The sequence below is a fragment of the Rutidosis leptorrhynchoides genome, chromosome 4 (genome assembly GCF_046630445.1).
Source record: "Rutidosis leptorrhynchoides isolate AG116_Rl617_1_P2 chromosome 4, CSIRO_AGI_Rlap_v1, whole genome shotgun sequence".
NCBI lineage: Eukaryota > Viridiplantae > Streptophyta > Magnoliopsida > Asterales > Asteraceae > Rutidosis > Rutidosis leptorrhynchoides.
The window spans coordinates 467,065,218-467,137,306 of NC_092336.1; the positions used below are offsets into that span (position 1 = coordinate 467,065,218).

Here is a 72,089-nt window from a genome sequence, read left to right on the forward strand (position 1 = left end):
AATAATAATAATAATAATAATAATAATAATAATAGTAATACCACTAGTTCTAATAAATAAACTAATAATAATATTAACTATCAATAAAAATGATAATAATAATGCTAATAATAACTTTACTTAATATATCATTGGTACTATTAATGATAACAGTATTATGAATAACAGTAATTATAATATATAACTTGTTCATATCAAACTTTCATATATATCTATGTATTATATTTTTAGAAACAATAAGATTCATAATACTAGTAAAAATAAAGATATAACATATTTCATGTATCAAATTTTACATCTTTATATCATATAATAATATTAATAATACTGATATCAATATAAATATTAGTATTTATTTTAAGGAAAAAATAATAATAACATTATTAATATAGTAACTATATTTTGACTTGTAATTACATATATTAATATTATATATTATTAATGATATAACATTTAATGTTTACGTTTATATAATATTTATACATTTTAACCATATACATGTAATAATAATTATGTATAGAGATTTTGTGTAAACTCAAGCTATTATATTTTAAATATCAAAATATATTAATTAGATATATTTTGAATAAATAAACTCATAATATAATACTATACGTTTTGTATTTTGTTAACGTTGATCCATCATATTCGAACTCCTTTATATTTAATATACCCTAAACATTCAACATAACAAGTTTTAGTTTTGAATTAATTTTCATACTAACTAAATCACAATATAATTTATTAATATATTTAATTTATTATATATAATTATTTACACACATAATTATCTACACATACCTTTCTGTTTACAATTAAAGGTTCGTGAATTGTTGGAAACAGTCAAAGGACAATTGATTACATAAATATAGTTTTAAAATTTTCGAGACTCAATAATACAGACTTTACTTATCGTGTCGAAATCAAATAAATTTCAAGTTTAAATTTGTTCAGAAATTCCCGGGTCGTCACAGTACCTACCCGTTAAAGAAATTTCGTCCCGAAATTTGAGTGAGGTGGTCATGGTTAACAATAAAAATGTTTTCATGACGAATATGAGTTGATAAATAGAGTTTTATCATCATTGAGTAATATGGATAAAATGATTAGATTAATCGAAGCGTATGAATGAAGCTATCATAAAAGATCGAGATGAAGAAATGGAGATTTTCCATAACTTTTGACGTAGTCGCGATTGAATTTCGGAATTCAAGGGATTTAAAGAAAATCTTCGAAATCTGAGAGATTTGATTCTTCGGCGAATAAGGAGATTAAGATCTCTATAATTAAATACGGCGATCTGCCTTGATTACTCTGTCTGATATTTCCATTATAAATTAAACTCTTCCGTTCCATTATTCTCACCATTCCTATACTTTCTTTCTTAGTTCATACATTCAAAAGATTGTGAAAATGCTAAATCCCGTTCTAATCTTTGATATTTTCCTAATTATTATTTCTGTCATCCTTCTTTTCAATCTCCCACTAGAAAAATCTGTTTACTTCTACTATTACCTAGGAATGATACTATTCGTAATTATACCGCGTCTTTATATTGCTATTCGTATTAATATTCACGGCTTGTAACCTCCGTGTTGTTATTGGGCTTTATATTTTCTCTTATATTTTGGAGCTCTTTGCCTTTTTATTCTCCTCTCGATTCCTAGTAAAATGAGCAACGGTCCAGAATTCATAGATATGAATTTCGAAATGAACATAGTTAATCTTCTAAGAAAGAAATGGTAATAGCACGATCTTGATTCGTCAAATTACCAGAATATCCGGGAAAGATAGAACTATCAAGAAGATATGTTCTTGATATGTTTATATATCAGATAAAATGTAAGAGTCGTGTAACATGGCACATGATGACGTTATAATCTGTGAATCATCATGTCCCATTTAGAAACTCAGCATGACTTACTGTAATATAATCACGTTGATCAAGTGTCATTATATTATACTAACTCATGCATCAGTTCCCAACATTACTTCAATAACATTCATATTTTAAGCTCGAAAGTTTACAGAATATAGAAACTAACAGTTTCTATATGATGTAACACTGATAGCACGATGAGATTAATGATTTCAGATAAGAATAGTTATGAAAATATCTTCAGAAAATATAGAGGATATTTATAATGAAAGATACAATGATATCTTAGAATTTCTAATATCGAAGGATGATGAAGAAAATTTATCCGCAAGAGTTTGGAGTCAGAAGCAAGGTATTCGCTAAAGATTTTATCAGAAACAGAATCATCAGGATTCTTAATGTACAAGTTTAGTCCTTGTGATTTGTCCTTGGTCTTCTTCGTGGTTAGCTCAATCCGTTTTCCAGTTCCAACTTTTCTGAGCTTTTCTAACATACTATTCTTTATCATTAAACTTCTGACGATTAAGGTCGTTTACGGTTGTCTACAGTTTCTGCTGCTACATTCAGCTTTTTCAACATTCAGAGTATTGATTTGTAGACGGAGTGCTGTTCAGAATTTTTTTTTTTTTTTTTTTTTTGGAATAAAAGACCATAATTCTAAAAGATAAATGTTATACATATAACTGTTGATGTAGATATGCTGTGCGTTTTCAAAGTACTAATTGTTGATTCCCGATAATTGGTATGGCAGTTCTCATTACAAGATGCGGATGAGTATATGATAGAGTTTCAATGAATAAATACAATGATTTATCAGAGAGGTATAAGCCAAGAAGCAACGAGGTTGCTGGTACGTCTGCTGGTAATATGGTGAAATATAAAAGAATTATCCGGTATCAAAACGGTAATCGTATATATCAAGATTATAGTAAGGCTACTTCGAATGAAAAGTCGAAGTTGACTTGCTGGAGCTGTGACAAAATTGGCTACTTTGAAAAGGGATCGCAAAGTTATTTTTGCTAATAAAAGCCAAAGGATCTGACGCGGCTACGTGTTAAACTTTTACTCAGTTGTCGAGAGTTTCTCAGGTGAATAGCTATATGCATCAACCTTTTCTTCCGTAGATGATTTGTGGTTGGTTCATCCTCTAGATTGAGGTGTTTCCAAGATTCGTGAAAGGTTTGAACGCAGATTGTAATCGTCGAGATACAAACGAGGTTTAAGATGAAATCAAGTGGCAAACTTGAAGAATTGTTTAGTTTCATATGTTATAGTCAATATTTTAATTCATTTTCATTGTCCAATGTTGGTAGTCCACAGTTGATAGTCCACAGTTAGCAATTCAATAAATCATATATAGTTTAATATATAATATTCTAATTAATTAATACGTATCGTGACCCGTATTCGTCTCAGACTCGATCACAACTCAAACTATATATATTATTGTAGAATCAACCTCAACCCTGTATAGCTAACTCCAAAATTACTGCATATAGAGTGTCTATGGTTATTCCAAATAATATATATAGATGGGTCGATATGATATGTCAAAACCTTGTATACATGTCCCGATATTTAAAGTGCGTAAAAAAATAACAGAAATTAAATGACGATAAATAAAATTGCGAGAATTTAAATTGCGATAAATAAATTGCGATAAATAAATTGCAATAAATAAAATGTAATACATAATTAATTAGTTAGCTAGGAACAATTAGCTAGGAACAGTTAGCGTGGATTCTTAACAAAATTTTTCTCATAGCTAAATTGTTTGTTTCTAACAAATTTTATTTTGTCCAATGTTTTCTTCATTATGCCACTTGTTGGATTCTAATAGGTCAAAATCCAAATATGAAATTGAATGAAATTGGTTATTCTGCGGTGAACGGATACGTATATCGGTGGTTGTAAATAGGATAGTAAATGACTGTTAAATTAGATTTGAAAGAATGTACCGTGTACTTATTAATGTGAAATCTAAATATTCCTCGAGTATTACCTACCCGTTAAAATATTTTCACCATTAACAGTTTGTACGAAAGAATTTTTAATTACAATCTTTATGAAAAAATTATATATACCAATATATTTTCTTCAGATGTAATCATGGATTTAATGAGTCAATATGATATTAAACTCATTTGATTTACCGTTAGAATAAGAATATATAATCTCTAAAACATTAGAGATTATATAATCATCATGTCGAACGAAGATAAATGATGTAGAACGATTCGTAGATTGATTATGCTAGAGGTACATAATGAGATGTTGGGGCATAGATTGTTGATGGTACTGGTGCTGTTACTGATGGTACTGTTGGTGCCGGTGATGTTGCTGAAGCTGGTACATTTTGCACCATATTTTCCAAGGCTACAACTCGGGAGCGAAGCTCGTTGACTTCTTCCATTATTCCGGGATGATTGTCGATCAGAACGAGCGGATGAATAAGGTTTAGAATTTTAGATAAAATATAATCTTGACGAGATATTCGGGAAATGAGAGAGTAAATAGTATTACGAACAGGTTCGCCGGTAAGTGCTTCAGGTTCATCGCCAAGAGGTAAATTCGGTTGGTGAAAAAGGATCGCCTTCTTCGCGTTTCCATTGATCAAGTCAACTACGAACCCATCAGATGAATTGGGGATGGATGATTGGTTGATTCATTCTGGTGACGCTGCTTCCAGAGCTTAGGTGAATATCCGTGTCGGAATAACTATCGGAATAGCTATCGGAATCTGAGGGACTCGAACTGGTTGAGTGATTCATCTCATACGATCAGATGTAGGATTTTCGATAAGAAATAGATTATAGGATGTAGATTAGTACCCTGCAATACATAGTTTACATATGCATATATAATACTAAAATCCCATAAGTTACGGAGGAATCTACAGAAGCTGTCAGGCAAAGGTAACAATAATAGATACGCTAAGATATGAATTTATCTATACACTGTCTATGCAATAGAGGCAGTAAGACATGTATAGACTTTAAGGATGAAAAGCAAATAATTTTGACATGTAGACACGGTCGAAGTCCAGACTTACTAATGCATCCTAACGACTATCAGTTAGACACACTAATACAAGACCTGGTTCACTAAGACCACCGCTCTGAACTCACGCATATAAATATTGTAAAATAGTTAATAAAGCATTTGCATGTATTCTCAGCCCAAAAATGTAAAGAGTAAAAGGGAGCAAATGAACTCACGCATATAAATATTGTAAAACAGTTAATAAAGCATTTGCATGTATTCTCAGCCCAAAAATGTAAAGAGTAAAAAGGGCAAATGAAACTCACCTAATGTATTTTGTAGTAAAAATACATATGACTATATTGAACAATGCAGGGTTGGCCTCGGATTCACAAACCTATATCATTCGTATGTATATATTAAAACATATACTGGTAATCGATCAACTTATATATATTATTATTGATAAGCGTACTTGTGATATTATGTGTTATATAGATAAATTAAATTTTATGTATATTTTATATAACTAATATTCATTATATCATATTAATGATACTATTTCCTATTAAGGTTAATATATATGATAAAATATCTTTTTATATATATTTGTTGATATTATTCATATATAGCTTAGTTACTATAACAAAATTGAGTGATACGTAATATTAATACTATCGTAAGGTATTTTTATATAAAAATATAAATCTATTTGTAATGTTACTAAAATGATAAGAAGGATAATATTAATGATAGTAATAGTACTAATACTAATAGTGTTAATTTTAATAATGATAAATATAATAATTTTGATAATTTTTAATTTCCATGATACTTTACTTTAGTAATAAAATGATAATAATAACAATCTTGTTAACAATAATAATTTTTATAATAAATTTGTATTAGATTTCTAAACTTATAACTAGAGTTTCTATAACTTAATTTCACATTCATATACATATTTGTACAGGTATCCATATAATTTATAACCAGTTTCTGAATTTTTACCATAACCACTTTTATCACTAACTTCATAGTTGTTTATAATGTTTTCGTAATAATAATATTTAATAATAATAATAATAATAATGATACAATAATAATAATAATAATAATAATAATAATAATAATAATAATAATAATAATAATAATAATAATAATAATAATAATAATAATAATAATAATAATAATGAAGAGTAGACTACCTTTTAAACAAGTTATAAAAAGAATTGGCGACTGTAGGGTTCGAACCCTTGACCTCAGGCTCGCACCCTAACACCCTCAACCATCCTGCCAAGTCTATTTTTCTAATTATATCTCTCCCTGAAATATATTTAACTCGTATTATCTATTCCCATTTTCATCATCTTCTTCTTTATGGAACCAACCAAGAATCAAGAATCAAATTTATCATAATAAACAAGGATTCAGAAAATGGTTTCATAACTAATGATATACATGTTTGTATATTTCAATAAGCGAAATAAATAAGAAAAAAAAATAGAGATTAAGAGTGCTTCTGTTTCGACGCTGGTATAACAAAAAAAAAATTTGATTTGCAAAATGGTAATGTTTTAAATAAATCTTTCAACACAAACCATGTCTCAAATCATCTTTAAAAACTTTCTACATTGCTAATTTAACCGGACTCATAACATATAACACGAATTTGTTTGAAGAACATAGTTTGACTTTTAATAACCAAAAGCTTTGACTTCGAAATTCTTACTTAATTCAAGGAATTAAGAGTTGAGAATTTACAGGGAGATTAAATGGGTGATTCCTAAGACATCTGCATTTAAAGATTTTTAAGATTGGATCGAAAATGAATTCTGGCTAAAAAGTGTATTACACAGGTACCGGCGGTAAAAATAAAAATAAAAAAATATATATGTTCTCTGATTTTTACGAATGGTAGGCTGAGTATATAATCCATTGATTGAATGATTTAGCATCAATAATAAAAGAAATTTTGTTTTGTTGTGGTTGGAAGTGGACACAGATTCACGAGAAAAGGAGGGATCAGAGAAAGATAATACAGAAAAGAAAGAAAAAAAATAAAAGGTGAAAGAGATGGGAAAGAAAAAAATCAACGGTTTCTTCTAATATTTGTTACATATTATACGGAGTAATTAATTTTATTATTTATAACATATTAATCTTAATACTAATAATAATAATAATGAAATAATAATAATAATAATAATAATAATAATAATAATAATAATAATAATAATAATAATAATAATAATAATAATAATAATAATAATAATAATAATAATAATAATAATAATAGTAATACCACTAGTTCTAATAAATAAACTAATAATAATATTAACTATCAATAAAAATGATAATAATAATGCTAATAATAACTTTACTTAATATATCATTGGTACTATTAATGATAACAGTAATTATAATATATAACTTGTTCATATCAAACTTTCATATATATCTATGTATTATATTTTTAAAAACAATAAGATTCATAATACTAGTAATAATAAAGATATAACATATTTCATGTATCAAATTTTACATCTTTATATCATATAATAATATTAATAATACTGATATCAATATAAATATTAGTATTTATTTTAAGTAAAAAATAATAATAACATTATTAATATAGTAACTATATTTTGACTTGTAATTACATATATTAATATTATATATTATTAATGATATAACATTTAATGTTTACGTTTATATAATATTTATACATTTTAACCATATACATGTAATAATAATTATGTATAGAGATTTTGTGTAAACTCAAGCTATTATATTTTAAATATCAAAATATATTAATTAGATATATTTTGAATAAATAAACTCATAATATAATACTATACGTTTTGTATTTTGTTAACGTTGATCCATCATATTCGAACTCCATTATATTTAATATACCCTAAACATTCAACATAACAAGTTTTAGTTTTGAATTAATTTTCATACTAACTAAATCACAATATAATTTATTAATATATTTAATTTATTATATATAATTATTTACACACATAATTATCTATACATACCTTTCTGTTTACAATTAAAGGTTCGTGAATCGTTAGAAACAGTCAAAGGGCAATTGATTACATAAATATAGTTTCAAAATTTTCGAGACTCAATAATACAGACTTTGCTTATCGTGTCAAAATCAAATAAATATCAAGTTTAAATTTGTTCGGAAATTCCCGGGTCGTCACATTATGGGTGTGGGAAACAGGGTCATTATAAGAGTCAGTGCCCGAATCCAAAGAAAAATAACGGATCTGCACGTGGAAGAGCATTTATTATTAATGCTAGAGAGGCGTGTGAAGACCCGGAGCTTGTTACGGGTACGTTTACCATTAATAACTTAGCAGCATCTATTATATTTGATACTGGTGCCGATAGAAGTTACGTGTGTAGAGACTTTTATGCTAAATTGAATTGTTCATCATTACCTCTAGATGCTAAGTACATGATTGAGTTAGCTAATGGTAAACTAATTAAAGCCGATAAAATTTTCCGTAATTGTAAAATAAATTTAGCCGGAGAAACGTTTAAAATTGATTTGATACCCGTAGAATTAGGAAGTTTTGATGTAATAGTCGGCATGGACTGGATGTCCAAAATAGGAGCTGAAGTTGTGTGTGCCAAGAAGGCAATTCGCATTCCTCGTAAGGATAAAACGCCGGTAATGATTTATGGAGAGAAGGGTAACTCAAAGCTAAAACTCATTAGCTGTTTGAAAGCCCAAAAGTGCTTGAAGAAAGGGTGTTATGCTATCCTAGCACATGTTAATAAAGTGAAAAAGAAAGAAAAAGAGAAGTGCATCAACGACGTGCCTGTGGCAAGAGATTTTCCTGAAGTCTTTTCGGAAGAGTTGCCGGGATTACCTCCATTTAGATCTGTAGAATTTCAAATAGATCTAGTACCAGGAGCTGCACCAGTGGCTCGTGCTCCATACAGACTTGCAACATCTGAGATGAAAGAGTTACAAAGCCAGTTACAAGAATTACTGGACCGTGGTTTCATTCGACCGAGCACTTCACCGTGGAGAGCTCCGATTTTATTCGTCAAGAAGAAAGATGGATCCTTCTGAATGTGTATAGATTATCGTGAATTAAATAAGTTAACTATCAAGAATCGGTATCCACTACTAAGAATTGACGACCTATTTGATCAACTGCAAGGATCATGTGTTTACTCAAAAATCGACCTAAGATCGGGCTATCATCAACTACGCGTCAAAGAAGAAGATATTCCAAAAACTGCTTTCCGGACACGCTACGGTCATTACGAATTTTTGGTCATGCCGTTTGGATTAACGAATGCGCCAGCTGTATTCATGGACCTCATGAATCGAGTTTGTAGTCCGTATTTAGATAAGTTTGTTATCGTTTTCATTGACGATATTCTCATCTATTCCAAAAATGAGCAAGAGCATGAGCAGCATTTAAGGTTGGTATTAGAATTGTTAAGAAAAGAACAGTTATACGCCAAATTTTCTAAGTGTGCTTTTTGGTTGAAAGAAGTGCAATTTCTTGGCCACGTTGTTAGTAGCAAAGAAATTCAGGTTGATCCAGCTAAAATTGAGGCCATTGAAAAATGGGAGACTCCTAAGACACCAACACAAATACGTCAATTTTTGGGCTTAGCCAGTTATTATAGAAGGTTTATTCAAGATTTTTCCTGAATAGCTAAACCATTGACAGCGTTAACGCAAAAAGGGAAGAAGTACGAATGGACCTCTGAGCAGGAGAGTGCATTTCAATTACTGAAGAAGAAGTTGACTACGGTGCCTATTTTATCGTTACCTGAAGGGAACGATGATTTTGAGATATATTGTGACGCTTCGCGACAAGGTTTTGGTTGCGTCCTTATGCAACGAAAGAAAGTTATTGCGTACGCATCCCGACAATTGAAGATTTACGAGCGAAATTATACGACGCATGATCTAGAACTGGGAGCAGTAGTGTTTGCATTGAAGATATGGAGACACTACTTATATGGGGTTAAATGCACTGTGTTTACCGATCATAAAAGCCTTCAACATATTTTCGATCAAAAACAGCTGAACATGAGGCAATGTAGGTGGGTTGAGCTGATAAACGACTATGATTGTGAGATTCGCTATCATCCTGGAAAAACGAATGTCGTGGCTGACGCTCTAAGTAGAAAGGAATGAGAGCCAATTCGAGTACGAGCGATGAACATAAAAATTAGCATTAATCTCAACTCACAAATCAAAGAGGCTCAACGAGAAGCTCTTACTAAGGAAAACATAGGAAATGAAATAATGAAGAAGTATGAGAAGCAACTCGTTATACGAGAAGACGGAATTCGATATTTTGCAAAACGTATTTGGGTACCAAAGTTGGGGGGATTAAGGAAGTCGATATTGAACGAGGCACATAAGACAAGATACTCGATACATCCTGGAGTTGGAAAGATGTATCAAGATATTAAGACGCACTATTGGTGGCCTAATTTAAAGACAGACGTTGCAACATATGTCGGGGAATGTTTAACTTGTTCCAAAGTCAAAGTAGAACACCAAAAGCCGTCAGGGTTACTTCAATAACCAGAAATCCCAGAATGGAAGTGGGATAGTATTACCATGGATTTTATCACAAAGTTACCCAAGAATGCATGGGGTTATGACACCATTTGGGTAATAGTTGATCGTCTCACCAAATCTGCACATTTCTTGCCTATAAAAGAAACGGATAGAATGGAGAAACTATTACGATTATACATAAAGGAAATTTTTTCAAGGCATGGAATACCTATTTCCATTATATCCGATCGTGATAGTAGATTTACATCAAAGTTCTGGCAATCACTACAGGAGGCCCTGGGAACTCATTTGGATATGAGCACCTCATATCATCCGCAAACTGATGGGCAGAGTGAAAGAACAATTCAAACTCTTGAAGACATGCTCAGGGCATGTGTGATCGATTTTGGAAACGGATGGGATAAATATCTACCATTAGCAGAATTCTCGTATAATAATAGTTATCATGCGAGCATTAAAGCTGCACCATTTGAAGCACTGTATGGAAGGAAGTGTAGATTCCCTATCTGTTAGAATGAAGTAGGAGATCGACGATTAACTGGTCACGAGATCATATACGAAACTACTGAGAAGATAGTACAAATCAAGGAGAGATTGAAAACAGCCCGTAGTCGCCAAAAGAGCTACGCCGATGTCCGAAGGAAACCATTAGAGTTTCAGATCGGTGACATGGTTATGCTAAAGGTGTCACCTTGGAAAGGTGTAATACGTTTCGGAAAAAGGGGTAAACTGAACCCAAGGTATGTAGGCCCGTTCAAGATCATCGAACGCATTGGACCGGTAGCTTATCGACTTGAGTTACCACAACAACTCGCCGGAGTACATAATACGTTTCACGTTTCAAACCTTAAGAAGTGTCTTGCAAAGGAAGACCTCACCATTCCTATTGAAGAAATCCAAGTCAACGAGAAACTACAATTCATAGAAGAACCAATCGAAATCATGGACCGTGAAGTCAAACAGCTCAAGCAGAGCAACATACCAATCATTAAGGTTCGTTGGAATGCTCGAAGGGGTCCCAATTTTACTTGGGAATGAGAGGATCAGATGAAATAAAAGTACCCACAATTGTTTCTCGAGAACGCAAAATAGGTACAACTTTAAAATTTCAGGACGAAATTTATTTAATGGGTAGGTACTGTAACGACCCGGATTTTTCAATCGTTTTATACATATGAGATTAATATTTACATAAGTTAAACATTACCAACATGATAAGCAATCTAAATTGTTGAGTCTTGTGTTTTTAAAAAGAGTTTTACACAGCGTTTGACCGTCCAATTTGATCGATGATATCACGAACTATATAACATACGATAATTATACGATTGTGTACATATACATATTTATACATATTTAACATGATCTAAGGATGGTTTAACATATCATTGTGTACTAATAACAATGAGTTATAAGTATACTTTGAGACTACTAACTTAAGTTTTCAAAACGGTAACTATACGTAACGTTCTTTGACATATATACCTATAATCTATAATGCTTATACAAGTATCATATAAATACATATTTAATCACTTTTAAAGGGCTTAAATACATAAAACAATATAAGTATATTCACAAAAGATAGTTATATTTGAATTCTCATTTCGTTTCCTCAAGATTTCTACACGTATACCTAGGGTATATGTACCCGTATTATACGCAGCTTCTAGATGTATTTACTATTGATAAATACCCATTATTAGACCTCAATTATCTGCTCTTAGCAGCCTTGGTTAGTCAACAACATGTGGGATCAAGTAGGAAGACTTATGAGCTAAAAATCAAAACTTAAAATCTATATATATACATACATATACACGTTTACATATACATACATATACTTCCATATCAACTTTATTTCAAGATAAATGATCTTTTAAACTCTCTCATCTTCAACCTTCAAGTGTTCTTCAAGGTCTTCATAAGTTTCTAACTTCATAATCAAGGTAAAACTATGTTTAAACTTTGATTCAATTCATGTAAGTTAATTATCTTAAATCAAGATATAAACTTACTTACAACCTTTGTTTCTTTCATGATTTCACTTCTTAATCTTCCAAGTCATCAAGAACAAGTTCATATCTTGTTTATTCAGTAACTTTCTTCATCATACTTGAGGTATAACCTTTGTTCATCATCTTGTTCAATTATAACTATCTTATTAAGAATATACAAATCATAACAACAAGAACATAGTTTGAATGATTTCAAACTTGTTCGCAAACTAAATAGATCCTTCTAACTTGACTTTTAAAACACTTCAAGACCTGTAATATATCATAATGATATGCTAACTTAACAAGATACAACTTGATTTTACCAAGAACACCTTAAAACTGAATCTACATCGTTGGAGTGCAACCGGGGGCTGTTTTGGGTTGGATAATTAAAAACCATCTTAAACTTTGAATTGGAAATTTATATTCTGAAAAAATGATATTTCTTATGAATATGTTAATATATAAAAATCTCATGGTGTAACTCAAAGTGTAAGTATTTTTGTAAAAATGATCATCTAGATGTTGTTTTTACAACGGAAATGATCACTTTCATAAGATTCACCAAAGTTTGACCTATAACCTGTGATTTAGAGTGCAAACCAAGGTATTTACAGTTCATATTCATAAATAATGGCTCGATCCAAGGAAGTGGCAAGTTGAACCAACAAAAACGGAGTTGTATTGAAGAAACTACGACTAAAACAAAATCGGGTATCCGAAGCTAGTTTAGCTACGAAAATAATTTGACTAAAACCAAACTAATCATATCTTGGATAATTAACATGATATTTTATATATATTTACTCATGATTTGATTTTACATATTTCAGGACCACCCGTAAACAATACGAGAAGATTAATTATAAGACCTCATGATTGTACGCAACACGTCATTTGACAACACGGTACTTTATGTACGCAACACGTCATTTGACAACATGGTACCATGGGTCGAGATTAAATCCGATCAATACGAATACGATGGGGTCTTTATTTATTTTATTGAACAACTAATTGTGGACTACTAACATCGGACTGCTAACTACGGACTATTAGATATTGAAAGTATTATAAGTATACATGTAACGATTATTTGAAAAGAAAATATGTTGATATATTATATATGGTTAGGTTCGTGATATCTATCGGAGACCAGGTCGGGTATTATATATCTTCAAAGCAAAAGTGAGTATATAGTCCCACTTTTAAACTCTAAATATTTCGGGATGAGAATACATGCATTTTATGATTTACGTTATGGACACAAGTGATTAAAAATATATATTCTACGTTGAGTTGTACCACTGGCATACTTCCCTGTAACTTGGTAACTATTATTTACATGCGGTATTGTAAACGCGAATCCTGTTGATAGATCTATCGGGCCTGACAACCCCAACCGGACTGGACGACCAGTATTCAACGGTTGCACGGTACTTCATTTCGGTGACTACACTTGGTACGGTGTAGTGAGATTTCATAATAAAGGGAATATGTGACGTGATTAAATGTTAAGTATGGTTATCAAGTGCTCAACCACTTAGAATATTTTTATTAAAACGTTTATGTATATTAAATCTTGTGGTCTATATTTATAACGCTGCTAGCATTAAACCTATATCTCACCAACTTTATGTTGACGATTTAAGCATGCTTATTCTCAGGTAATAATTAAAAGCTTCCGCTGCATTATGCCGAATTTAAGCAGGATTTGGAGTATGCATATTTGTGTCAAAAATAAAACTGCATACCGAAAGATTTGTAATGTGAAATATGTTGGAAATCGTATTGTTATTATCAAATGTAAAGTTTGTAAGACTAAGATTATCGCTAAACGATAATCATTATTATGTTGTTTAAGCATTTGGTTATAATAAAGGTTATGGTTTGTATCATAAAAACGTATGCAGATTTTGAAAAATGTCACATATAGAGGTCAATACCTTCCAATGACACCAATAAGTACGTGATGTTTATAATCGATATGAACGGGACGCTACATGTGAGAATAATATTTACATGAATAAATGTTTCCAACATGTTAAGCAATCAAACTTGTCAAGACTTGATTAATTAAAACGGTTTTTATGTAAACGTTTGACCACCCAGTTTGTCCGATGATTCACGAACGTTATAACTTGTATATGACATGATATATATATATATATATATATATATATATATATATATATATATATATATATATATATATATATATATATGGACATATAGATATGTTTAACATGATGAAATGATATTTAAGTATCTCATTATGTATATTAACAACAAACTATATACATAAAACAAGACTACTAACTTAAGGAATTCAAAACGATATCCATATGTAACGATTATCGTTGTAATAATGTCTTACTATTTATATATCATATTAAGATATATTAACACACTATGTTATCATGATAACATAACAATTTAACATCTCATTAAGTATTATAACAATGGATTAATTACATTTAACAAGATCAATAACTTAAAGGTTTCGAAACAACACTTACATGTAACGACTAACGATGACTTAACGACTCAGTTAAAATGTATATACATGTAGTGTATTAAGATGTATTAATACACTTTTGGAAGACTTCAAGACACATATCAAAACACTCATACTTATCAAAGATGGTTATAAATACATTCCTATTCGTTTACATCAGCAACTCTACTCGTACTTATTCAGTATTCGTACTCGTATTATACCCAGCTTTTAGATGTACATACTATTAGTATATACACTTCAATGATCAGCCCTTAGCAGCCTTAACGAGTAATCAAGACATGTGGGAACCATTATTTGGCAACTAGCATGAAATTTCTAACAAAACAACAAACTAATGGAGCCTATATTGACTCCATGATTCACGAAATTCATCACACACACAAACACTTTCATTTTGCAACTTCCATGCATCAAACACATCTCTCTCAAGTTATCTCTTCATGTTCTAAATGCTCTTCATCATCTTCATCAAAATCTACATCAAACTAGTTCAAAAATCCAAACACAAAACAACTTACAAAATAACTATTCAAGAAAACTTCAAGAACACTTTCAAGTTTGCAAGTATACTTCCAAGTTTTCTAATCCATTCCAAGCAATCATCTAAGATCAAGAAACCTTTTGTTATTTACAGTAGGTTATCTTTCTAATTCAAGGTAATATTCATATTCCAACTTTGATTCGATTTCTATAACTATAAATATCTTAATTCAAGTAGTAATCTTACTTGAACTTGTTTTCGTGTCATGATTCTACTTCAAGAACTTCCAAGCCATCAAAGATCCTTTAAAGTTCAAGTTATTTTCTCATCATTTCCAGTAGGTTTACCTACTATACTTGAGGTTGTAATCGTGTTCATAACATCATTCGATTTATATATACATAACTATCTTATTCGAATATTATAACTTGTAATCACTAGAACATAGTTTAGTAATTCTAAACTTGTTCGCAAACAAAGTTAATCCTTCTAAATTGACTTTTAAAATCAACTAAACACATGTTTTATATCTATATGATATACTAACTTAATTATTTAAAACTTGGAAACGCGAAGAACACCGTAAAATCGGACATACGCCGTCGTAGTTAAACCGAGGGCTGTTTTGGGTTGGATAATTAAAAATTATGATAAACTTTGATTTAAAAGTTGTTCTTCTGCGAAAATGATATTTATTATGAACATGAAACTATATCCAAAAATCATGGTTAAACTCAAAGTGGAAGTATGTTTTTCAAAATGGTCATCAAGATGTCGTTCTTTCGACGGAAATGACTATCTCTTTCAAAAATAACTTGTAACCTGTATTTTCGACTATAAACCTATACTTTTTCTATTTAGATTAATAAATTATGGTTCGATACGAAACCATAGCCTTTTGAATCACTCAAAACGGATTTGAAATGAAGAAATTATGGGTAAAACAAAATTGGATAGAATTACTAGTTTAGCTACGAAAATTTTATAACAAATCTATACTAACCATATCCTAACTGATTTATTCTATATTCTATATATATATATAATATACCTTGATAGATCATAGACACGTATACAATTTTTTGACATATCATATCGACATCATCTATGTATATTATTTTGGAATAACCGTAAGACACTATATGCGGTAATGCTCGAGTTAGCATATAATGGGTCGAGGTTGATTCTAAAATAATATACATACCTTGAGTTGTGATCGAGTCTGAGACATGTATACACTGGGTCGTGGATTGATTCGAGATAATATGCATATATTAATTTATTTATGTACTACTAACTGTGGACTACTAATTGTGGACTACTAACGTTGGACTACTAACTTAACAACTTAAATCGTTAACACGTAATAAAATATGATATGAATATATTTCTATCATACTTTGATACATGTATATTTGTTATAGGTTCGTGAATCGACCAGTGGCCAAGTCTTATTTCCGATGAATTGAAAATCTGTGAAAGTGAGTTATAGTCCCATTTTCACTATATAATATTTTTGGGATGAGAATACATGCAGTTTTTTAAATGTTTTACAAAATAGACACAAGTACTTGAAACTACATTCTATGGTTGGATTATTAAACCGAATATCGCCCCTTCAAGCTTGGTAGCCTAAGAATTAGGGAAATGGCCCCTAATTGACGCGAATCCTAAAGATAGATCTATCGGGCCTAACAACCCCCATTCAGGTTATGGATGGCTTTAGTACTTCGATTTAAATGGTGATTGTGATTACCAGTATATGGCATACTTGCGAGTATGCGGGAAATATTCTATATGCATTATGTTAATGTCGGTTACCAGGTGTTCATCATACGAATGATTTTTATACACTTGCGAGTGTATGATTAATTATTAAATGAAATCTTGTGGTCTATTATTATTACAAATTGATATATAGGTTAAACCTATAACTCACCAACATTTTTGTTGACGTTTAAGCATGTTTATTCTCAGGTGATTATTAAAAGCTTTCTCTGTTGCATGCTAATTTAAGGACAGGATTTGGAGTCAGCATGCTTGTAATATATTGTTTAAAAACTGCATTCAGGAACTTAAATTGTTGTATAATATTATTGTAAACCATTATGTAATGGTCGTGTGTAAATGTTATATTTAAGATTATCATTACTTGATAATCTACGTTATGTTTTTAAACCTTTATCGATAAAATAAAGGTTATGGTTTGTTTTAAAAATCGAATGCAGTCTTTGAAAAACGTCTCATATAGAGGTCAAAACCTCGCAACGAAACCAATTAATATGAAACGTTTATAATTGATATGAACGGGGCATTTCAGTTGTTATCCGAGCATTGTTCTTAGAGAACCAGAAAATTGCATTAGTGTGTCTTATCGAGTTTGTTAGGATGCATTAGTGAGTCTGGACTTCGATCGTGTTTACTTTAAAAAGCTTAACACTTTTGTTGGAAACTATATATTTTTAACATGTAAATATTATATGATATATTAATCTCTTAACGTGCTTGCTATTGTGTGTTAGATGTCTACTTCTAGTACCAATCTCATCGACTCACCTAATAACAATGAAGAGTCGAATGTATTTTGGGAAGATTCACAAATTCTGGAAGAAGAAGAAGAGGAACCGGAAGAAGAAGATTCGGAGGAGGAAATAATAAAAATCACATAAAAACTGTTAAATAAAAGAAAATCTTCAATCAATGGACCAAAGTTAAAAATGGTCGATGGTGTGACAACCCAAAAATTTCCAACCAAATTTAAACTTTAATCTTTATATGTTTCCGACACGATAAGCAATATTTGTTAAGTTAAATTGCAAGAATTTTAAACTATGTTCATACATTCATTCAACCTCGACCAAGTTCCAATGATTCACGAACCATTAAACGAATATGATTATATATGTATATGTGTATATATATTATAACTTGAAACGTAAACAAAATATTAGATTAAATACTTTATATGATTGTATCTGTTTCAAAATGTTTATCAATGGAATTAGAAGATAAGATCAAATGATTGAATTATCAGATATATTGAATTATGATTACAAGTCTCTGTTGAAAGGCCAACGTTGATTTGATAAATCTTTCCATTTTAACAATATTCGGAAAATGGTAAAGTGATTTATAAATAAGAATAAATTGTCAATCATTAAGAACTAGACAAAGGATAGTGGAAGATTGAATCTCATAAAGACTCGATTGATCTATTTAGTTTCAAACGTACAAAAACGTTTTCAGTTTAAAAAGAACTTTATTATTAAAACGTATATAACTTTTATAAATATCTAGAACCACTTTTGACAACTCATTACTTAACTAGTATGATAAAGATAACGATATTTATATTTTATTTTATTAAATATATATAATGATTTAAATTAATATTATATATATTTATACGCGTATTATACGTACATAGTTTTATACTTTTACTATACTTAAACTTTACCTTTACTTTATTTTTACTTTACTTTAACTTTAATAATTCACTTTAATAATTCATACTTTAATAATTCACTTTAATAATTCATACTTTAATAATTCACTTTAATAATTCATACTTTAATAATTCACTTTAATAATTCAAAAATCTATTATAAATAGAATTCAATAGGTTTCATTATTTCATAGAAACTTGAAAATATTTTTCTCTAAACTCTCTCAATCGATTTACATATATATTTACTCCGTAATATTTCAAGATATTATTAGTATACATAAAATATTACGACGGAGTGCTGTCCGAGTGATTTCGAAATTGTTTTTCGAGTAGGATAGGATTAAGGAAATTATGGGTTATAGATATGGAGGTGATTGAGTATGGTTCATGGGTATGCTCGTGAGGTCAATATAGTGTTTATCATTTCCGTTGCATCTACGTACCTTTCCTGCAATATTGAATCTCAATATTGATACGTGAGTACTCATAATTTAACTTTTACATACTAATAGTGTATCCCTGACTAGTGCTCGAGTATTTAGGATTATGCATGCTTGTACTTTTAATATTGCCCTTAGACAGGTTAGGTTGAATATTGAATTAGTTACACTTGCGGTTGAGATAAGGTATAAGATATGCATGTCCTTGGAAAGCTAGCGAAAAATTAAGAACTTTTCCTTTAGATATCGAATGGTTTCGATGAACGGATTAGAAGTTATAATCAATTGAATTTTCGATATTTTTATTAAAAATGATTATTATTATCGTCGTTTTTTATCGTCGTTCTAGTTTTATCTTATTATTATCATTATTATTATCTTTATCAATAAAAGGGATTTATCATTAAAAATTGTTATTTTTTTATTATTACTATCGTTATTATCGTTAAAGTTATAATTAGTATTATTATTATTATCCAATTATTATTATTATTATTATTATTAGTATTATTATTATTATTATCATTATTAATATATATATATATATATATATATATATATATATATATATATCATTATTTAAAAATGGTTATTATTATTGTTATTATTATTATTACTATATTATCATTAAGATAATTATTAGTATTATTGTTAATAATGTTATAGTAACTATCATTATTAATATAAGTGTAATTAAAACAAATATTGGTAACACCTAATTATTTTGATTACTATTATTATCATTATTATGAACATGAAATAAAAGACGATTAAAAGCTATTAAACGAAACGATTAGGAAATAATGAGTAAGAGTATCATGATGAAATTAAAATATTACTACTATAAGATATTGATTTAGATAAAATTATCGTTCTTATTATTTTTATCATTACTATTATTATTAAAAGTATCGTTAGTATTAAAACTATCATTTTAACAAAAATTATCATTTTAATAGAAATGTCATTGTTACAATAAAATATCATTATTATTATTATTTTAAATAGAATTATTATTTTAAAGATAATATTAAAAATTATCGTAAATATTAAAGTTATCATAATTAGAATTATCGTTTTATCATAAGGTCATCTTAGTAATTATAAATATTGATATTTTTATAATAATATATTTTTATAATAATTATTATTATTACAAAATAATACAACTTTTATTTACTATCATTATAGATATTATTTTATCAAATAAATATGTGATACAAACATATTTTACTACGTGTAATAACTTACTTTAATAATACCTATCATATTATCTTTATGATATTAAATGAACCCTATAAATTTTATTACTTAATATATTTAAAAGTATATTTTATTACATAAATTTAATATAAAATTTTATTTATTAATAAATAAATTATATTATTACTCTAATAAATCTTTTAAAAATATTTAAAAATATAAAACGACGATATTTAAACTATATATTAATCATGTATAGATTTTTGGAAATTATTTTGAGTCAAATTTACTTTTGTTGACTTTTGCATATTAGTCTCGAGCATTAGGATTGTGGTACACTATGACTTGACCTAATTTGTTAGACAAATATTGACCAACACATAATTATATATAATTAATTTAGGTTCGTGAATCCGAGGCCAACCTTGCACTTGTTCAATGACGTTATATGTATTTTTACTACGAAATACAGTATGGTGAGTTTCATTTGCCTTTTTACCCTTTATATTTTTGGGACTGAGAATACATGCGCTTTTATAAATGTTTGATGAAATAGACACAAGTAATTGAAACTACATTCTATGGTTGAATTATCAAAATCGAATATGCCCCTTTTTATTAAAGTCTGGTAATCTAAGAATTAGGGAACAGACACCCTAATTGACGCGAATCCTAAAGATAGATCTATTGGGCCTAACAAACCCCATCCAAAGTACCGGATGATTTAGTACTTCGAAATTTATATCATGTCCGAAGGAGGATCCCGGAATGATAGGGGATATTCTTATATGTATCTAGTTAATGTCGGTTACCAGGTGTTTACCATATGAATGATTATTTTTGTCTCTATGCATGGGACGTATATTTATGAGAACTGGAAATGAAATTCTTGTGGTCTATTAAAATGATAGAAATAAATGATTATGATAAACTAATGAACTCACCAACCTTTTGGTTGACACTTTAAAGCATGTTTATTCTCAGGTGTTAAAGAAATCTTCCGCTGTGCATTTGCTCATTTTAAAGATATTACTTGGAGTCTTTCATAGCATATTTCGAAGAACGTTGCATTCGATTCATTGATTTCATCAAAGATTATTATTAAATCAATTTATAGTTGGATAGTGGATATTATGAAATGGTATGCATGCCTGTCAAATTTCAATGTAAAGAAAGTTTGTCTTTTAAAAACGAATGCAATGTTTGTAAAATATATCATATAGAGGTCAAATACCTCGCAATGTAATCAACTATTGTGAATCATTTATAATGTATATGAACGGGTCCTTTCAGTTGGTATCAGAGCGGTGGTCTTAGCGAACCATGTATGCATTAGTGTGTCTAACTGATAAGTCGTTAGGATGCATTAGTGAGTATGGACTTCGACCGTGTCTGCATGTCAAAAGTTTTGCTTATCATTTTTAGTCGGAAATCATCTGCTTATCATTCTTAGGAAATTACCTGCTTATCATTACTAGTCTAGACACGTCTTGCTACATTAATTGCATGAGTAGTGTATAGACAAAATTCATTTCTTAGCGTATCTGCTAAATCATATCTTATCGTATCTGTTACTTTAAACTTTACCTGACATATCCCGTAAATTCCTCCGTAATCTACGAAATCTTTTATTCTATATCTATGGATATTCTATGTAATTAGAATACCATCCGATAACCGAAAATCATTTCATATCGAAAAAAAATCCTTATTCAATCGTACGAAATAGAATTCATCATTAATTTAAGTTCCTCGGATTCCGAAATGGAATCCCACTCCAGCTCTGAAAGCAGTGTGACCGGAATGGATCAACCAATCGGCCATCATCTATTCTGGATGAATTGGGGATGGGTTCGTAGCCTCCTCAATCATTGGAGACAAGAAGAAGGTGATCCCTTCCATCCACCTCATTGCCCTCTTAACGAAGAACCTGAAGCACTTACCGGTGAACCAATCCGAAACACCATTTTCTCTCTCATTTCCAGAGTATCTCGTCACGATTATATACTACATCAAATTCTAGATTATATTTATCCGCTCGTCCGAACCGACAATCACCCCGGTATAATAGAAGAAGTCAACGAGCTTCGCGCTCGGGTAGTGGCTTTGCAGAATATGGTGCAAAGATTACAAACACCAGCAGCAGCACCAGCAGCATAACCAGTACCACCATCATCAACGCCAACAGTACCATTACCACCTCCAACCACAACCGCGTCGTAAATCTCAACTTCACAATCTGTCCCATGAGCATCAACGTCATACGCACCATAGATACCAAGGAGTACCAACAACAATAACTGACGAAGTATTAATTCATAGCTTCATTGGAGAAACATTCCGCGGCGATTATGTAATCTCTAAAGTCTTAGAGATTATCTAATCTAGCCCTAACCATAAATCAGTTAAACGAATCAAAATGATAGAAGGAAGAGTAGAAACCCTGACAAAAATGGTGTGTGATTAACAAGCTAAACTTGCTTTACCAACAGCATCAACAGTACAGTCAGCGTTACCAGCATCATCAGTACAGTCAACATCCGAATCAACAACACCGATAACATCACAAACTCCGTCAATTCAAGAATCACTGTGGACATCATTACAAATCAATAACGTGTATATTGTATCAACGAGTTATGAAGAATTAACTCATTCCCTCTGAAGAAATTATATGTATATTATACATACATACATACATATATATATATATATATATATATATATATATATATATTGAAATAAATCTTTCCGTGCTAAGCTATTGTGTGTGAATCTTAACTACTCGGTTAATTCATATTACAAATATGCAATAATGTACGTCCTTCGGCCGCAACTTAACCAGCATTAACTACAATCTCTGTCGCAATTCAACAAATTCCAATTCATAATAAATCAAGTATATATTTGATTTTACACTTTCATCATCGATGTACTCGAAACTTTTCAGATAACATCATTCGTACTTTGCGAAATTCACAAGAATTCCACGAACCGAACATCATACATCAACAAATAACGAAGTATTGATTCATAATTTCAATGTCATTAAAGAAATACTGCGTAAAAGTTATGTACTTTTTAAAGCCTTTAGGGATTATTCAATTCTAGTTTCAACCGTAAATCAAATGAGTTTAATTTAACATTAACTCATTAAATCTATGTTACATCTGAAGAAAATATACATATATATATTTTCATAAAGACTGTAATAAAATTCTTTTGTACAAAATATTAATTGTGAAATTTTTTTTTAACTGGTAGGTAATACCCGAGAGATATATAAATTCACAATTAATATGTTACATTCTTCGAATCTGATTCAGCAAATCATCCATTATACTCCCTACTTTCACAACAATATACATTCTTTTATAGAAATCAAAACAACCATACTCATTCAAAATTTAATTACATATTCTGATTTTGAAATCTCAAAATTCAACTTGAGATAAGACCAAAATCATCACTCTTAGATCCTTACATCTTTCACAAGCTATATTTTGACTTCAAAACTGTGTTAGAACATCAAATGTATGTTAACGATTACAATCTATGTTCAAACCCTTCGAAAATTTCTGAAGACACTTCAAATGATGAGCAATCGAGATGATGATCCAACCACATGTTACCCACAGTTATGTACCCGAAAAACTCTTGAAACCAAAGTAAAAGTTTAAACAACGTATCCGCGTCAGATTCTTTGGCATTTATTAGCAAAAATAACTTTGCGACTCCTATTCAAAGTAGCCACTTTTGTCACAGCTCCAGCAAGTCAACTTCGACTTTTCAGTCAGACTAATCTTATTATAACCTTGAGATATACACCATCGTTACCAGGGAACCTTTTACATTCCACCACATTATTAGTAGATGTACCAACAACTTCATTACCCTTTGACTTTAGCCTCTCCAAAAAGTCATTATAATTATTCATTGAAACCCGATCATTTACTCATTCGCATCTTGTAATGAGAATTGCCATACGAATCATTGGGAATTAGCAATCAGTATTTTGAAATCTCGCAGGATGTCTACGCCAACAGTTATATGTGTATATATAACGTCTATCTTCTGGACTTAATTTGAATGTGAAGTTTCTGAAAAACACTCCGAACTACGAATTGTTTCTCCAAAAATGGAAAAAAAAATGCTGATGAAGCAGCGAAAACTATAAACGACTTTAAACAGTAAAAGCTGGATTATAATGATGAAGTGTGCTGGCAAAGCGCAGAAAAAGAGAAGTTTTGGAACTGAAAAACGGATTGAGCAAAGTAGGAAGGAGGTTGTGGACAAACTACAAAGACTGGACCTGACTTGAAAGGATCCAAATGATTCAGTACCTGCTGAAGTTATTAACGAATACCTTGCTCCTGACTCTAAACCCCTGCGAACAATATTCTTCATCATCCTCTGATATTAGAAATTCTAAAATATCATCATATCTTTCATTATAAATATCCTCCATATTTCTGAAGATATTTTCTTAATTTTTCTTATTTGAAATCATTTACCTCTTCGCGCTATCTGTATTACATCATAAAAGAAACTATTTTAGTTTCTAAATTCTGAAACATTCAAGTTTAAAATAGGAATATTTTGAAGTAATGTTGGGAACTGAAGCATGAATTAGTATAATATAATGACACTTGATCAATGTGATTATATTACAGTAAGTCATGCTGAGTTTCTAAATGGAACATGATGATTCACAGATCATAACATCATCATGTGCCATGTTATACGACTCTTGTATTCTATTTTAACCTCTAAAATATCAAGAAAATATTTCTTGATGATTCGGCCTTTTCCAAGGTATTCTAGTAATTTGACAAGTCAAGATCGTGCCATCACAATTTCCTTCCTAGAACATTAACAATGTTCATTCCGAAATTCATATCTGTGAATTCTGGACCATTACAAGCGTTGCTTAATCGCAAGAAGAAGAAACGAAAGGACAAAACTCCGAAATAGAAATTGGGGTATAAATTGCAGCAAATAAAAGAGAGCATTAACTGTGAATGATAATGATTATAGAAGATAAAAGTAGAGACTTTGAAATATAAGGGAACATATAAATCCCAACGACAAACCAGAAATTATAAACCATATATATCGATGCATATAGCAATATAAAGACACGGGAGAACTAGAAACACTATAAACCCAAGAGTATAGTAAAAGTAAATAGATTCTTCTGGCAGTAGATGAAAAAGAAGAATGACCGATATGAAAGTTAGAAGTATATCGAGAATCAGAACTGGATGGAGCATATTGATGAATACTTTAAAATATGAGTTGAGGGGGAAAGAATAGAAGGTGATGAAACATGACTAGGAACTTAGAAATCAACAGATTTAACTCATACAATGGCGGAATAAGTGAATCAAACCCTCTAGTGAATAGGTTAAGTTTTTTTTTTGATTAATTTAGTCAAATCACAACTAAATCAAGTGTGATTAGATCAAAACCTAGAGCTATTATTCACCACCTGGGTGATTTGGACTGAGAGAGAATCGGAGGAGCTCACTAGATCTGAGTGTGTGTAACAAATGAGAGGCTTAACCTAAAATGAAGAACATAAGACTTTATATACCCCTGCTGTTGACTCGCCCATACGATTCATTCATCACACGTACGAGTTGGCTTCATCAGCCGTACGGGTGATCACTCACTCGTGTCTTCTCATTTAGGTTGTAATTGTGACTTAGCTCAGCATTAATCGTGCGTATGAGCCTGTCAGCCGTACTAGTGAGGCTTCACTCGTACGTCTGACTAAGTCTAACATAGTCAAACATCTAAATCTCGTTCCTGCAGTTCCTGTAACCACATACAAACGCGGATAGGATAATAACGAGCAATCATGGTGGCCTGTAAACTGTTGTACCTGCAATGGACGTGGGTAGATGTCTAGGGAGTTGCATAAAATGCATCAATAGAAGGTGTGAATTGTAAGGAAATGAAGGAGGTGAATTTATAAGAAAATCTCCGACAGAACAATTAAAATGGACGATCGCATTTAAAGTGGATCCTAATTTCCTTGATTACCGGAGAGTCAAATCTTATTAAGAAGATTTTCTTCAAATCCCTTGAAATCTGGGAATCAATCATATCTACGTCAAATGATAATATGAATCTACACTTACTCATTTCACTCTTCTATGTTAGCTTCATTCGTACTCTTCATATAAATGGATTGTTTATCCAAATTATTCGCTGATGAAAAAACTCTAATTTTCAGCCCGTATGCATCATGAAAACATACTTATTATCATTCACGACCTTTCCACTCAAATTTCGGGACAAAATTTCTTTAACGGGTAGGTACTGTGACAACCCAAAAATTTCCAACCAAATTTAAACTTTAATCTTTATATGTTTCCGACACGGTAAGCAATATTTGTTAAGTTAAATTGCAAGAATTTTAAACTATGTTCATACATTCATTCAACCTCGACCAAGTTCCAATGATTCACGAACCATTAAACGAATATGATTATATATGTATATGTGTATATATATTATAACTTGAAACGTAAACAAAATATTAGATTAAATACTTTATATGATTGTATCTGTTTCAAAATGTTTATCAATGGAATTAGAAGATAAGATCAAATGATTGAATTATCAGATATATTGAATTATGATTACAAGTCTCTGTTGAAAGGCCAACGTTGATTTGAGAAATCTTTCCATTTTAACAATATTTGGAAAATGGTAAAGTGATTTATAAATAAGAATAAATTGTCAATCATTAAGAACTAGACAAAGGATAGTGGAAGATTGAATCTCATAAAGACTCGATTGATCTATTTAGTGTCAAACGTACAAAAACGTTTTCAGTTTAAAAAGAACTTTATTATTAAAACGTATATAACTTTTATAAATATCTAGAACCACTTTTGACAACTCATTACTTAACTAGTATGATAAAGATAACGATATTTATATTTTATTTTATTAAATATATATAACGATTTAAATTAATATTATATATATTTATACGCTTATTATACGTACATAGTTTTATACTTTTACTATACTTAAACTTTACTTTTACTTTATTTTTACTTTACTTTAACTTTAATAATTCACTTTAATAATTCATACTTTAATAATTTACTTTAATAATTCATACTTTAATAATTCACTTTAATAATTCATACTTTAATAATTCACTTTAATAATTCATACTTTAATAATTCACTTTAATAATTCAAAAATCTATTATAAATAGAATTCAATAGGTTTCATTATTTCATAGAAACTTGAAAATATTTTTCTCTAAACTCTCTCAATCGATTTACATATATATTTACTCCGTAATATTTCAAGATATTATTAGTATACATAAAATATTACGACGGAGTGCTGTCCGAGTGATTTCGAAATTGTTTTTCGAGTAGGATAGGATTAAGGAAATTATGGGTTATAGCTATGGAGGTGATTGAGTATGGTTCATGGGTATGCTCGTGAGGTCAATATAGTGTTTATCATTTCCGTTGCGTCTACGTACCTTTCCTGCAATATTGAATCTCAATATTGATACGTGAGTACTCATAATTTAACTTTTACATACTAATAGTGTATCCCTGACTAGTGCTCGAGTATTTAGGATTATGCATGCTTGTACTTTTGATATTGCCCTTAGACAGGTTAGGTTGAATATTGAATCAGTTACACTTGCGGTTGAGATAAGGTATAAGATATGCATGTCTTTGGAAAGCTAGCGAAAAATTAAGAACTTTTCCTTTAGATATCGAATGGTTTCGATGAACGGATTAGAAGTTATAATCAATTGAATTTTCGATATTTTTATTAAAAATGATTATTATTATCGTCATTTTTTATCGTCGTTCTAGTTTTATCTTATTATTATCATTATTATTATCTTTATCAACAAAAGGGATTTATCATTAAAAATTGTTATTTTTTTATTATTACTATCGTTATTATCGTTAAAGTTATAATTAGTATTATTATTATTATCCAATTATTATTATTATTATTATTATTATTATTATTATTATTAGTATTATTATTATTATTATCATTATTAATATATATATATATATCATTATTTAAAAATGGTTATTATTATTGTTATTATTATTATTACTATATTATCATTAAGATAATTATTAGTATTATTGTTAATAATGTTATAGTAACTATCATTATTAATATAAGTGTAATTAAAACAAATATTGGTAACACCTAATTATTTTGATTACTATTATTATCATTATTATGAACACGAAATAAAAGACGATTAAAAGCTATTAAACGAAACGATTAGGAAATAATGAGTAAGAGTATCATGATGAAATTAAAATATTACTACTATAAGATATTGATTTAGATAAAATTATCGTTCTTATTATTTTTATCATTACTATTATTATTAAAAGTATCGTTAGTATTAAAACTATCATTTTAACAAAAATTATCATTTTAATAGAAATGTCATTGTTACCATAAAATATCATTATTATTATTATTTTAAATAGAATTATTATTTTAAAGATAATATTAAAAATTATCGTAAATATTAAAGTTATCATAATTAGAATTATCGTTTTATCATAAGGTCATCTTAGTAATTATAAATATTGATATTTTTATAATAATATATTTTTATAATAATTATTATTATTACAAAATAATACAACTTTTATTTACTATCATTATAGATATTATTTTATCAAATAAATATGTGATACAAACATATTTTACTACGTGTAATAACTTACTTTAATAATACCTATCATATTATCTTTATGATATTAAATGAACCCTATAAATTTTATTACTTAATATATTTAAAAGTATATTTTATTACATAAATTTAATATAAAATTTTATTTATTAATAAATAAATTATATTATTACTCTAATAAATCTTTTAAAAATATTTAAAAATATAAAACGACGATATTTAAACTGTATATTAATCATGTATAGATTTTTGGAAATTATTTTGAGTCAAATTTACTTGTGTTGACTTTTGCATATTAGTCTCGAGCATTAGGATTGTGGTACACTATGACTTGACCTAATTTGTTAGACAAATATTGACCAATACATAATTATATATAATTAATTTAGGTTCGTGAATCCGAGGCCAACCTTGCACTTGTTCAATGACGTTATATGTATTTTTACTACGAAATACAGTATGGTGAGTTTCATTTGCCTTTTTACCCTTTATATTTTTGGGACTGAGAATACATGCGCTTTTATAAATGTTTGACGAAATAGACACAAGTAATTGAAACTACATTCTATGGTTGAATTATCAAAATCGAATATGCCCCTTTTTATTAAAGTCTGGTAAACTAAGAATTAGGGAACAGACACCCTAATTGACGCGAATCCTAAAGATAGATCTATTGAGCCTAACAAACCCCATCCAAAGTACCGGATGATTTAGTACTTCGAAATTTATATCATGTCCGAAGGAGGATCCCGGAATGATAGGGGATATTCTTATATGTATCTAGTTAATGTCGGTTACCAGGTGTTCACCATATGAATGATTATTTTTGTCTCTATGCATGGGACGTATATTTATGAGAACTGGAAATGAAATTCTTGTGGTCTATTAAAATGATGGAAATAAATGATTATGATAAACTAATGAACTCACCAACCTTTTGGTTGACACTTTAAAGCATGTTTATTCTCAGGTGTTAAAGAAATCTTCCGCTGTGCATTTGCTCATTTTAAAGATATTACTTGGAGTCTTTCATAGCATATTTCGAAGAACGTTGCATTCGATTCATTGAGTTCATCAAAGATTATTATTAAATCAATTTATAGTTGGATAGTGGATATTATGAAATGGTATGCATGCCTGTCAAATTTCAATGTAAAGAAAGTTTGTCTTTTAAAAACGAATGCAATGTTTGTAAAATATATCATATAGAGGTCAAATACCTCGCAATGTAATCAACTATTGTGAATCGTTTATAATGTATATGAACGGGTCCTTTCAGATGGTGTCTCCGCTGAGGAGGAAAAATGTTGGGAAAACTACCAATTTTCTGATGAATCGGATCCCGATGAGGATTCCGATGAAGTAATAAAAATTACCGTGGCCCAATTTAATAAAGAAAGGGAAAATGATAAGGGAAAATCTATTAAAATAGAGAAACCCGATCCAAAACCCGATGAACTATATGTTAATATGCATTATGTTAATGTCGGTTACCAGGTGTTCATCATACGAATGATTTTTATACACTTGCAAGTGTATGATTAATTATTAAATGAAATCTTGTGGTCTATTATTATTACAAATTGATATATAGGTTAAACCTATAACTCACCAACATTTTTGTTGACGTTTATGCATGTTTATTCTCAGGTGATTATTAAAAGCTTTCTCTGTTGCATGCTAATTTAAGGACAGGATTTGGAGTCAGCATGCTTGTAATATATTGTTTAAAAACTGCATTCAGGAACTTAAATTGTTGTATAATATTATTGGAAACCATTATGTAATGGTCGTGTGTAAATGTTATATTTAAGATTATCATTACTTGATAATCTACGTTATGTTTTTAAACCTTTATCGATAAAATAAAGGTTATGGTTTGTTTTAAAAATCGAATGCAGTCTTTGAAAAACGTCTCATATAGAGGTCAAAACCTCGCAACGAAACCAATTAATATGAAACGTTTATAATTGATATGAACGGGACATTTCAACAAAAGCCTCCAACACATTTTCGATCAAAAACAACTGAATATGAGGCAACGACGGTGGATCGAAACATTGAACGATTACGATTGTGAATTTCGTTACCATCCCGGGAAGGCAAATGTAGTAGCCGATGCCTTGAGCCGAAAGGAAAGAATGGTACCTCTTCGTGTCCGAGCCTTAAACATCACCATCCACACAAATCTCAATAACCAAATCCGTGTAGCCCAAGATGAGGCTCTCAAAGATGAAAATATTTCACACGAACGCTTGAACATTCTCGTCTCTCGATTCGAGGTTAAGGAGACCGGACTCCGATATTTCGCCGGAAGAATTTGGGTACCTAGTTATGGGGATTTACGAAGCCTTATTCTAGACGAAGCCCATAAGTCAAGTTATTCGATTCATCCCGGTGCCGGTAAGATGTACCATGATCTCAAAGAACAATATTGGTGGTCGAACATTAAGAAGGACATTGCTACTTATGTCAGAAAGTGTTTAACTTGTTCCAAGGTCAAAGTCGAACATCAAAGGCCATCCGGGTTACTTCAACAACCCGAAATCCCGCAATGGAAGTGGGAAAGAATAACAATGGACTTTATCATGAAACTACCAAAAACGGTAGGCGGTTATGATACCATTTGGGTTATTATTGACCGTCTCACCAAATCCGCTCACTTCCTAGCCATGAAAGAAACCGATAAGATGGACAAACTTGCACAACTGTACATAAAGGAAATTGTATCCCGTCATGGTGTACCCTTATCAATTATTTCCGACCGAGATGCCCGTTTTGCTTCTAGATTTTGGGGTTCCTTACAAGAAGCCTTAGGAACACGATATGAGTACCGCAATATCACCCACAAATCGACGGATAAAGTGAACACACGATTCAAACTTTAGAAGACATGTTACGATTTTGTGTTATTGAATTCGGAAAAGCTTGGAAAAAACATTTGCCTCTATCCGAATTCTTTTACAATAATAGTTACCACTCGATTATTAACGCCGCACCTTTCGAAGCCTTATATGGCCGCAAATGTCGTTCCCCTATTTGTTGGGCCGAAGTAGGTGACAAGCAAATCACCGGACCCGAACTCATCCATGAAACAACCGAGAAGATCGTTCAAATCTAAGAAAGGCTCAAGACGGCCCGTAGTCATCAAAAGAGCTATGCCGACATTAGATGTAAAGATCTCGAATTCCAAGTGGGTGACCGCGTAATGTTAAAAGTCGCACCTTAGAGGTGTAATCCGTTTCGGGAAACGTGGAAAGCTAAATCTGCGATATATTGGTCCTTTTGAAATCTTGGAGCGTATTGGACCCGTGGCTTATCGTTTAGATCTTCCGACTCAATTAAGTTCCGTTCATCCCACTTTTCACTTATCGAACTTGAAGAAGTGTGTTGCCAAACCAGAACTCGTCATTCCTCTCGAGGAGCTTATTATTGATGACAAACTTTACTTCGTGGAAGAACCGTTGAAATTGTGGACCACTCCATCAAAACGCTAAAACAAAGTAAAATCCCGATTGTCAAAGTTCGTTGAAATGCCAAAAGAGGACCCGAGTTTACGTGGGAAATACAAGATCAAATGAAAAGGAAGTACCCTCACTTATTCATAAAATTGGCAACGCAAGGTCTCGAGGAAGAAACAACGACTACTACTTCCAACTAAATTTTGGGACGAAATTTTCTTTAACAGGTGGGTAATGTAACGACCCGACTTTTTTGACTTATATTTATACTTTATACTTTCACGAATTTGCGTATATATGCGGACTGAGCTAGATAATATTCTGGGATCATTATCTATGTTAATTACTTTCGTTAATACTTTACAACGTGTTATTAAGTGCTTAATCACTTAACTTGATCCTCGAATGCTTTTATGACCGTTAGTGTCACTAGTCGTTTAGAACGAGATACGTACTTGGTACACGTTAAACTTTGGTCATAATTGGAGTGCTATGACTATTTAATCCTAATTGTTATTTCTTAATGACAATCACTTAGCTTGACGGTTGCTTAATTATGCTTAGTGTTTTATTAATGCACACTAGTTAGCCTTAATGGACTTATCACCTTAATGGACTAAGATCATCAAGGCCCACCCTACTCTAGCTAATGGACTAGTAAATGAGCCCATCTTAATGGACTTATGAATCCATTAAGACATAAGACAAACCCATTATGTATTAAGACAAGATTCATGCATGCTTATGTACCATTTCTTACACCATGCTACATGCTTCCCAACATGCACACATCACCCTTGTACCACCACCCATGCCAAGCCAAAATGGTCCCCCCACCCTTGCAAAACCGTCGGCCTATAATCCCCTCACCACCATCTTCATTATTTTTAAACTTCACTCTCATTAAAACAAACTCGCACAATTCTCTCTAGTTTTTCTCTCTACTTTCTCACTCTAAAATACTTAAGAAAACTTGTAAGTTTTCTTGAACTTTCTTTCTTCTTTTTCCTTCCTTTTTCGTAAATCATCATCATCATGTTCAAAGATTCAAGTTTTGTAACTTGAATCTTCATATATCTTGTAACTTCAAACTTTAGTTGAAGAAGATGCAAGAACATGGAGGATTCAAGCTCTCTAGCTTTGAATCTTCATTACTTTTGTTAGATCTAAGCTCATAGCTTAAGATCTATTTATTTTTGTTAAAGGATCAAAACTTATGTTTATGATCTTCATGTAACTTGTAGATCTAGCTTTTGCTTTAAGGATCTTCAAGAACATTAGAGATCCAAGCTTTCTAGCTTGAGGTTGCTACAAAAAGTTTGTTAAAAGATCAAGTTTATTAACTTTTGATATTCTTTAAGTTGTTTTACTTCAATTTTGTAACTTGAGTTTTCATTAAACAAATATACAAGCTTTCTAGCTTGAAGTCTCATAAGTATTGTTAAGAGATCCAAGCTTTCTAGCTTAGGGTTTCATCATTTTGTTTGATCTAAGTTATATAACTTATGGTCATCCAACTTGCTAAAACAAAATGCTCACTAGCTTATATTCATTCTATGTTGTAAAAATCTAAGTTTTATAACTTAAGGTTTTGTAAAAGTTGAAAGTCTAAGTTCTATAACTTAGGGTTTCGCCTAGAACACAAGATCTAGACTTTCTAGTCTAAAGTCTTCGCTATTTAGCTAAGATCTAAGTTCTATAACTTAAGGTCTTGCTTGTTTTGTTTGAATCCAATTTTATTGCTTAAAATTCCAAATAGAACTTGTACTTGTGTCGAAACTAAGAACTTGATGTAACTTTGGTTCATCATCCTTCTAAAACTCTTAAATGAGTTGTACTTCTTTTCTTAGTCTTGACATTGTGTGTTGATGGTTAAAACTTGGTCAAAATGATGCTAAAACATCAAGAGTTGTACATTTGAGGCTTATACGCATCAAGGATGAGAGTCGTGATAAGCATCAAACACCAAGAAACCCACCGGAGCACTTGAATCTGTTTTTCAGGGTCTGATCTGACTCCTGGAGCTTCTGAAAAATTGATTTCCAGAAATTTCGGGATGTGTAGATGACTTTTCGGTTAAGACTCGCCTAAATCCGATATATGGTTTAGGATTTATAGTCTTCCGAAGTTCACTACGCCTTCGTAACGACGTGCTGAAATTTCTGACCTACTCGCGCTTTGACCGTCGCCACGGTCAAACGACATCGAGTTAGGATCTGAATTTCTGACAGCGGTAAGAGGACTCACAAACGGAGCTTTGGTCGCTGGTCGCGCGTTATTTCAGTATGTGTAGAGGTCGTAGCGGCTGTTGGAATTGAGCTTTTCGTTTCGACCTCTATTCTTGTTGAAAACTTACTTTATCCTTAACGTATGATGATAATGATGATACTTAAGACTTAACTTACTTTTAAACTTTTTGGAACGATTTACTGACTTAGTAACCATTGACTTAGGTTGAGGACCTTTTGGACCCGACTTACAACTTGCTTACGTTTTCATATCGCTTTACCGTACATCCACTGTGAGTTATAGCTCCCTTTTTACTTTAACTATTTTTGGAACTGAGAATACATGATCTTTTTATGTTTTACAAACTAGACACGAGTACTTTACCTTTATATATGTGTGGGTGACATAACGGCACAAATTTTCCCCTTAGCTCGGTAACGTTTAGTCATTGGTTTATGAACCGGTGAACGCGAATCTTAGATATGGATCCATAGGGTTTGACATCCCCACTCGGGCTAGTCGCGCTAGCATTTAACGGGTGTTTAATACTTCGTCTATCTTAACGCACTCGCCAAATGTACTTTTAGGGAGTGATATATAATATTTCTTGTTAAGTTAGTTACCAAGTGCCCACGGTTAAGCATATACTTTTCATAATGCTTTGAATACAAAATCTTGTGGTCTACATTACATTATTGTTTACAATAAAACTATAGCTCACCAACATTCGTGTTGACTTTTTAAAGCATGTTATTTCTCAGGTGCTTAGATGAAATTGCTTCCGCTGTAATAGACTTGATGTGTTAGACTTCCGCTGTACTCTGCATTGTTAGAGATGTCTCATAAGCATGGACCTTTTATTTTGTATTCATTACTTATGTTATATTCGAACCATGGTTTTGTAATGACCTTAGTGTCACGTACTATTGTTAATGCTTTCTATCCGTAGAAGCACGTTACTTTTGTAAAACATTTGTCGTTGGAAAAACGTTATCTTTTTATGAATGCAAAACCTTGTTTTAAAACAGCATATAGCGTTATACCGTGTAATGGACCTGTTGTTGATGATCCGTACCATAGAGGTTTTGGACGGGGCATCACAATTCATTTTACGGTAAAGTCTAAAGACAATATAATTCGCTAGTTCCAGAACAAAGACTTGCGGATCAAATTAGTGGAAATTAGGCTAAAATTGCATGGGATGTTAAGCAATTTATTGCAATTTATTCAAAGCTCGAGGGACATTGGCAAAGTGGTTGTGCGGGGGAAGATCTTATGAACGGGCCCGAAAACACTTCAAGTAACAAACCAAAAGGCAGTTTAATTTTGAGGATGTGTGGAGCGTTTTGAGGGATTGTCGAAGTTTTTAGAAGGTGAAGGTATTGCGACAACCAACAAACGGACACAAGCTGACGATATACCAATAAATGTGACCGGAAAAAGTTTCAACCCGAACACAAGCACGAACCCGAACCCAAGGCAATTTGAAAAATTGTTTAAGGATCAAGACCCTATCCGACGTCCTTCAAGTCGAGCTAAAAGTCAAAGGAATTCGTACTCATCTGATGTCACGAGCTGTATGTCAACCGATGAAGTACGTTTAAAGATAGCTCAATTCGCCGAAGCTTCACAACTAGCGGCAAATCGAACGTGGGAAAAGCTATGTGAAGATAGCGATATGCGGACAATGTTTAAGGGTTTGAAGCTTCTTTCCAAACCGTGTCACGTGAATTGCCTCCTGACGAAAACGACATGATGATGAGGGTTCGGGCGAGAATTAAGAAAAGATATGTGAAGGCATTGGAAGCTTCGGAAGAGGACGAGTAGTTTGATTGTTTAGTTTTTAGTATTTTATTTAGTATATGTCACATTTTAATTATTGTCGCAATGTTTAAATCTTAATTATTATAACGTTTTTAGTTTTTAATGAAAATTTTGTTTTATTTGAATAAGTATTTATAATTTAAATAATTAAAATTATTTAATTTTATAACTAAAAAAATAATATAAAAAATAATTGAAAATATTGAGGAAGTATGTAATTGTTGATATTATTTAGTCCTGAGTTTAATGTTAGGAAGGAAATGTTGATGTGACAATTAGTACATAAAAGAAAGTGTCACCATTGAGAGTAGTCTAACTTTACCCTTATCATGATCATCATGATAAATCTAAATATAAATACAAATAAAATACAGAGTAATAAATAATAAATAACAAATAAATAAAACGATAATAATAAAACCATTCATGTGCATCAATAATTCATTTCATTTCTTTTTTAAAAATTAATTATTTAAATGTGTAAAATAAGAAAAATGTTGAAACTTTGTCAATTCCCATAAACAATATTATCATAAGAAAACGAAATTCTCAAAGGGAGGGAACCTCGACATACTTGCTACATATAGTTCAACAACAACAGATTTTTAGGAGATAATATATATATATATATATATATATATATATATATATATATATATATATATATATATATATATATATATATATATATATATATATATATATATATATATATATATATATATTACAGTTACACTTTCAAGACAACATAAATAAAAAAAATATTAATAATGAACTCATGATAAGTTATCTTGTATGTTACCATGATGATAGTATAATATGATCTTTTCATTTGTAGTTTTCTCTTGCGGTTGATCAACCTAATTTGATTGTCTAATCACGACTCAATTATGTTTTCCCTAGCATAATCAATTGAAAAATATGTAGAACACACTAGTGTGAGTTTTATGTTGTTACAAAACATATGACAACCTTCTTAGTGATTTGGGTTTCCTCCAAGATTGTAACTTGAGGTTTAAAGAACCACTTTCTTAATCAAAAAGTTAAAAATTCCGAGTATCAGAGTTTGTGTAGCAGTGTGTGAACATGGACTATAGCGAAAGATCGCCATCAGCTCAGGAGCTCTTGAAAAGGATTCTGGAACTCGAGGAACGCCATGCTCAAATCAAACCAGAAATATCCAAACGCATGCTCTCGGCCGCTAGTCACAAACAAGCAATTAGTAGACAAGTGTATATAAAAACTCACGGTGGTGGATTCACAGAGCCTTTAGCTATGGTTTTAAGAGAACATCAGTATTTAAATATACTGCAGTCATTGGGCCAGAGTGTACATATATATGATCACAATCATCGCATCTTCTTTTGGTGAGCCGCTGCGCTTATTGTCAATCACCAATTACATGTTTTCTTACTTAACTGTCTTACTAGCTACTTTATGATGTTTTTGCTACTGCAGGAACCACGGTGCAGAAAGAATATTCGGTTATTCAGCTGAAGAAGTTCACGGGAGATCACCACTTGACTTTATAATTGAACCTAAAAACGCCCAGGCTGCCATATTTGTGATAGAAAGGGCGCTGCATGGTGAAAGTTGGTCGGGGGTGTTTCCTATAAAGAACAAGCATGGGGAAAGGTTTTTGATTATTGTTGCCAATACACCATTTCGTGATGACAATAATAGAATAATTGGTGCGATGGCCTTATGCAGTGATTCACGTCTATATCAAGTCAAGGAGGTAGGGATGGGCATTACTGTACCCACGACGTTCACTTATATTCAACATCTCAAGACTTCAACCCCCTCTGAGATATCGAATTCGGTTAGTATTCCAATTGCCTCTCAGATATTGCTTTTTTTATAATTCCTGATCACTTGGTGTACAAATGAATAAGTAACGGTCGAATTGTATGGAAAAGCAGCAACCTATTGACAAACTGAAATTTGAAGTACATTCATCTTTACTGAATTAAGTTGAACTGAATTATATAAACAATGAGGGGTGAATCTTGTTGTATATGGTTTAGGTTTATTTTTCAATGTGAAGTGGTGAATATGAAACGACCAAAAACCAACATCGAAAAAACAACAAATTTTTATTCTATGTGTCCATCAACTTGTGGGCAGGTGCACACCAACACAGTGCGCGGAGTGCACTAATTATGCGCGGAGTGCACTAGGTGTGCACGGCGCGCACTAAACTGAACAACAAAAAATCCAAAAATAGGAGCACGACCCGTGCATCCTGGTGCGCGGCACGCACCCACCAAAAAATAAGTTTTGCCACTTTTAAGCATTTGGACATTCGACCCATTTCGACAATCTCAACACCAAACCATTACAACCTGTTTAAAAATGCATTCTTTCATTTCGTAACTCTTAATTCCACCGCAACAAATCAAATTTATCTACAATTTTAACCTTAGCAAACTAAACAATAACATAAGACTTCAATATCAAGAACATGATCTTAGCATATGACTACCCTTCCCAAAAGCCATCTAGCAAGCTAAAATAATACTAGTCAGCCCTATAGCCATACCCGAAAGCAATCCATATACAAGTATGTTAATCACCTAGCTTACTTTTCCTTATCCACGACCGAACCTATAAAAAGGTTAACAAGGAGAAGGTGAGCAAATCATAGTGAGAACCAGTACAGATACACATACATACATATAAGCATATCAACAATAATAACAATCCAACATTTCAACAGTTGGGGAACGCGAAAAAATACAACAATCAACCAATATACAACAATCCAATCCAAGTTATCCAAACAAGCGAAAATAGTAATCGGTGTCCAAACACAATCAAACTTCCAAGCAATAGGATCTAACCTATTCAACAAACAAGCATACAACATATATATCACATAACCATTTCATTCACTATAACTTACACTTTCATGCTTACCCAATTTGACTCATCAAACCTTTTGACCAACTTAGGCTTTTTAACTCTTTATACACATTTTGCTTAATTAAAATTTTTGGACAACCTAAACGTTACAGCTGATCTGACCTACTTAAACTCCACTTCAGCCATCAAGACCTTATTCATTTAGAATGAGACTCGAGGATCTTTCCGAAAAGTGCTTACAGGCCCCCAACGAAGCTACGGTTAATTTTATACGTTTTTTTTACAAAACATGATTACGTGCGGTTTTTCTTACTTACGAGTTTCATAATCTTTCAACCCAATCCATTACATGTACATACCCAATACACCAAGTTACAAACACTGCTTAACATTACTAATATGAACTAATTTTAGCATTGTTTATCATCATCTATAGCCAATAACATCATAGTCATTACCATTCCTTCTTTTAGACATTTTAACAATCACTTGACATATATTTTCTTTTCTTACACTTTAAAAAATCAACCATTATATGATTAGTTTAACCCTTTTAAACTTAAATTAAATGAAGTTAACAACTTCATCTTAACATCATCTAACAACCTAATATACAAAATATAACAAATAAGGCTAAGAACACATACCCAAATTTTTAGGGCTTATACAGAAAAACCCCAAATAACAGAAATGAAGAATGAAGGTGAATAATCTAGGTTTCATGAAAGGATAGATAACAAAAAGGATGATGATTACACTCAAAAAATTACTTGCATTTGAAAAATTAGGAGTGTGTTGCTTGATTTTGCCCCAAATCGTCACACTCAAACACCCTCAACACAAAAAATTTCAGCACCAGAAGGGAAGAAATAGAAAGTGAACTGATTTTTAATTTTATATAGTAAGTTAGTTATACACTTTCTACCCCGGTTTACTTATTTCTTTTCACACAAGGTCTTATTTTCATTACATGTCAAGTCCTTTTTAACTCCCATCCAATCCAATAATAGCTTTATAAATTTGGGGTGTTACAGAATATATATAATTCTAATACCTGCAGCTCTGTTCTCTATATTTTTAGTCACAAAAGGCTCATCAAACTTATAGCTAGAATGATACCGAGTACGGAGTAATAGTTAGGAACATCTTTCAAGTTTACCAGTTTATACGAGCCACACCTAATATTAACATTTATAAGAGTATGAGGTTATATTAAAGGTTTTAAGTACTATTGGTGAAAACAAAGATGCAGGTTACTTAATAATACAAATATAATACCGCATATATATACATTTTATGCAATTTTGCAAATTTAATAAACCTACAAAAAGTCTCAACGTGCTGATTGGTTTTTGTTATCTTATAAACACTAATAATGAAGGTGAAGTTGAAAATGGAGACAGAAGATGACTACACAGATGATGAAGGTGGGAGTGACATCACTGATCAAAGTGAATCAAACACTAGAATGGGACATATCTCTCTATCACCATTTGGTGTATTCTTTTCTATGGACACAAATGATCATTTAACCAGAATACTTTATGGTGACACAACTGAAAACAAACTAGGAAGAATCTACAAGTTTTTGTTAACAAAAGTAAAGGCATTGAAGGGTAGAAAAGGAATTTCATTGCCATGGAAACTAAGTGAAAGAAACAATGAGTCTCTTGATGCTAAACTTGGTCAAGAACCCGAACCCGAACCTGGTCCAAATATAAACTCAACTCCTGCAAAACAAGACCATAAACTGTCTGTAAATAAAAACATGGAAAATGATAAATTCGAGGCTACCAGATTGTGGATTTCTCAGTTACCTATTAGTAGTGGCAATGGGAGCTTCGAAAGTAACGACATTGTTAAATTTGAACGGAAGCCAGAGAGTTTGGAATATGAAATTTTGTGGGAAGACTTGTTTATTAGAGCATGGATTGGGGAAGGTATCAAAATGATATATTGACATTTAACATAATAAAGCACTATTTATGTTTTATTATCTCTTGTTTATACACTCCTTTTCTAGGTTCACTTGGGACTGTATATCAAGGATTGCTATACGGATTGGTACGTTCTCTGTCTCCCACTCGTGACTATCTAATGTGATCAATATGGTTGATCATCCTGTTTTTCGAGTTGATGGTTATATTGAGTCAAAAAGGTTATGATAACTGTGACATTTTCAACTCATACGATGTTGATTATGCAGGATGTTGTAGTCAAGCTATTTAAGTATCAGGAGTTTTCAGATGATATAACGATTTCATTTAAACATGAGGTATTTTCTTTTATTTTGCATATTAGTTAGAGTTTGTGTCAGACACGTGTAACTCTATTGTTTTATTGTTGAAGATATCTATCATGAAAAGGCTTCGACATCCAAACGTTTTGCTGATCAAGGGTGCTGTAACCTCACCTCCAAATCTATGCATCGTCACTGAGTTCCTTCCCCGGTTGGTTTTTCATTCTTCTACCCTTAAATATAATGAGTTTGATTTCGATATGCCTGACAAAGAAAACTCAAACTGTTAAAAAAAGGTACAATGAGTTTCTCTAAAACCCATTGGGTCTTTAGACACATAAAAAGGAATAGATCCATCGAGTCTAAATTCATATATATAGTCCAATAAATAAATAAATAGAGACGGGTCCAATAGGTTTTGTATATGGGTCAAACGGCTCAACGTTTCAGTTTTCATGATCCAGTTTTAGTTTATCCAGTTCCAATTTTCAATTTCGCGATTCAGTTTCAATTTTCAGTTTTACTATTCACTTTCAGTTCGCGTTTCACTTTCAGTTTTCAGTTTTTCAGTTTCGTGTTTCAGTTTAACATTTCAATTTTCAGCTTTGCGATTCAGTTTACAGTTTTCAATTTCTCGTTTCAGTTTTCACTTTCGTATTTTAGTTTTCTAGTTTTGCATTTCAGTTTTCTCGTTTTAGTTTCTGAGAACTGAAACGCAAAATTAAAAACTGAAACTCAAATCTGTAAACTGAAAACTGAAACGCTAAACTAAAAAAACCTGAAACCATTTGTTTGTTTAAAAAATTGCGTTTTCGATTATCTCGTGTAAACCCGACCCTTTTGACCTGTCTAAAAAATCTGGCCCGTTTGATCGGGCCTTGTATTTTATATATATAGAGATCTTACCTTACAATGATATATACAATACAGATTTTGCCTGAAAATTTTCATGAACATACGATTTTCATGCCTCATTTACCACACTATCTGAATTGGGTTCTATAATGTAGTGGAAGTTTGTTTCAGATACTTCACTGTAATACGATTCAATTAAATTGGAGACGCCGCTTTCAGATGAGTGTGGATATTGTAAGCACTATATCCACGTCGAGTTTGTAACCATCATACCTTTTTGAGATGATCTTTTTTTTCTTATTCACGACTCTCATATAGGCACGAGGCATGAATTATCTTCATAGTTGCAACCCGCCCATTGTTCATAGTGATCTGAAGTCTTCAGATATTCTTGTGGATAAAAACTGGTCTGTGAAGGTAAGCTTTGATCTTTCTACGTGCTTATGTGGCTATTATGCAAGTTGTTTTAATAATAGAGAAATCGGAGAATATGTGGTTGTTATACATTCAAGTTGGGTATAGAACCAATACATCATTGATTAAAAAACAAGTCAAAAGCTCATTTTCCAATGTTTCAATCTTTTTATAATCATAGGATCCATCCAATGATATATTAGTTCTATGCCCAACAGGGTAGAACAACCTCATATTCACTTTAATCTTAATCTTTACTCTTAATAACAATATGATGTTTTAGGTTGGCGACTGTGGTCTCTCCCGAATCAAGCATCAAACATACCTGAAAACAAAGATTTGGAAAGGAGAGGTATTGTAGCATCTTTCCAGATTTATTCTCTCTTTTCTCTGTTTTTCAATCTTCTTCTAATTGAATATGTAAAATCCAAATGTTGAAGGATCTTATTTTTTTGACAAAGTTATACCTTCGCCGATATCGTGATATTTAATTAATTAGGATGATAATTCACATTTTATTTATTCTATTTGAAGCCTCAATGGATGGCTCCTGAAGTTCTGCGAAATGAACTAGCAGATGACAAGTAAGCATGTGTCAAAAAAGTTAACTAATTTCTAATTTTTCATGAATTGCTAATTCAAATGTTTGTGTTGTTTGTTGTGAATCTTGAGGTCGGATGTATATAGCTACGGTGTTGTATTGTGGGAACTTACTACAGAAAAGATCCCGTGGGATGGTCTTAACGTGATGCAGGTATGTTTTCATTTACAACTTTTTGAAAACATCCGGTAAATGTTTCATGTAATGTTGCAGTTGAGATATATTGTTTTCTTTGTTCAGTATTTAACATTCTTAAACATCCAAATTCAGTATGTTTAATTGACCTTTTAAATCTTTCAGATTGTCGGAACCGTGGGGTTTAGTAATCAAACACTAGAGATACCGAAAGATGTGGATCCACAATGGGCTTCGCTTATTAAAAGCTGTTGGAGTAGGTAGGTTGGACACTCTGATAAATGTTAATTTCGTGACCGTTTTGGACTTTTTTCCTTAACCACTAATATATACTTTTAGTGAGGTTTTAAAACTCCGGCCTTCAACTACTTAGCTTTGTTGATATTATTTAATTGAATGATTTCTAAGGTATCATCCATAACACAATAGACGCACACAAACTACTTACATTATTATTATTTTTCTGTTTGCTTAGAGAGCCACAATCTCGGCCGTGTTTCCAAGACATACTATATAAGCTTAAAGGTTTCCAAAAGAAGTTTGCAGCTGAAAGAAAGTAGGAGATGATGAGCAGGAGAGAACCGTATTTAAAACATATGTTTGTAGTTTGCAATCTTGGTTTTATAGATTTAATACCTTTTTGGCTTGTTTGGAATGATCACTAATGTTATCCTATGTGCATTAGTTGTTAAAAATTTCAAGAACATACACATATTATATTTGCGTATATTATTATTAGGGGCAAATGGCCCGAAAGAGTAACCTATGTTGTCAAATTTGACAATCAAAATAACCCCCAATTTCAGTAAGCCCAAAAAGGACTCAATTTTAATTTTCGCTCGCAAAAAGGACTGCGTGTTCAAATTTTTTAAAATTGAGGTAATATCAAACGATTTTTTTTTAAAAAACGCGAATTACTTCAAATTAAAACTTGGAACAGATTCCTAATGCTCCAAATTTCATTTTTTGTGAAGCAACTAGATCCAAAACATCACGAAAAGCAATGAATCGGGATGAACAAGTCGAGATGAAAAAGTCGATTCAACCTTTTTCGTGATGTTTTGGATCTAATTGCTTCACAAAAAATGAAATTCGGAGCATTAAGAATCTGTTCCAAGTCTCAATTTGAAGTAATTCGCGATTTTTTTTAAAAAAAAATTCGTCTGATATTACCTCAATTTTAAAAAATTTGAACACGCAGTCCTTTCTGCGAGCAAAAATTAAAATTGAGTCCTTTTTGGGCTTACTGAAATTGGGGGTTACCTTGATTGTCAAATTTGACAACATAGGTTACCCTTTCGGGCCAGTTGCCCTATTATTAGTGACCTCTATGGAGTAGGTTGGTAATATACAAACTTTTATTATAGAAAAAATTATGTCGTTGATATTGTTGATACCTGTGATTTGTATACAATTCTATGAGGAAACCTTAATTTTGTTTTTTGCATCGTTGGTACATGTGTTTTGCTGAATTATCGTAGTTGGTACCCCATGGTAACATCCGTCACTTTTAAAACGATACCCAGTAACGACCTTGTTTTTTCGGTTAAATATTTAACGACAATTACTGAAACTCTATAATTTGAAATATTAGAAGTTTTTTTTTTTCTAAGAACATTTAAGAATATACTATTTTAATACGTGTTCTGTATTACATGATTACATGCTTCGGGTTAAAAGTGTTTGAAATTTTTTAGAATGACCACCTCGGTTAGTAAAAGCGGAAACCATAATTTGGGTGCAAGAGTGAAGAGAGGAGAGAATTTTATTATGATCGGAAAGAATTAAGTTAAGGTTATTTGGTTATCAATTTATAGGTTAGATTTCCTAATTACGTCGTAGGGAACAATCAAAAACATATGGGAAGGGGGCATGAGCCGCTTTCCAGAACTTTTTATTTTTCACAAAACGACACGAAACCTGTGACGCCCCATACAAAACCATCGTGTATGGATCATCAACAACAGGATCATTACAAGGTCATACACTATATGCTGTTTGAAAACCAGTTTTGCATTCATGATAATATAGCGTTTTACAAAATATAACGTGCTTCCTATGAACAGAAGCATAAACATAAGTACGTGATCCAAAGGTCGTTACAAAGCCATTGTTTGAAAATAACGTAAGCTACGAATGCAAAATAAAAGTTCCATGATTGAGACATCTCTAAGTAGTGCAGCGGAAGTCTACACAGCAAGTCTAATACACCAAGACAGCAAGTATAACAGCGGAAGCAACAACGTCTAAGCATCTGAGAAAATACATGCTTAAAAAGTCAACACGAATGTTGGTGAGCTATAGTTTGTTTGTAATCAGTAATGTAATGTAGGCCACGAGATTTCAGTGCTTCAACCAGCAGTTTAAATCAGTAATTCAAATCAGTATGATAAAGTATATGCTTATCCGTGGGCACTTGGTAACTAACTTAACGTAAATAACACCCCCTAAAAGTACACTGGGCGAGTACGTAAGTTTACGAAGTATTAAACACTCGTTAAATGCTAGCGCGACTAGCCCGAGTGGGGATGTCAAACCCTATGGATCCATATCTAAGATTCGCGTTCACCGGTTCAAAGACCAATGACTAAACGTTACCGAGCTAAGGGGAAAGTTTATGCCGTTGTATATCCCACACATATATAAAGTTTAAGTACTCGTGCCTAGTATGTAAAACATAAAATGCACATGTATTCTCAGTTCCCAAAATAGTTAAAGTAAAAAGGGATGCTATAACTCACAGTGAAAAGTAGTAAAAGTCGATACGCGGGAATAGTAAGCAAGTGGTTGGTCCGAAAGGTCCTCAACCTAAGTCAAAAGTTACTAAGTCAGTAAATCGTTTCCAAATGTTTAAAATTATGTAAATTAGGTCTTAAGTATCATCATCATTCATCATTTATCAAAAAGGGTAAAGTAAGTTTCAATCAAGAATAGAGTTTGAAATAAAGGTTGACTTCGTTCAGTCGCCACGACCTCTATAAAAACTGAAATGAGGTGAGACCAGTGGCCATGGCGCCGTCTATGAGTCCCCTAGAGGCTGACCAATTTACAGAACTAAAATCATCTTCGTTTGACCGTGGTGACGGTTTAAGTGCGAGTAGGTCAGAAATTTCAGCACAACGTTAAAAGGGTGTAGTGACTTTCTGATGGCCATAAATCCTAAACCGTAACTCAGATTAAGACGAGGTCTAAACAGAAAATCATCTACTCGAACCGAACTAGCTGGAAATCAACTTTTCCAGCAGCCCATGTTACTGATAAGTTCCATAAACAGTAAGTAAAGGTGTTCCGGTGGGTTCTTGGTGCTTGATGCTCATCACGGTTCTCATCCTTGATGCGTATAGCTTCAAGTGTACAACTCGTTGATGTGTTTGCATCATCTTAACCAAGTTTTGACCATCATAACACTAGTGTAAGTCTAAGATATATAGCACAACTCACTTAAGAGTTGTAAGTAGTTTGATGAACCAAAGTTACATCAAGATCTTAGATCCGACACATACATGCGTTCTAATAGTAATATTAAGCTACAAACTTGAAAGTAAACTAAATAAACAAGATCTTAAGTTGTAGATCTTAGATCTTAGCTAGATCTTAAAGATCCTAGACTAGAAAGTCTAGATCTAGTGTTCTTAAGTTAGATCCTAAGTTACAAAACTTGGATCTACACTTTAATGAAACCATAAGTTATGAAACTTAGATTTTCATCTTGTAAAATGTATATATAAGCTTATAAGCTCTTGTTTACAATAAAATTAGAAGACATAAGCTATATAAACTTAGATCCAACATAAGTGTTTGAAGTTATAACTAGAAAGTTATACTTCCATGTTCTTGAACTTATAAAGTTAACTTTAGTTTCAAGAAATATGATATCAGGATTAACTAGTAATACTTGACCAAATTAACAACATCACAACTTTAAAATACTTACAAAAGAAAGAAAAAAACTAAAGTTACAAATATTATGTTCATGTTTGTTTCATACTTAAGAAGATTCAAATCAAAGTTTGGATCTTAGGATTTAAGTCTACAAAACATGAACACAAGTATGATTATGAAACTTGAACTTTAAATCTTATAACATTTAAGTGTAGAACCATAAACTAACAAGTTTAGATTCTTGTTCTTGGTTCTTCACCAAACAAAAGATGGAAGTAACCAAGATTATATGAAGATACAAGCTAGAGAACTTGATCTTTAACAACAAACAACAAACTAGAAGTAGTAAATGATGATGATTGATTTCGAATTCAAGGAAGAAAAGAGAAGAAAAATAAAGTTTGTTACTTACAATTTGAGAGAAAAGTTGAGAGAAAATAAGTGTAAGTATTATGTGTGTGTGTGTGAAATGAAGTCAAGGCTAGTAAATAAGTAACAAAAAAAAAATGAAAATGGAATCTCCCTCCCCATTCAAAACCCACGGTTTTGGAGTCCAAAAAGGGTAAGTCAAAAGCCAACTTTCTAGCATTGGGTGAAGGTGTAAGCTTAGAATGGTATTAAAGTTAAATATATGGGAAAGAGTTCTTGCATGCTTGAAACATTTTTGTCTCCAACTTAGCTTAATTAATCTAGTTTAGTCTTAATAAATTACTAGCATAAAAGTGGGCTCTTAATAGTCCATTAAGAAAAGTAGGGTGGGCTTCCAAGTCTAAAAATAATAAGGGCCCAAGTAAGTAAGCAACAAGTTAGTAAAAGCCAAAGTAATTAACTACTTACATTAGTTAATTTAAAAATGATTAATAATAATTAATCATGAATGTAAATAATATTCGAAATATTATTCGTGAAAAGTACGTGTGTCACAAGGACAAGTCGGGACATGGAAAGTCAATTAAGATGTTAAGTCTATTAAGGTAACTAGTAAGCATTAGTAAACACTAAGCTTAATTAAATAAGCCCTTAAGACAAGTAATTGTTATAATATATAACAATCAAGTTTACGCAGTCATAATATTCCAATTACGACAAAAGTTTAACGTGTACCAAGTACGTATTTCGTTCAAAACGATAAGTGACACCAAATTTCGTAAAAGCATTCAAGGATCAAGTTAAGTGACTACACACTTAATAGCACGTTGTAAGATATTAACGAAAGTAATTAACCATAATTAAAGATCCCGGAGCATAAGCTAGCTCAGTACGCACAAATACGCAGTTTCGTGAAAGCACAAAAGCAAGTCGAAAGAGCCGGGCCGTTACATTACCCACCTGTTAAAGAAAATTTCGTCCCGAAATTTTGAGGAGTGACCAACAATGGTACCATATTTGAATAAGAAGGAGTGTATCAAAGTCCCGTGAGACTCGTAGGCTTAGAAGTGAGTTATTTACCTTGAAAGGTACTTCTATGAAAGTAAGAATGGGTATGTGCCATTAATCAAGTATCTTGTCCTAAGAGATCGATAAATTGATTTCGTTTCTGTTTAACATGAGTATGTTATCTGAATATTTATCCACAAAAGGAAAGATGGTGTTTTTAGCCTTACGGGCATCTTCAGTAAGCTGGATGCGTGAAATGCATCATGAATGTTTCTAAACTCATCTAAAACATTGAGCGCTTATGTCGCAATACAAAGCTGACAGGTAGAATGGAAAACATGGTGATCACAACCATGCGATTTGATGTCTGGATAGTGTTACCCACGAATTTTACTAACCCCTTGATTTCGGAAGGAGGCCATAGGCATAAAGAACTCGATATTTAAGAACGTTTCATTTGAATAAATGAATTGGAATTTTAGCTGAAAGTGACCAATCGGACTTGCAAGCCATAATTATTTATAGTGCCTTCAGAATGGTCTAAACGAACAATGAAAGATATCACCCAATTTAACATACAACGTGTGAACTTATCCTTGGATGAAATGAAAACACAGTTCCATAATGTAACTTTATCCTTTCAGTTACATGTTGAAGTTAGGGTTAACGTTAACTAGAGCAACAGTTAGTTGCAACCAACGGAGGAAAGGAATGTGTAGAGTAACCACATCAGTGCCGTAGATGTTTTAAGCAGTCCCCTTCCAAGAGGATAACAAGATTCATAGATTCTCAAAGTCTCTTACATTACATTTTCGAAAGAGAATCGCACGGAAGGTGTGATCTTTGAACGAGAGTGAACTCTTCGAGGGTTCGTTTTGAATTTATCCTTATACTTAAGGGGATGCGCGGATGAGAAGATACGTGAACCCTTGGTCCTAAAGAATGGTTTACTCCGAGTGAAAAAAATCTCCAAAAATGATTCCTGTACCTCTACATACAGATTTATAGAGATGAGGTTTACGAGGGTGTTGTGATTTGCCATGAAGTATTGAGAACAGAAACCCACCTCGTGCCTTTCCTACAATAGGGTGACCACTGAGTGTACCTCAGAAAACTGATTTATTGGCCCGCGCCTTTGTCATGTCTAACCTTAAAAGGAACATTTTATGGGTGCGAAGATTTTCTAACAAATTTTATAAAACTGCCATCCAAAGTGGCTCAAGAGTTTTTAACAAAGATTTTAATGGTAAGCTTCATCCCCAACGGAGGGCGAGAAGAAGTGTGATCCATACATGGTGTAGTCTAATAAAAAAACCCTTAATAAAATCAACCAAGGAAGTTTTGAAAAACCCTTAAACGTTTGATGCGACAACATAAACGGAACGAAGTTCTTAGTAAATTTAGAAGTAGGTACAACGTGTACCATTTTGCACAAAACTATTTGACTTAAGTTGAATAACTCGATAAAGGAGCGATTTTTAAATAATTTGAATATATAACTTAGTATGTACTAACCAAAATAAGTAAAAATAAATTTATTAACTTAATTATACATACATATATGATTTTATAAATCGCATAAGTGACAGAAAAATTTTGTTACTTTCATTTGTCCATAAATCCCGTGAGGACCGCACGAATAATTCAACGTGTAAAAATTTTGATAAACATAGCTTTTCGTATTTCAGAGGTTGCGATTTGAAAAAGATTGAGTGGAGAATCTTTAAATCATCGGGTGACAAGTTACTAGGTAATGAAAACTAATGAATTAAATGTAGTTTTGATAATTGTTAGGACATAAATCTTTGGGCCAAAAATTTTCACGTGCGAAGCCGTTGCTAAAAAGTGAGGTATGAAGGATAGAGCATGAGGATGAGAAGTTAATCGCTTTTTGACTTTGCAAAATGCCAAACAGGTTATGACTAATAATAAAGTCGGAATACTGATGGTGGTAGTATCACTAAATGAGAGTCTCTTGGAATAAGTCAGGACTTAGAGTTATGTAAGAAAGAGCATTGTTCCAACAGGTGTGGCGAATAAGATCCCTGAGGTAATGCAATAAATTTAAATGGTTTAAGTGTTAGTGGATACCCAAAGGCTCTGAATGATGTGGCAGTAGGTGTCTTCAACACATACACACATGAATCTCTCGATTTCGACGGTTGTAAAGTCTTCATGATGACTTGGATAAGAATAACACGAAAAAATTTATATAACAAGCAACGAAAATTTTTAGAGAAATTGTTTTAGGTGACGATGTAAGGAAAGAAACGAAATTATTTGTAAACTAGAGTTATGTACAACGTGTACTATTCTAAGTAAAATATCCTTTGCATAAAAGAATTGGTTTGTAAGAGTGAAAGTAAAATCTCATATTCACTAGTCAAAAATAAGTAATCATTTACTTTATTATATATAACATATACGGCTTCTAAAATTTATACAAATGGCAATAAAATAAATTTATTTTTATAAAACTTTGAGAGGATAGCACAATAAAATAATGTGTGTAAAGTTTTGGCAAACAAAATTTTCATATTTCGGAGGTTACAAGTTGGGAAAAGGTTGATGAGGATTGAGTAAAAGATTTTGAAAATTTCGAGTGATATTTGAGGTAATAAAAACTATTGAATTTAAATGTGGTTGATGACTATTAGTAGGGCATACGTCCTTTGACCAAAAATGCTTAAGTGTGAAGTTATTGCTTATAAGTGAGATACGAATGGGAGAGTATGAGGATGAGAATTAACCACCCATTGATTTTGGAAAAATTTCGAACTGGTATGACTAATATCGAAGTAAGAAGGATGATGTTGTGATTATCATCGAATAAGAAATTTCTCATAATAAGTTAGGATTTAGAGTTGCGTAAGGATGAGTATCAAATAGGATTCTTGGGTAATCTTTAATATAGAATCTGAATTGCTAAAGTGACAGAATACAATTTCCTTTAAGTATCGTTGTGCAAGTTTGTCCATTGCATCGGTTTCTTTCATGGCTAGAAAGTGAGCAGATTTGGTGAGATGGTCAATAATAACCCAGATAATGTTCTAACCGCCTACCATTTTCGGTATCTTCGTGATGAAATCCATTGTTATTCCTTCCCATTTCCATTGTGGGATTTTGGGTTGTTGTCATGCAATTAATAAGGTTCAGCTTCGAGCTACTTCTCTCTTCGTAAGCTATTAATGGCTCACCATTCTCGCGAGGTATATAAAAAAAATTTCTCTCTATAAATAACTTTCGCTTCCATCCTTGAAAGCCAGTCTATCCAAACTATTACATCAAAGCTTCCCAACTTAATGGGTGTTAGGTAATTCTTAAGGTTCATTCCAATCAAATCTTATTACACTACCGTAAAAAATTCTATCAATCTTCTCAAATAACATCTGCTTGTGCGTAGGTAACTAATCCTTTTCAAATACTACATTAAAACTTCCAAGTTTTGTTAATATGAGGTCATCTCCAAATGACCCACCTGTTAGTTTTAAGGTACTACCTTAAATTATTCCCCTATCTCTACCAGCTTACCATTTGCTTATCCTATAGAATACTTAACTCTCATGGTTGTTAATGACTTATTATTCATAACGCTAAGGTTCTTAGATATAAGGTTTCTATCGTTCTAGTATTAAACAACTCCGAAACAATAAAACGTTGTGACGAAACGTACCCTAACTAAAATCAGGATCCATGCAAGTCTCCATAACGATTGCTTTACCGCAGGTAAGTTTAAAGTTTTTCCTATATGAGAACTTTTTCCTTAAATGTCGAGGGTGTCGATATCTATAACAAATTTTCGGGTTATCAATTCTGCAAATCAAGGCCCCTCTTGTACAGTATCTTGGCTACGTGGTTATTCCTTCCCTACCTTTATCAGACTATAATGCGTATGCTCAAGTGATCCCTGCCAAAATTCTCCATGGATCACCTCATATTCCTCATGTAGTAACATTGGAACTTCTGCATGATTTACCTCAATATAATCACGCTGGCCTGGCATCATTATATCGTACTAAATCATACGTTCATTCCAGTATCACCCCATATGGTCAATGTAATGTGATCACTTCCAGTTATACTCAATTTTATCTAATGGTGCTTTATCTATGACCTCTCAAAACAGAATCTACATAATTAATCTCACAGTTTCTTGATGTGGGTGCGTAGGTTCCGTAGGTCATGCATCAATGCCTAAATGTCCCAAAATTTCTTCAAAATGTTCGGGTTCAGGTAATGTCATTAGGTTCCTTTCTATAAATTCAATCTGGGTCTCGTGTCGAGTTGTATGTGTAGCAAGTAGTAATACGATATGTTTTGAGGCGACTCCTACGTCTTTGGGTATGGCTGAGCATCAGTAGAAGACACTATGACCTTGTTAAAGGGGATGCCTTCCCGACTTCTCCATTGTCTAGGAGTGTTAGGGACCTAAGTCCAAAAGTGTCGTTAGATCGTTGAGTAGTGATGAAGAATGAAAGAGATAAGTGACGGTCATGAAAGTGCACGGGATACAAATCAACTTGCGGAAACTGAATATCCTTCCAATGTTCATACAATGTACGTGGCTAATTAGGGTGAGCTCGGGGTAAGGTTACTCCGACAAGTCCTCACATATTTCCTCCTCCGAGGATCAACTTTAGTGGGCACTCCTTCTAGATCGCGTGAAGTAATGTTTCGATCTCTGGAATGGTGGAACAGTAGTAATAGGTGGATTACATAACTAGTTCTTAGGGTTAGACGAGTGGGAAAGTAGTTCAGAAAAACATCTGAATTGGGAAGGATAAGTTCTCCAAGTCGGTACAGCGAATAGCAGACATGTAGCAAGAGCGTAATCAGGCACAATAACTACAGCAGCCTAGATCGTCTACAGCAGTACGTAGTATGGCAATAGTGAAAGTATCAAGAATGCAATCAAAAGCAGATAGTAGCATGCAGTGACGAGAATAAGCAAAAGCATACAGCGAGTTTACATAGCAGTAAAAGGAAACGGTGGCATGCAACAAGTTCATATAACAGTAGAAATAAGTAGTGGCATGCAGTAGTAGTAAGCAGTAACATGCAGTAATATAACACAGTAGCATGCAGCAGGTTCCGCAGAAACAAGTAAACTAGCAAGTTGTAGATTAGTCCTATTAGCGAATCCTACTCGACTCGGTCAAGACTCACTAATTCAACCTAATTCCCTACAACCAATGCTCTGATACCAAATGTGATGCCCCGTATAAAACCATCGTGTACGGATCATCAACAACAGGATCATTACAAGGTTATACACTATATGCTGTTTGAAAACCAGTTTTGCATTCAAGAAAATATAGCGTTTTACAAAATATAACGTGCTTCCTATGAACAGAAACATAAACATAAGTACGTGATCCAAAGGTCGTTACAAAGCCATTGTTTGAAAATAACGTAAGCTATGAATGCAAAATAAAAGTTCCATGATTGAGACATCTCTAAGTAGTGCAGCGGAAGTCTACACAGCAAGTCTAATACACCAAGACAGCAAGTATAACAGCGGAAGCAACAACCTCTAAGCATCTGAGAAAATACATGCTTAAAAAGTCAACATTAATGTTGGTGAGCTATAGTTTGTTTGTAATAAGTAATGTAATGTAGGCCACGAGATTTCAGTGCTTCAACCAGCAGTTTAAATCAGTAATTCAAATCAGTATGATAAAGTATATGCATATCCGTGGGCACTTGGTAACTAACTTAACGTAAATAACACCCCCTAAAAGTACACTGGGCGAGTGCATAAGTTTACGAAGTATTAAACACTCGTTAAATGCTAGCGCGACTAGCCCGAGTGGGGATGTCAAACCCTATGGATCCATATCTAAGATTCGCGTTCACCGGTTTAAATACCAATGACTAAACGTTACCGAGCTAAGGGGAAAGTTTATGCCGTTGTATAACCCACACATATATAAAGTTTAAGTACTCGTGCCTAGTATGTAAAACGTAAAATGCGCATGTATTCTCAGTTCCCAAAATAGTTAAAGTAAAAAGGGATGCTATAACTCACAGTGAAAAGTAGTAAAAGTCGATATGCAGGAATAGTAAGCAAGTGGTTGGTCCGAAAGGTCCTCAACCTAAGTCAAAAGTTACTAAGTCAGTAAATCGTTCCCAAAGGTTTAAAAGTATGTAAATTATGTAGTGACCCGAACTTTTCCATGTTTATATATATTAAATGAAATTGTTATTTACATGATTAAGTGTTTCCAACATGTTAATCAATCAAACTTGTTAAGACTTGATTAATTGAAATAGGTTTCATATAGACAATTGACCACCCAAGTTGACCGGTGATTCACGAACGTTAAAACTTGTAAAAAATATATGATGACATATATATGATTATATATATAGTTAACATGATATTTTGATAAGTAAGTATCTCATTAGGTATTTTAACAATGAGTTATATACATAAAATTGAGTTTATTGAATTAAGAAACTCGAAACGATATATATAACGATTATCGTTATAACAACGTCTTACTAAATACATATGAATCATATTAAGATATTGATACACTATGTTTAATCATGATAAATGATAAGTAAACATGTCATTAAGTGTATTAACAATGAACTACATATGTAAAAACAAGACTACTAACTTAATGATTTCGAAACGAGACATATATGTAACGATTATCGTTGTAACAACATTTAACTGCATATATATCATACTAAGATATATTAACATATCATAATATCATGATAATGTAATAATTTAACATCTCATTAGATATAATAAATATTAGGTTAACATCATTTAATATGATCGTTAACTTAAAGGTTTCAAATCAACATTTACATGTAACGACTAACGATGACTTAACGACTCAGTTAAAATGTATATACATGTAGTGTTTTAATATGTATTCATACACTTTTGAAAGACTTCAAGACACTTATCAAAATACTTCTACTTAACAAAAATGCTTACAATTACATCCTCGTTCAGTTTCATCAACAATTCTACTCGTATGCACCCGTATTCGTACTCGTATAATACACAGCTTTTGGATGTATGTACTATTGCTATATACACTCCAATTGTGACAACCCGGAAATTTCCAACCAAATTTAAACTTTAATCTTTATATGTTTCCGACACCGGAAATTTCCAACCAAATTTAAACTTTAATCTTTATATGTTTCCGACACGATAAGCAATATTTGTTAAGTTAAATTTCAAGAATTTTAAACTATGTTCATACATTCATTCAACCTCGACCAAGTTCCAATGATTCACGAACCATTAAACGAATATGATTATATATGTATATGTGTATATATATTATAACTTGAAACGTAAACAAAATATTAGATTAAATACTTTATATGATTGTATCTGTTTCAAAATGTTTATCAATGGAATTAGAAGATAAGATCAAATAATTGAATTATCAGATATATTGAATTATGATTACATGTCTCTGTTGAAAGGCCCACGTTGATTTGAGAAATCTTTCCATTTTAACAATATTCGGAAAATGGTAAAGTGATTTATAAATAAGAACAAATTGTCAATCATTGAGAACTAGACAAAGGATAGTGGAAGATTGAATCTCATAAAGACTCGATTGATCTATTTAGTTTCAAACGTACAAAAACGTTTTCAGTTTAAAAAGAACTTTATTATTAAAACGTATATAACTTTTATAAATATCTAGAACCACTTTTGACAACTCATTACTTAACTAGTATGATAAAGATAACGATATTTATATTTTATTTTATTAAATATATATAACGATTTAAATTAATATTATATATATTTATACGCGTATTATACGTACATAGTTTTATACTTTTACTATACTTAAACTTTACCTTTACTTTACTTTAACTTTAATAATTCACTTTAATAATTCATACTTTAATAATTCATACTTTAATAATTCACTTTAATAATTCATACTTTAATAATTCAAAAATATATTATAAATAGAATTCAATAGGTTTCATTATTTCATAGAAACTTGAAAATATTTTTCTCTAAACTCTCTCAATCGATTTACATATATATATTTACTCTGTATTATTTCAAGATATTATTAGTATACATAAAATATTACGATGGAGTGATGTCCGAGTGATTTCGAAATTGTTTTTCGAGTAGGATAGGATTAAGGAAATTATGGGTTATAGCTATGGAGGTGATTGAGTATGGTTCATGGGTATGCTCGTGAGGTCAATATAGTGTTTATCATTTTCGTTGCGTCTACGTACCTTTCCTGCAATATTGAATCTCAATATTGATACGTGAGTACTCATAATTTAACTTTTACATACTAATAGTGTATCCCTGACTAGTGCTCGAGTATTTAGGATTATGCATGCTTGTACTTTTAATATTGCCCTTAGACAGGTTAGGTTGAATCTTGAATTAGTTACACTTACGGTTGAGATAAGGTATAAGATATGCATGTCCTTGGAAAGCTAGCGAAAAATTAAGAACTTTTCCTTTAGATATCGAATGGTTTCGATGAACGGATTAGAAGTTATAATCAATTGAATTTTCGATATTTTTATTAAAAATGATTATTATTATCGTCGTTTTTATCGTCGTTCTAGTTTTATCTTATAATTGTCATTATTATTATCTTTATCAATAAAAGAGATTTATCATTAAAAATTGTTATTTTTTTTTATTTATTATTACTATCGTTATTATCGTTAAAGTTATAATTAGTATTATTATTATTATCCAATTATTATTATTATTATTATTTATATTTATTAGTATTATTATTATTATTATCATTATTAATATGTATATCATTATTTAAAAATGGTTATTGTTATTGTTATTATTATTATTACTACTATATTATCATTAAGATAATTATTAGTATTATCGTTAATAATGTTATAGTAACTATCATTATTAATATTAGTGTAATTAAAACAAATATTTGTAACACCTACTTATTTTGATTACTATTATTATCATTATTATGAACACGATATAAAAGACGATTAAAAGCTATTAAAACGAAACGATTAGGAAATAATGATTAAGAGTATCATGATGAAATTAAAATATTATAAGATATTGATTTAGATAAAATTATCGTTCTTATTATTTTTATCATTACTATTATTATTAAAAGTATCGTTAGTATTAAAACTCTCATTTTAACAAAAATTATCATTTTAATAGAAATGTCATTGTTACTATAAAATATCATTATTATTATTATTTTAAATAGAATTATTATTTTAAAGATAATATTAAAAATTATCGTAAATATTAAAGTTATCATAATTAGAATTATCGTTTTATCATAATGTCATCTTAGTAATTATAAATATTGATATTTTTATAATAATAATTATTATTACAAAATAATACAACTTTTACTTACTATCATTATAGATATTATTTTATCAAATAAATATGTGATACAAACATATTTTACTACGTGTAATAACTTACTTTAATAATACCTATCATATTATCTTTATGATATTAAATGAACCCTATAAATTTTATTACTTAATATATATAAAAGTATATTTTATTATATAAATTTAATATAAAATTTTATTTATTAATAAATAAATTATATTATTTACTCTAATAAATCTTTTAAAAATATTTAAAAATATAAAACGACGATATTTAAACTATATATTAATCATGTATAGATTTTTGGAAATTATTTTGAGTCAAATTTACTTTTGTTGACTTTTGCATATTAGTCTCGAGCATTAGGATTGTGGTACACTATGACTTGACCTAATTTGTTAGACAAATATTGACCAACACATAAATATATATAATTAATTTAGGTTCGTGAATCCGAGGCCAACCTTGCACTTGTTCAATGACGTTATATGTATTTTTACTATGAAATACAGTATGGTGAGTTTCATTTGCCTTTTTACCCTTTATATTTTTGGGACTGAGAATACATGCGCTATTATAAATGTTCGACGAAATAGACACAAGTAATTGAAACTACATTCTATGGTTGAATTATCGAAACCGAATATGCCCCTTTTTATTAAAGTCTGGTAATCTAAGAATTAGGGAACAGACACCCTAATTGATGCGAATCCTAAAGATAGATCTATTAGGCCTAACAAACCTCATCCAAAGTACCGGATGCTTTAGTACTTCGAAATTTATATCATGTCCGAAGGAGGATCCCGGAATGATAGGGGATATTCTTATATGTATCTAGTTAATGTCGGTTACCAGGTGTTCACCATATGAATGATTATTTTTGTCACTATGCATGGGACGTATATTTATGAGAACTGGAAATGAAATTCTTGTGGTCTATTAAAATGATGGAAATAAATGATTATGATAAACTAATGAACTCACCAACCTTTTTATTGACACTTTAAAGCATGTTTATTCTCAGGTGTTAAAGAAATCTTTCGCTGTGCATTTGCTCATTTTAAAGATATTACTTGGAGTCTTTCATAGCATATTTCGAAGAACGTTGCATTCGAGTCATTGAGTTCATCAAAGATTATTATTAAATCAATTTATAGTTGGATAGTGGATATTATGAAATGGTATGCATGCCTGTCAATTTTCGATGTAAAGAAAGTTTGTCTTTTAAAAACGAATGCAATGTTTGTAAAATATATCATATAGAGGTCAAATACCTCGCAATGTAATCAACTATTGTGAATCGTTTATAATGTATATGAACGGGTCCTTTCAGTTGGTATCAGAGAGGTGGTCTTAGCGAACCAGGTCTGCATTAGTGTGTCTAACTGATAAGTCGATAGGATGCATTAGTGAGTCTGGACTTCGACCGTGTCTGCATGTCAAAAGTTTTGCTTATCATTTTGTGTCGAAAATTAACTACTTATCATCCTCAGGAAATTACCTGCTTATCATTTTTAGTCTAAGACACGTCTTGCTGCATTGATTGCATGAATAGTGTATAGACAAAAATTCATATCTTAGCAAATCTACTAAATCATATCTTATCGTATCTGTTACTTTAAACTTTGCCTGACATATCCCGCAAAGTCCTCCGTAATCTACGAAATCTTTTGATCTATATATATATATATATATATATATATATATATATATATATATATATATATATATATATATATATATATATATATGTAATTAGAATACCATCCGTTAGCCAAAATTATTTCATAAAAAAAAAAATCCTTTATTCAATCGTACGAAATGGAATTCGTCATCAGTTCAAGTCACTCAGATTCCGAAATGGAATCTCATTCAAGCTCCGAAAGCAGTGTGACCGGAATAGATCAACCAATCAGTCATCACCTATTCTGAATGAATTGGGGATGGGTTCGTAGCCTCCTCAATCATTGGAGACAAGAAGAAGGTGATCCCTTCCATCTACCACATTACCCTCTTGACGAAGAACCTGAAGCACTTACCGGCGAACCTGTCCGAAACACCATTTTCTCGCTCATTTCCAGAGTATCTCATCACGATTATATATTACATCAAATTTTAGATTTTAGTTATCCGCTCGTCCGAACCGACAATCACCCCGGTGTAATAGAAGAAGTCAACGAGCTTCGCGCTCGGGTAGTGGCTTTGGAGAATATGGTGCAGAGATTACAAACACCAGCAGCAGCAGCAGCAGCATAACCAGTACCACCATCATCAACGCCAATAGTACCATTACCACCTCCAAGCACAACCGCGTCGTAAACCTCAACTTTACAATCTGTCCCACGAGCATCAACGTCATACGCACCATAGATACCAAGGAGTACCAACAACATTAACTGACGAAGTATTAATTCATAACTTCATTGGAGAAACATTCCGCTGCGATTATGTAATCTCTAAAGTCTTAGAGATTATCTAATCTAGCTCTAACCATAAATCAGTTAAGCGAACCAAAATGATAGAAGGAAGAGTAGAAACCCTGACAAAAATGGTGTGTGATTAACAAGCTAAACTTGCTTTACCAACAGCATCAACAGTACCATCAGCATTACCAGCATCGTCAGTACAGTCAACATCCAAATCAACAACACCGATAACATCACAAACTCCGTCAGTTCATGAATCACTGTGGACATCATTACGAATCAATGACGTGTATATTGTATCAACGAGTTATGAAGAATTAACTCATTCCCTCTGAAGAAATTATATGTATATTATATATATATATATATATATATATATATATATATATATATATATATATATATATATATATATATATATATATATATATATATATATATATATATATATATATTTTGAAATAAATCTTTCCGTGCTAAGCTATTGTGTGTGAATCTTAACTACTCGGTTAATTCATATTACAAATATGCAATAATGTACGTCCTTCGGCCGCAACTTAACCAGCGTTAACTACAATCTCTGTCGCAATTCAACAAATTCCAATTCATAATAAATCAAGTATATATTTGATTTTACACTTTCATCATCGATGTACCGGAAACTTTTCAGATAACATCATTCGTACTTTGTGAAATTCACAAGAATTCCACGAACCGAACATCATACATCAACAAATAACGAAGTATTGATTCATAATTTCAATGTCATTAAAGAAATACTGCGTAAAAGTTATGTACTTTTTAAAGCCGTTAGGGAATATTCAATTCTAGTTTCAACCGTAAATCAAATGAGTTTAATTTAACATTAACTCATTAAATCTATGTTACATCTGAAGAAAATATACATATATATATTTTCATAAAGACTGTAATAAAATTCTTTTGTACAAAATATTAATTGTGAAATTTTTTTTAACGGGTAGGTAATACCCGAGAGATATATAAATTCACAATTAATATGTTACATTCTTCGAATCTGATTCAGCAAATCATCCATTATACTCCCTACTTTCACAACAATATACATTCTTTTATAGAAATCAAAACAACCATACTCATTCAAAATTTAATTACATATTCTGATTTTGAAATCTCAAAATTCAACTTGAGATATGACCAATATCATCACTCTTAGATCCTTACATCTTTCACAAGCTATATTTTGACTTCCAAACTGTGTTAGAATATCAAATGTATGTTAACGATTACAATCTGTGTTCAAACCCTTCGAAAATTTCTGAAGACACTTCGAATGATGAGCAATCGAGATGATGATCCAACCACATGTTACCCACAGTTATGTACCCGAAAAACTCTTGAAACCAAAGTAAAAGTTTAAACAACGTATCCGCGTCAGATTCTTTGGCATTTATTAGCAAAAATAACTTTGCGACTCCTATTCAAAGTAGCCAGTTTTGTCACAGCTCCAGCAAGTCAACTTCGACTTTTCAGTCAGACTAACCTTATTATAACCTTGAGATATACACCATCGTTACCAGTTAACCTTTTACATTCCACCACATTATTAGCAGATGTACCAACAACTTCATTACCCTTTGACTTTAGCCTCTCCAAAAAGTCATTATAATTATTCATTGAAACCCCATCATTTACTCATTCGCATCTTGTAATGAGAATTGCCATACGAATCATTGGGAATTAGCAATCAGTATTTTGAAATCTCGCAGCATGTCTACGCCAACAGTTATATATGTATATATAACGTCTATCTTCTGGACTTAATTTGAATGTGAAGTTTCTGAAAAACACACCGAACTACGAATTGGTTCTCCGAAAATGGAAAAAATGCTGATGAAGCAGCAAAAACTATAAACGACTTTAAACGGTAAAAGCTGGATGATAATGATGAAGTGTGCTGGCAAAGCGCAGAAAAAGAGAAGTTTTGGAACTGGAAAACGGATTGAGAAAAGTAGGAAGGAGGCTGTTGAAATGTCCCGTTCTTATTGATTAAAAACGTTCCATATTAATTGATTTCGTTGCGAGATTTTGACCTCTATATGAGACTTTTTTCAAAGACTGCATTCATTTTAAAACAAACCATAACCTTTATTTCATCAATAAAGGTTTAAAAAGCTTTACGTAGATTATCAAATAATGATAATCTAAAATATCATGTTTACACACGACCATTACATAATGGTTTACAATACAAATATGTTACAACAAAATAAGTTTCTTGAATGCAGTTTTTACACAATATCATACAAGCATGGACTCCAAATCTCGTCCTTATTTAAGTATGTGACAGCGGAAGCTCTTAATAATCACCTGAGAATAAACATGCTTAACACGTCAACAAAAATGTTGGTGAGTTATAGGTTTAACCTATATATATCAAATCATAATAATAGACCACAAGATTTCATATTTCAATACACATCCCATACATAGAGATAAAAATCATTCATATGGTGAATACCTGGTAACTGACATTAACAAGATGCATATATAAGAATATCCCCATCATTCCGGGACACCCTTCGGATATGATATAAATTTCGAAGTACTAAAGCATCCGGTACTTTGGATGGGGTTTGTTAGGCCCAATAGATCTATCTTTAGGATTCGCGTCAATTAGGGTGTTTGTTCCCTAATTCTTAGATTACCAGACTTAATAAAAAGGGGCATATTCGATTTCAATAATTCAACCATAGAATGTAGTTTCACTTACTTGTGTCTATTTTGTAAATCATTTATAAAACCTGCATGTATTCTCATCCCAAAAATATTAGATTTTAAAAGTGGGACTATAACTCACTTTCACAGATTTTTACTTCGTCGGGAAGTAAGACTTGGCCACTGGTTGATTCACGAACCTATAACAATATATACATATATATCAAAGTATGTTCAAAATATATTTACAACACTTTTAATATATTTTGATGTTTTAAGTTTATTAAGTCAGCTGTCCTCGTTAGTAACCTACAACTAGTTGTCCACAGTTAGATGTACAGAAATAAATCGATAAATATTATCTTGAATCAATCCACGACCCAGTGTATACGTATCTCAGTATTGATCACAACTCAAACTATATATATTTTGGAATCAACCTCAACCCTGTATAGCTAACTCCAACATTCACATATAGAGTGTCTATGGTTGTTCCGAAATATATATAGATGTGTCGACATGATAGGTCGAAACATTGTATACGTGTCTATGGTATCTCAAGATTACATAATATACAATACAAGTTGATTAAGTTATGGTTGGAATAGATTTTTTACCAATTTTCATGTAGCTAAAATGAGAAAAATTATCCAATCTTGTTTTACCCATAACTTCTTCATTTTAAATCCGTTTTGAGTGAATCAAATTACTATGGTTTCATATTGAACTCTATTTTATCAATCTAAACAGAAAAAGTATAGGTTTATAGTCGTAAAAATAAGTTACAAGTCGTTTTTGTAAAGGTAGTCATTTCAGTCGAAAGAACGACGTCTAGATGACCATTTTAGAAAACATACTTCCACTTTGAGTTTAACCATAATTTTTGGATATAGTTTCATGTTCATAATAACAATCATTTTCTCAGAATAACAAATTTTAAATCAAAGTTTATCATAGTTTTTAATTAACTAACCCAAAACAGCCCGCGGTGTTACTACGACGGCGTAAATCCGGTTTTACGGTGTTTTTCGTGTTTCCAGGTTTTAAATCATTAAGTTAGCATATCATATAGATATAGAACATGTGTTTAGTTGATTTTAAAAGTCAAGTTAGAAGGATTAACTTTTGTTTGCGAACAAGTTTAGAATTAACTAAACTATGTTCTAGTGATTACAAGTTTAAACCTTCGAATAAGATAGCTTTATATGTATGAATCGAATGATGTTATGAACATCATTACTACCTTAAGTTCCTTGGATAAACCTACTGGAAAAGAGAAAAATGGATCTAGCTTCAACGGATCCTTGGATGGCTCGAAGTTCTTGAAGCAGAATCATGACACGAAAACAAGTTCAAGTAAGATCATCACTTGAAATAAGATTGTTATAGTTATAGAAATTGAACCAAAGTTTGAATATGATTATTACCTTGTATTAGAATGATAACCTACTGTAAGAAACAAAGATTTCTTGAGGTTGGATGATCACCTTACAAGATTGGAAGTGAGCTAGCAAACTTGAAAGTATTCTTGATTTTATGTAACTATAACTTGTAGAATATATGAAGAACACTTAGAACTTGAAGATAGAACTTGAGAGAGATCAATTAGATGAAGAAAATTGAAGAATGAAAGTGTTTGTAGGTGTTTTTGGTCGTTGGTGTATGGATTAGATATAAAGGATATGTAATTTTGTTTTCATGTAAATAAGTCATGAATGATTACTCATATTTTTGTAATTTTATGAGATATTTCATGCTAGTTGCCAAATGATGGTTCCCACATGTGTTAGGTGACTCACATGGGCTACTAAGAGCTAATCATTGGAGTGTATATACCAATAGTACATACATATAAAAGCTGTGTATTGTACGAGTATGAATACGGGTGCATACGAGTAGAATTGTTGATGAAACTGAACGAGGATGTAATTGTAAGCATTTTTGTTAAGTAGAAGTATTTTGATAAGTGTATTGAAGTCTTTCAAAATTGTATAAATACATATTAAAACACTACATGTATATACATTTTAACTGAGTCGTTAAGTCATCGTTAGTCGTTACATGTAAGTGTTGTTTTGAAACCTTTAGGTTAACGATCTTGTTAAATGTTGTTAACCCAATGTTTATAATATCAAATGAGATTTTAAATTATTATATTATCATGATATTATCATGTATTAATATCTCTTAATATGATATATATACATTAAATGTCTTTAAAACGATAATCGTTACATATATGTCTCGTTTAAAAATCATTAAGTTAGTAGTCTTGTTTTTACATATGTAGTTCATTGTTAATATACTTAATGATATGTTTACTTATCATAGTATCATGTTAACTATATATATATCCATATATATGTCATCATATAGTTTTTACAAGTTTTAACGTTCGTGAATCACCGGTCAACTTGGGTGGTCAATTGTCTATATGAAACATATTTCAATTAATCAAGTCTTAACAAGTTTGATTGCTTAACATGTTGGAAACATTTAATCATATAAATATCAATCTCAATTAATACATATAAACATGGAAAAGTTCGGGTCACTACAGTACCTACCCGTTAAATAAATTTCGTCCCGAAATTTTAAGCTGTTGAAGGTGTTGACGAATCTTCTGGAAATAGATGCGGGTATTTCTTCTTCATCTGATCTTCACACTCCCAGGTGAACTCGGGTCCTCTACGAGCATTCCATCGAACCTTAACAATTGGTATCTTGTTTTGCTTAAGTCTTTTAACCTCACGATCCATTATTTCGACGGGTTCTTCGATGAATTGAAGTTTTTCGTTGATTTGGAGTTCATCTAACGGAATAGTGAGATCTTCTTTAGCAAAACATTTCTTTAAATTCGAGACGTGGAAAGTGTTATGTACAGCTGCGAGTTGTTGAGGTAACTCAAGTCGATAAGCTACTGGTCCGACACGATCAATAATCTTGAATGGTCCAATATACCTTGGATTTAATTTCCCTCGTTTACCAAATCGAACAACGCCTTTCCAAGGTGCAACTTTAAGCATGACCATCTCTCCAATTTCAAATTCTATATCTTTTCTTTTAATGTCAGCGTAGCTCTTTTGTCGACTTTGGGCGGTTTTCAACCGTTGTTGAATTTGGATGATCTTCTCGGTAGTTTCTTGTATAATCTCCGGACCCGTAATCTATCTATCCCCCACTTCACTCCAACAAATTGGAGACCTGTACTTTCTACCATAAAGTGCTTCAAACGGCGCCATCTCAATGCTTGAATGGTAGCTGTTGTTGTAGGAAAATTCTGCTAACGGTAGATGTCGATCCCAACTGTTTCTGAAATCAATAACACATGCTCATAGCATGTCTTCAAGCGTTTGTATCATCCTTTCGCTCTGCCCATCAGTTTGTGGATGATAGGCAGTACTCATGTCTAGACGAGTTCCTAATGCTTGCTGTAATGTCTGCCAGAATCTTGAAATAAATCTGCCATCCCTATCAGAGATAATAGAGATTGGTATTCCATGTCTGGAGACGACTTCCTTCAAATACAGTCGTGCTAACTTCTCCATCTTGTCATCTTCTCTTATTGGCAGGAAGTGTGCTGATTTAGTGAGACGATCAACTATTACCCAAATAGTATCAAAACCACTTGCAGTCCTTGGCAATTTAGTGATGAAATCCATGGTAATGTTTTCCCATTTCCATTCCGGGATTACGGGTTGTTGAAGTAGACCTGATGGTTTCTGATGCTTAGCTTTGACCTTAGAACACGTCAAACATTCTCCTACGTATTTAGCAACATCGGCTTTCATACCCGGCCACCAAAAATATTTCTTGAGATCCTTGTACATCTTCCCCGTTCTAGGATGTATTGAGTATCTGGTTTTATGAGCTTCTCTAAGTACCATTTCTCTCATATCTCCAAATTTTGGTACCCAAATCCTTTCAGCCCTATACCGGGTTCCGTCTTCCCGAATATTAAGATGCTTCTCCGATCCTTTGGGTATTTCATCCTTTAAATTTCCCTCTTTTAAAACACCTTGTTGCGCCTCCTTTATTTGAGTATTAAGGTTATTATGAATCATTATATTCATAGATTTTACTCGAATGGGTTCTCTGTCCTTCCTGCTCAAGGCATTGGCTACCACATTTGCCTTCCCCGGGTGGTAACGAATCTCAAAGTCGTAATCATTCAATAATTCAATCCACCTACGCTGCCTCATATTCAGTTGTTTCTGATTAAATATGTGTTGAAGACTTTTGTGGTCGGTATATATAATACTTTTGACCCCATATAAGTAGTGCCTCCAAGTCTTTAATGCAAAAATAACCGCGCCTAATTCCAAATCATGCGTCGTATAATTTTGTTCGTGAATCTTCAATTGTCTAGACGCATAAGCAATCACCTTCGTTCGTTGCATTAATACACAACCGAGACCTTGCTTTGATGCGTCATAATAAATCACAAAATCATCATTCCCTTCAGGCAATGACAATATAGGTGCCGTAGTTAGCTTTTTCTTCAATAACTGAAACGCTTTCTCTTGTTCATCATTCCATTCAAATTTCTTCCCTTTATGCGTTAATGCAGTCAAGGGTTTTGCTATTCTGGAAAAGTCTTGGATGAACCTTCTGTAGTAACCAGCTAGTCCTAAAAACTGGCGTATGTGTTTCGGAGTTTTCGGGGTTTCCCACTTTTCAACAGTTTCTATCTTTGCCGGATCCACCTTAATACCTTATTTGTTCACTATGTGACCGAGGAATTGAACTTCTTCCAACCAAAATGCACACTTTGAAAACTTAGCGTACAATTCTTCCTTCCTCAATACTTCTAACACCTTTCTCAAATGTTCACCGTGTTCTTGGTCGTTCTTTGAGTAAATAAGTATGTCATCAATGAAAACAATGACAAACTTGTCAAGGTATGGTCCACACACTCGGTTCATAAGGTCCATGAACACAGCTGGTGCATTAGTTAAACCAAACGGCATGACCATAAACTCGTAATGACCGTAACGTGTTCTGAAAGCAGTCTTTGGAATATCATCTTCTTTCACCCGCATTTGATGATACCCGGAACGTAAGTCAATCTTTGAATAAACAGACGAGCCTTGTAGTTGATCAAATAAGTCGTCGATTCTCGGTAGTGGGTAGCGGTTCTTGATGGTAAGTTTGTTCAACTCTCGGTAGTCGATACACAACCTGAATGTACCATCTTTCTTCTTGACAAACAAAACAGGAGCTCCCCACGGTGATGTGCTTGGTCGAATGAAACCACGCTCTAAAAGTTCTTGTAATTGGCTTTGCAGTTCTTTCATCTCGCTGGGTGCGAGCCTGTAAGGAGCACGAGCTATTGGTGCAGCTCCTGGTACAAGATCTATTTGAAATTCAACGGATCGATGTGGTGGTAATCCCGGTAATTCTTTCGGAAATACATCGGGAAATTCTTTTGCAATGGGAACATCATTGATGCTCTTTTCTTCAGTTTGTACTTTATCGATGTGTGCTAGAACAGCATAGCAACCTTTTCTTATTAGTTTTTGTGCCTTCAAATTACTAATAAGATGTAGCTTCGTGTTGCCCTTTTCTCCGTACACCATTAAGGGTTTTCCTTTTTCTCGTATAATGCGAATTGCATTTTTGTAACAAACGATCTCTGCTTTCACTTCTTTCAACCAGTCCATACCGATTATCACATCAAAACTCCCTAACTCTACTGGTATCAAATCAATCTTAAATGATTCGCTAAGCAGTTTAATTTCTCGATTCCGACATATACTATCTGCTGAAATTAATTTACCATTTGCTAATTCGAGTAAAAATTTACTATCCAAAGGCGTCAATGGACAACTTAATTTAGCACAAAAATCTCTACTTATATAGCTTCTATCCGCACCCGAATCAAATAAAACGTAAGCAGATTTATTGTCAATAAGAAACGTACCCGTAACAAGCTCCGGGTCTTCCTGTGCCTCTGCCGCATTAATATTGAAAACTCTTCCGCGGCCTTGTCCATTCGTGTTCTCCTTGTTCGAACAATTTCTAATAATGTGGCCCGGTTTTCCACATTTATAACAAACTACATTGGCATAACTTGCTCCGACACTACTTGCTCCGCCATTACTCGTTCCGACACCATTTGTTCCTTTCGTTCTATTAACCCCTGGTCCGTAGACCTCACACTTCGCCGCGCTATGACCATTTCTTTTACACTTGTTGCAAAATTTGGTGCAGAACCCCGAGTGATACTTTTCACACCTTTGGCATAGCTGCTTCTGATTGTTGTTGTTGTTGCGGTTATTATTGTTGTTGGGATGATTATTGTAGTTGCTGTTGTTGTTGTTGTTGTTGTTGTTGTTGGGCCGTTTGTTGTAGTTGCGATTGATGTTGCGATTGTTGGGATAATTGTTGCGATTATTGTTGTAATTGCTGTTGTTGTTGTATTGGTGATTCTTATCACCGTTTTCCTCCCACTTTCTTTTGACTTGCTTCACATTGGCCTCTTCAGCAGTCTGTTCTTTAATTCTTTCTTCAATCTGGTTCACTAGTTTGTGAGCCATTCTACATGCCTGTTGTATGGAGGCGGGCTCGTGTGAACTTATATCTTCTTGGATTCTTTCTGGTAATCCTTTCACAAACGCGTCGATCTTCTCTTCCTCATCTTCGAATGCTCCCGGACACAATAGGCACAATTCTGTAAATCGTCTTTCGTACGTGGTAATATCAAATCCTTGGGTTCGTAACCCTCTAAGTTCTGTCTTGAGCTTATTGACCTCGGTTCTGGGACGGTACTTCTCGTTCATCAAGTGCTTGAATGCTGACCATGGTAGTGCGTACGCATCGTCTTGTCCCACTTGCTCTAGATAGGTATTCCACCATGTTAACGCAGAACCTGTGAAGGTATGCGTAGCGTACTTCACTTTGTCCTCTTCAGTCCACTTACTTATGGCAAACACCAATTCGACCTTCTCGGTCCACCGTTTCAATCCGATCGGTCCTTCGGTTCCATCAAATTCCAAAGGTTTGCAGGCAGTGAATTCTTTGTAGGTGCATCCTACACGATTTCCTGTACTGCTAGATCCAAGGTTATTGTTGGTATGTAGCGCAGCCTGTACTGCGGCTATGTTTGAAGCTAGAAAAGTACGGAATTCCTCTTCATTCATATTCACGGTGTGTCGAGTAGTCGGTGCCATTTCCTTCAAAATAGTCAAATGGAACAAGTTAATCATACAGAATATTAAGAGTAGTTAATAGTATTTCGTAGCATAATATGAACTCATTTATAAAAACTTTTTCTTTATATTAGCGTTTTATAAGTTTAAATTCGGGTAGTACCTACCCGTTAAGTTCATACTTAGTAGCTAATATACAATTCAACTACTACAATTCTATATGAAAAACTGATTATAATAATATTTCGCGTTCAAACTTTTACACAATATTTTACAAACTTACAATACCGCTTATTTTACATATAGCATGAAATATAGCACACAATAAATTTGATACAAGATGGTTGTGAAGATAATTCTAGCTAGTACACAAGTCGTTCAGCAAAGGCAATAAAGACACGTAATTCATACGTCCAGAAACAAGTCATGCATTCTGGTTTTACTAGGATTACTTCCCATCCTTGGTCTTGTGGAACATAACCGTTATGGCCGTTGATAAGACAGCGTGTTGTAACGTCGTCAAAGGGACGAGGGTTACGTAATGTCCAACAGTCCCGTAACAATCTAAAAACCTCATTTCTTACCCCAATTACCGACTCCGTCACTTGTGGGAACGTTTTGTTTAATAGTTGTAGCCCGATGTTCTTGTTCTCACTTTGGTGAGAAGCGAACATTACTAATCCGTAAGCATAACATGCTTCTTTATGTTGTATGTTAGCCACTTTTTCTAAATCACGAAGTCCAATATTCGGATATATTGAGTCAAAATAATTTCTTAACCCATTGCGTAAAATAGCATTTGGGTTCCCTGCAATATATGCGTCAAAGTAAACACATCGTAACTTATGGATTTCCCAATGTGATATCCCCCATCTTTCAAACGAAAGCCTTTTATAAACCAAGGAATTCTTGGAACGTTCTTCGAATGTCTTACAAACTGATCTCGCCTTAAATAGTTGTGCCGAAGAATTCTGACCGACTCTAGACAAGATTTCATCAATCATGTCTCCGGGTAGGTCTCTTAAAATGTTGGGTTGTCTATCCATTTTGTGTTTTTATACTGTAAAATAGACAAGAGTTAGATTCATAAAAAAAATACTTATTAATACAAGCAATTTTTACATATATCATAAAGCATAAGCACACTATATTACATATATTACACCACACGAATACAACTATCTTATTCCGACTCGCTTGTTTCTTCTTCTTCGGTTTTGGTTCGTTTTGTCAAGTTTCTAGGGATATATGATGTTCCCCTAATACGAGCCGTCGTTTTCCACATTGGTTTAGAAAAACCTGGTGG

General features: G+C 32.1%; 1 protein-coding gene across 1 annotated transcript; it reads left to right on the plus strand.

Moving 5' to 3' along the window:
* The first annotated feature begins 37,857 nt into the window (after nucleotides 1-37,857).
* LOC139842259 (uncharacterized) lies at nucleotides 37,858-44,859 on the plus strand. Its single transcript, XM_071832424.1, has 13 exons — nucleotides 37,858-38,138; nucleotides 38,230-38,593; nucleotides 41,018-41,576; nucleotides 41,660-41,700; nucleotides 41,843-41,911; nucleotides 41,986-42,086; nucleotides 42,886-42,964; nucleotides 43,049-43,147; nucleotides 43,428-43,496; nucleotides 43,679-43,728; nucleotides 43,817-43,898; nucleotides 44,046-44,140; nucleotides 44,356-44,859. Exons 1-13 carry the CDS (start codon nucleotides 37,858-37,860, stop codon nucleotides 44,438-44,440), a joined length of 1,974 nt encoding a protein of 657 aa, XP_071688525.1. The 3' UTR covers nucleotides 44,441-44,859.
* Nucleotides 44,860-72,089: the final 27,230 nt, after the last annotated feature.

Excerpts from the sequence above, each read along its gene's own strand:
- LOC139842259 (XM_071832424.1), top strand. The coding sequence starts at position 37,858 with ATGGACTATAGCGAAAGATCGCCATCAGCTCAGGAGCTCTTGAAAAGG. Across the intron at positions 42,965-43,048 it reads TTCAGATGAGTGTGGATATT|GCACGAGGCATGAATTATCT; the intron begins GTAAGCACTATA and ends ACTCTCATATAG. Across the intron at positions 43,899-44,045 it reads ATGGTCTTAACGTGATGCAG|ATTGTCGGAACCGTGGGGTT; the intron begins GTATGTTTTCAT and ends TAAATCTTTCAG.